This window comes from Rhinopithecus bieti, unplaced genomic scaffold (assembly GCF_001698545.2).
Source record: "Rhinopithecus bieti isolate Rb0 unplaced genomic scaffold, ASM169854v2 scaffold_9581, whole genome shotgun sequence".
Classification (NCBI taxonomy): domain Eukaryota; kingdom Metazoa; phylum Chordata; class Mammalia; order Primates; family Cercopithecidae; genus Rhinopithecus; species Rhinopithecus bieti.
Window position 1 is genome coordinate 1,892,892 of NW_016806413.1, and position 71,647 is coordinate 1,964,538.

At 41.9% G+C, this 71,647-nt stretch overlaps 2 protein-coding genes across 9 annotated transcripts; both read right to left on the reverse strand.

Moving 5' to 3' along the window:
• Positions 1-20,398: 20,398 nt before the first annotated feature.
• ZNF35 (zinc finger protein 35) lies at positions 20,399-32,741 on the reverse strand. 5 transcript variants are annotated; one of them, XM_017876298.1, is made up of 4 exons: positions 32,626-32,735; positions 29,959-30,277; positions 28,530-28,674; positions 20,399-22,497 (listed from the first exon to the last, which is right to left on the reverse strand). In XM_017876298.1, the coding sequence occupies exons 2-4, from the start codon at positions 30,148-30,150 to the stop codon at positions 21,251-21,253; spliced, it is 1,584 nt and encodes a 527-aa protein (XP_017731787.1). In that variant the 5' UTR covers positions 30,151-30,277; positions 32,626-32,735; the 3' UTR covers positions 20,399-21,250. The 5 variants fall into 5 exon arrangements, with proteins under 5 accessions (XP_017731787.1, XP_017731790.1, XP_017731789.1 ...); XM_017876301.1 differs by having other exon boundaries at positions 20,404-22,497; positions 32,649-32,741; XM_017876300.1 differs by having other exon boundaries at positions 20,404-22,497; positions 29,959-30,274; positions 32,649-32,736.
• Positions 32,742-32,988: 247 nt separating this feature from the next.
• On the reverse strand, positions 32,989-56,487 carry ZNF197 (zinc finger protein 197). 4 transcript variants are annotated; one of them, XM_017876306.1, is made up of 7 exons: positions 56,359-56,481; positions 51,968-52,438; positions 50,549-50,681; positions 50,274-50,433; positions 49,279-49,370; positions 48,876-49,002; positions 32,989-39,590 (listed from the first exon to the last, which is right to left on the reverse strand). In XM_017876306.1, the coding sequence occupies exons 5-7, from the start codon at positions 49,309-49,311 to the stop codon at positions 37,270-37,272; spliced, it is 2,481 nt and encodes an 826-aa protein (XP_017731795.1). In that variant the 5' UTR covers positions 49,312-49,370; positions 50,274-50,433; positions 50,549-50,681; positions 51,968-52,438; positions 56,359-56,481; the 3' UTR covers positions 32,989-37,269. The 4 variants fall into 4 exon arrangements, with proteins under 4 accessions (XP_017731795.1, XP_017731792.1, XP_017731793.1 ...); XM_017876307.1 differs by having other exon boundaries at positions 33,821-39,590; positions 50,392-50,433; positions 56,359-56,464; XM_017876303.1 differs by lacking the exon at positions 50,549-50,681 and having other exon boundaries at positions 56,359-56,487.
• Positions 56,488-71,647: the final 15,160 nt, after the last annotated feature.

The following is a 71,647-nucleotide window of genomic DNA, read 5'->3' on the forward strand; positions in this document are numbered from 1 at the left end:
TGACTTCAAAGGATTTGCCATGGATGACCAGGTTGCAAAAATTCACAAGGCTGTGGTTGAGATGGGAAACAGCTTTAACCTGGGTGTGAATGAGGATGACGCTGAGGAGCTCCTAGAGGTGGTTCCTGAGGAATTGACTAATGTTAGAAATGGAACAAGAAGAGGCAAGAGTAAAGGAAACTGCAGAAAACCACCATCAAGAAAATTCACAGTAGGGAGATTAGCAGAAGCTTTTGCAGACCTCAAGAAACTCCTAAAAAAGTTTGGGCCGGGCGCAGTGGCTCATGCCTGTAATCCCAGCACTTTGGGAGGCCATGGTGGGCAGATCACGAGGTCAGGAGTTCGAGACCAGCCTGACTGACATGGTGAAACCCCATCTTTACTAAAATAAAAAATAAAAAAAATTAGCTGGGTGTGGTGGCACGCACCTGTAATCTCAGCTACTAGGGAGGCTGAGGCAGGAGAATCACTTGAACCTGGGAGTCAGAGGTTGCAGTGAGCTGAAATCGCACCACTGCACTCCAGCCTGGGTAACAGAGCANAAACCACCATCAAGAAAATTCACAGTAGGGAGATTAGCAGAAGCTTTTGCAGACCTCAAGAAACTCCTAAAAAAGTTTGGGCCGGGCGCAGTGGCTCATGCCTGTAATCCCAGCACTTTGGGAGGCCATGGTGGGCAGATCACGAGGTCAGGAGTTCGAGACCAGCCTGACTGACATGGTGAAACCCCATCTTTACTAAAAATAAAAAATAAAAAAAATTAGCTGGGTGTGGTGGCACGCACCTGTAATCTCAGCTACTAGGGAGGCTGAGGCAGGAGAATCACTTGAACCTGGGAGTCAGAGGTTGCAGTGAGCTGAAATCGCACCACTGCACTCCAGCCTGGGTAACAGAGCAAGACTCTTATCTCAAAAAAAAAAAAAAAAAAATTGGAAACATGCACCCTAACTCCCAAAAGGTTTTCATTAATAGAGAGTAATGTTCATGGTGCATTATCTGTTTACTGGCAAGTCTATGATGAAAACAGGAAAGCAAGCAAACCACCATAGACATATTTCTGAAAAGAGGGACACCTCCTTATGAAGAGTCCCAGGCAGGTCCTTTGTGAGTATTTCAGAAGGGGGCATTGCTATCATAGGAGATGACAGCTCCATGCATGTTACTGCCCCTGAAGGCCTTCCAGTGGGACAAGATGTGAAGGTGGAAGACGATGATATTGATGATCCTGACCCTGTGGATGCCTAGGCTAACATGCTTGTGACTTAGTTTTAACAAAAGTTGAAGTAAATAATTTAAAATAGAAAATACTTATAAAATATTTTGTATAGCTATTCAGTGCATTTGTGTTTTAATCTAAGTGTTATTACAAAAGTCAGAAAATTTTAAAAGTTTATAAACTAAAAGTTACATTAGGTTAACTTATTGAAGAAAAATTTTTAAGTAAATTTAGTGTACTCTAAGTGTACAGTATTTGTAAAGTCTACAGAAGTGTATAGTAGTATCCTAGGCCTTCACATTCACTCACCGACTCATCCAGGACAACTTCCAGTCCTGCAAACTCCGTTCATGGTAAATGTCCTATATAAGCATACTATTTTTTATCTTTCACACCATATTTTTACCGTACCTTTTCTAAGTTATTTTTAGATATACAGACACCATTTTGTTACAGTTGCCTACAGCATTCAGTACAATAATATGCTGTACAGGTTTGTAGTCTAAGAGCAGTGGGCTGTACCACATAGTTAGGGTGTAGTAGGGTATATACCATATAGCCTAGGACTATACCGCAGAGCCTAGGATGTACTTACACATGCTATCTAGGTTTGTTTGAGTACACTCTATGATATTCACGCAACAGTGAAATCACCTAACAATGCCTTTTTCAGAACTCCCCATTGTTAAGCAGCACAGGACTGTATTGTAATGCTGGTTGCTGCCTACTGCTATGAGTTCAGCCCTCTAGTTAAGTCAGGAACTAGTCCTCTCTGGGGTATGGATCTATAGTCCCCACCACTAGAGGGTCAATTTTAGAGCTTTTTAACAAACTGGAAGGTTGACTTTCAAAATGTCTCCAGCTACTTCCAGGTCAATTCCAGCAGGAGATATACTTTATCTTTCAGTCACTAGTAGGCAAAGAGGGGGTGCTAGGAATCAGTCACTGGCTTGACTTCCGGCAACAAGGAAAGCCTGAGGTGAATTACAGTTGCAACTGTCAGCTCAAGCTGCATGGCATCCATCACAGGGAGTTGAAATTTCAAAGTATAATAATTTTTTAAGTAGAAGAATAAAAAATGTCCATCCAAAGTATAAGAAAATCCTTATTTCTTGCCAAATCCCCCTTCTTTGGGCAAACACCAGGACCCTTTCCCTTGTTAAAACAGCCTATTTTAACAAAGGCAAGGTGTAGGGTGTGCACAGACACCCAGACATTCATGAAAGCAACTGCTAATCTTGTGTGTTTACACAATAAGCATCTGAAATGAGCTGTGTGACTTCTTGGCTTGGGTTTGCATGAGACTTAGCATCTGTGTGAAACTGCTAGTTGTCTTGGGCAGACACCTGGCTAAGGATTGCAGGCCTGAAAATGAAGGGAAGTGACTTTTTTACTAGGACAAAAGTAAAGTAAAAGGGGTTTTGCTTTGGACATAAGGGCAAAGCAGAACTAAGTGGTGAAAGGACCAAAACACCTCTGCCTGGATGGAGACAGTGGCCAGGGAAGTGACCACTGCAGCTGTGCACGGCTCGATGTGGGCTACAGGTGGAGTGTCAGGGAGACAGTAAATTGGATGGAGCGATGTCCACCCCTGCTGTTGGCTGTGGTGTCCAGACTCAGCAGCCACTCAATGCCCACAGCCCAGTCCCTTCTCTACCACTTTCTGCATACCTATGGGCAAACTTCTTAACCTCTCTGTGCCTCACTGTCCCTGTCTATAAAATGGTCGTATTAACAATCTATCTAAGGGATGCAGTGAGGATTGAGTAAAACACATAAGAAAAGCACTGCACAGAGTAAGTGCTTAACTACTATATAAAATAAAACAAGTATTAATTTGCTTTCCTGCTGTGAGACGTGGCCCAACAGTATCTTGTCTCTAGGGCAGGGCAGCAGGGGATAACCTGTACAGCCAGAGAAACTGAAATTACCAGGTTTCTCTGGGGGTGGGTGTTGGGAGATCCCAGGGACTGAATGAAGTTAATGTCTGCTGGAAGATGGGAAGGGCCAAGGGTTTACTCTCCCACTCATTTTAGAGGAGCTGCGCCATTCAGGGAAGTGGCAGAGGTAGAAATTAGTATGAGAGAAATCCGCGTCCTACCAGAGGCCAAGCAGCTCTGGGTAGAGACTGGTCTCTGCCCCACAGAGTTATTCTTTGACTCTCCACTCCTTGGCCTGCATACTGGTTATTCTTGTCTGCACCCCAGATCCATCATCTACCTCTTTGCCCTGGGGCAGAGATCCCTATGGGCAGCATCACCCTGGGTCCCTTAGTTCTGGCTTCCTAGTGGGATGCACTGGTATGTCAGAGGGAGGCATGAGAATGGGATGGGGTACTTCGGTCTGCTACCATGGTTCTGGTAGTGGCTGTGCCCCTCTGTAACCACAGCTTCATGGCTCTAGCTACACCATTTCCTCCTGTGCCCCTTCAAGCTAGGAGTGGCAGAGGCTCTAGTTCTTGCTGCTATCTGGTGTCTCCCCATCCCCTCCCCAAACCTCTGTAAATCACCCTTTCATTAAACTATTTCCTTCCTGCCAGGTCCCAGCAGACTGATAATTGCTGGCAACTAGGGGATCTGGAGAGCTGCACTGTATATTTACTAGACCAGGCTGCATGACATTTTAAGCTAAGCACTGCTTAGTGATGGGGGAAGCACAGACCTGTTCTTTAACAAAACATCCACACTGCAAAAGGAGCCAGTGCTAGGAAGGGTTTCAGACTTGCTGGACCTTACATCTCACACATCATGAACATTAGCAAGCACCCAGAGTGTCACTGGTATGCCTTCCATCTATCAAGCGAAGACAGTACACTGTTCCCAACATGCTTCATGCTTTCCAGACAAGTCCTTCTTCTAGACACAACTCTTCCCCATCAGGTTTTGAGGTTGGCTTGAATGCCACTTTTTTCAAGATCCAACCCAAATCAAAGCAGCATCCACCCTCGTCTGAACTTCCCTGCAATTATCCTCAGCTGTCCTGCCACTCAGCAAGTTCTGCCTTGTGGTGGTCTTACTTCCCCTGCTGGATTGTGTTAAGAGAAGGATCAGGTCTCATTCCCTGTGGGCCCCTTAGTTCACCCAGCAAGGTGCCTTTTACATAAAAGGTGTTAAGTAAATTGCTGAATGGACAATGACTAAAAAGCATCTTTGACCTACTTTAGCTGCGCAAGGTCACTTGTAGGTACCAAAGTCTGAGAAGAGCCAGCTGAATTTCCCCACCTGCCTCCCACGCGGTCTCCCTTGTCTCCTTTTCCTCCTCTTTGCCCATCTATCCTGAGTTCCCATCAGCTTAATTCTCCCAACACCTCCCTCCTCCGTCTATTAGTCCTCATTCTGACAATGGCTTCAAAGCTCTGAAATCACAGGTGGCGGAGAGGAGCTCAAAGCCCCTCATGTCCAACTCCTGTCCTGCACAGATGTGGAAAGTGATGCTCAGTGGCTCACCCAGGGTTAACCTGGTACAGGAAGCCCAGTACTGTGGGCAGGGCTTGGCCTTGGTTGGTACCACCCACACACTGGGGCTTTTGTCCTGAAACTTCTCACCTCCCCATGTGTATGTCAAGCCTGCCACTTCTAGTGACTGCACAGCCACTCTCTCCCCTCACTGGGGCCCACCTGGAGGCATTCCTTGTTTGCTTGGTCCCCTCCCTGGGCTGTCCCTCATCCACCTACTGCCAACCCATTTTCCCAGAGCTGACCCACTAAAGCTTCACCCATTTTCCCTCCCTGTTGATCTTGCTATCTCTGCACACATTTTAGCACTGTAATCTCAGCTTGTCACCTAGTGTCCTTTACTCATTTGTGTGTTTACTGTGTATGTATCTTGTCTCTCCAAAGACACTGGGAGGCCCTTACAGGAGCCTACCGTAATCTGAGAGCTAGGTTGATGACAAGGGCTCAGCTTGCTCTTATGTGGATTCAGTGCTGGACCTGAAGCCCTGACCCATCAGCACTGGGCTCTGGCCAGGGAAGTTGGCTGGTGTTTCTTCCAGGCATGGTCCCAGATACCAGGCACTAGGCAACCATGAGGGACCTTTTAGGACATGCTCTGCCTCTGACTGGTTGGGTCATCTCAGAGAATTTGCGAAACTCTGAGTTGATTTCCTTGCCCTGGAAAGGTGGGAGCCCTGGCCAAAGGCCTTTCCATACTGGGTGCAGCAATAGGGCTTCTCCCCCATGTTGCTCTACGAGTGAACCAGGAAGCACGGGCTGTAGCTGAAGGTCTTGCCACCCTCCAGGCACATGTGTGGCTTCTCCCCTGTGTGCACAACGAGGCTCGGTCCCTGACTGAAGGCCTTGCCACATGTGCCACAGACAAAGGGCTTCTTCCCCATGTGTACCCTCTTGTGCTAGGTCAGGTGGGAGCTCCGCATGAAGGCCTTGCCACACTACCCACACCCACACGGCTTCTCCCAGGTGTGGATTCTCTGATGTACAATGAAAGTGGAACTCTGGCTGAAGGCCTTGCCATACACAGTACATGCTTAGAGATTCCTGCTAGGGGCAACCAGGCTGGAGTTGTGGCGAACCTCTTTCCTGAGTTCCTTACAGTTCCGGCCTCTCTCTCCTGGGAGACATCTTTTCTTTTGTTGTGGCCTGCCTAGTGTCTGGCTTGTCTCTCCTCACTTGCTTGTCTGCAGGCTGTTCTGAATGCCCTGTTCCCCTACTCCCCACTTTTCATGCTTCCAGTCTTCCAGAGAATTCTTCTTTCACATTTGTTTTTTCCAGAATCAAATCTTCCTTTTCAACTTTGGTCTTGATATCTAAACAAGACACAGAAGATAAAAACAGATATAACAAAAGCAAATAAAAATAGAAACAGCTTTATATTCTAGATGGGAAACATAAGACTATAGTGGGATTTGAAGGAATTCAATAAGTAACACCTTTCTCTTCAGAGGCAATATAGCATTGAGACCAGGGGTGTGGTCTCTGGGGCCATACTGTCTGAGACCAAATCCTGTTTTTGCCATGAACAGTTATGTACCTTTCCGTGCCTCAGTTTCCTACCTGTAAAATGGGTTAATACTAGTACCTATGTCATAGTGATGTTGTAAGAATTAAGTAAGTCAATGTACATGTACAATGTACATAAGTACAATGTATATGAAGTGTTTAGCTAGGTGTTAGCTATTATTGTAATTTTATACTCAATACTTGAACCAACTGCGAAATAAGATGGGGGGACCAACATATCACTTATATTACTGAAAGCCTGATGTTGGTGAATGTGGCTGTATCTGCAGGCAAGTGGGGTTATGAATCCCAGGATTAGCCAGCATTAGCCACGCAAGGACGTAGTGCTGGCTGCCATGGGTTTGCTCCTGAAACACTTGCAGCACAAAGGGCCAGGGTGGAATGCATGGTTTCTGTGAAGATGCCAGACCCCAAGGGAGAGGTGGGAGGTGGACTGGCTTTCCAAAACTCACCAGTCAAATAAAATCCCTTTTTGTAGTGTGGCAAGAGTGTGCAAGGATAAGAGTAAGGCCCCAAGTGTTACTCCAGTGAGCTTGCTGAAATATCAGGGGTAGGAAGCAGAGTACTTACAATCACAATTGTCCTGTATGTATACTATGGTTTCAGAGCATGGGTAGAGAAAAAGAAAAGAGAGTGTAGTAAAAAAACGAAACAAAACAAAAAAAAATGCATTCTGGGAAAGAGCCAGGGATGTCACTGTCACCAAACATTTGTCTGGTAAGGGCAATGCCTGCCCGCATAAAGACTGCCAAGCTGAGAGGGGGAGACAGAGATGACTTGGAAACTGGCCAAGGCAGCAAGTGGTGGTCAGAGATGGGCTGGGCTGTGGACAGTGGCATCCTGGAAGTCACAGAGCTTGACCAAGTCACCTTCCTGGCTGGAGAGAGGCATGATGAGAACTTGTGACTCAAGAGAGAACTCAGGGATCTATCAGATAAAGTGGGGAAAGGGAGAACAAGGGTACTGCCCAGAGGGAAGGGTGTTGAGGGCTGCCAGGTTTGGCAGTAGGGGAAGCAGAGAGATGTGGCTCCCTAGCCTCACAACCCACAAGCTCAGTCCAGGCAGGACGAGAACGTACAAGCACAAAGAAGCAGGGCAAGCCAACGCTCTGAAGTGTGGGGAGGGACACAGGCAAGGCCCTTTCCTTCTCCTAAACTACAGGATATACAGCAGGAAAGAAGGACCCTGTTCTAGGAGGTCCAGGAGGAGGAGCTCAGGCTTTTGCTTCCAGGAGGGCTGAAGAAGCAGAGGAATGTGGAAATGCTAATTAGCAGAGTGCTGTCCCAAGGACAGAGATGGCCATGGTCCATTCTAGGCCCTAGCCCTCCAGTTAGATCTCGATACGGTTTGGCTATGTCTCCCCCAAATCTCATCTTGAATTGTAACTCCCACAATTCCCACATGTCATGGGGGAAACCCGGTGGGAGGTAACTGAATCATGGGGCAGGTCTTTCCCGTGCTGTTCTTGTAATAGTGAATAAGTCTCACAAGATCTGGCAGTTTTTAAAATGTGAGTTTCCCTGCACAAGCTCTCTCTCTCTCTCTGCCTGCCGCCACCCATGTAAAATGTGACTTGCTCCTCCTTGCCTTCTGCCATGATTGAGGTTTCCCCAGCCATGTGGAACTCTAAGTCCACTAAACCTCTTTTTCTTCCCAGCCTTGGGTATGTCTTTATCAGCAGCATGAAAATGAACTAATACATTCCCCAACCCTCTTCTTGGCTTCCTTAGGCTTTCTGGTTGTACCTATGTTCCTCAACAAAGATTTCCTATCTCTGTATCTTTCCTCTCACCTTCTGCATGGCTTGGAATACCCAATCGTTGTCCTCTAAAACTGCTCATCCATCCACCCACCCATTCATTCATCCATCCATCCATCCATCCACCCACCCACCCACCCATCTACCCACCCATCAGGCCTGGCTCAAGTCACTCCTCCTTTAGGAAGCTTTCTCCCATCTTTCCCACAGCTCCTACTAACTATGCTCCCTTCTCTATCCTTGACTACCTCTGCCATCCATCCCCATTTCTTTGGCAATGACCTTATATGTTTTGGTGAATTAGATTTCTCTTTCCCATGTATCCATCTTATCTTCACAACTAGGCTGTGTGTTTCTCTAGGGCAACATCTGAATCCTATCAGGCCCTGTAGCATTCTTAACCTTTTGTACTTGTGCTTGTATCTGTGAAGACACCATTGTGGTTGGCACAGTCCCTGCCCTCACATCTGCCAACGAGTAAAATGTTTATCCTGCCTCCCTTGGGCCCCAGAATTAGCACTAGTGCACATCTGGCAAAATGCTCAGGATGGCTCTGAATGACTGGTTTTGGCGTGAAGGTCATCCTGAGGATCACTATGCTTGCCAGACAGCCACAGCTAACCAAGGGGAAAGAATTTTGGGAGGTTTGACTCTTTGTTTTGGGGAGTTATTACAAAGAATTTGGATCATGACCCAGGAAAACCACCTAGGCAAGTTCTTTGTCTAATCAATGTGAAATTGTGGTGCCATGATGGGCTGGCAATGGGTGTTTGGTAGACAGAACCCTTGTGGCCTCCAGCCTGGCCTGGCATCTGCAGCCAGGTCTGCTCACAGAGCTGGGGGACACATTCTCTCTGGTGCTTCCCTCCATGGATAGCTCAGCACCTTGGAGTAATTCACAAAGAGATGTCTGCTAACTGACCAGGAGGGAAATGGCCCTTCCCAAGACATACAAAACCTGTTTGGCAGCCTTGGGGATGGCTAGGCCCTGAAGCCTGGGTTCTGAGAGGTGCACTCTGCTGAGAGTGTCAGAGACCCACATTTCTGAGGCGTGGTGGTGAAGACCCAGTGGAAAGCGGCCTTACCCAGGCTGGCTGAGGCCTCTCAATTCAGCCCTAGCAGCACTTCTCCAACAGTGGCCCTTGGGGCAGGAAACGGATGGGTCCCAGGTAGCAGGTAGCCTTAGAGGGCTGAAGTCAGAGGAAGCTCCGGCCCTACTCTCAGGGTGGCTTTCTCCTAGAGCTCATGCTGTTGTCACCAGGCTAGTACTGAGACCTGGAAAGAAAATTGTGGAGAAAAGTTCACTGATGGCCTTGGGAGGGGAAGCTAAAGAAGGTCACAGTGCTGACCCTACCTTCTCCCGCTCCTTTTGCTGGTGGGCAGTGGAGAGAACCCATAATAAGTAAAGGTAAACTTTCAGGGAGGGTCTGGTGTTTAAAGGCAAAAAACACTGAGGAGTCATCTCCAGGAGGGGGCCCTGGCCCCATGCAGCCCACGGAAGCATCCCTCCCAAAGAGCATCCCTTCTCTTCTTGGATAATGACCCACCCTGGTTAATAACCACAGCGATGTCAAATGACTGAACTGTTTACAGCCCTGTCCTGTTCCAGTCTCCTTTGATGCATACCACCCAGTGAAGCTGGCAGGGTAGGAAATGCTGCTTCATTTGACAGGCAAGGACACTGAGTTCTCTGAGATGACCTAACCAGTCAGAAGCAGAACAGGTCCTGAAAGGCCCCTCATGGCTGCCTGGTGCTTGGCGCTTGGTAGCAGCTGGGCAGTTGGACACTGAGTGAATAAGAGAGAATAAAATTAGCGTGGTGCATCTCTCACACCTAAGGGCCACGCCTCACCTGTGAATAAAGAATGGCTTATGAGAAAATGAGTTGCAGCCTTACCCTGGCAACCCCTGGTCCTTTCACCACACTCTTCTAGGGCCAGCCATATTCCCACCTCTCACCTTTGGTTGTGGCCCACCAAGCTAAGATGGGAAATGCCAGCCCTTAGCCCTGGTGGGGGTGTTCCCAAGGCAAGAACCACTGGCCTGGGGCTGCTCCTCCTTCAGGCTCACAGGACTCATCCTCATCTGTGTGCACCTCACTCTCATTCGAACCCGTGATGGAAGATAAAAAACCTTTTGGTTCTTTGGTTCTTTGGGATCATCAGGTGTCACCTAAAGGGACAGTAAATACTGTTTGCCAGAGACCTGTCCCATTCCAGGAGGATTACCAGCTCCTTAAGGAGGCAGGGGCATCTTGGGACCAGGCCCTTGTGAATGCAGTTCATGACCGTGGGCACCTATGGTTTCAAAGGCCTAGCTCTGCCCACCAGGGTGGAAGGAAGGAAAGATGCTCCAGCCCACCCCAGCCTCTGGAAGCCACTCTGGCCCCCACAGCTGTCTGGGACCGGAGACCATCCATCTTGCTCCTTCCTCGTAGGGCTTGCGTGGGGGGATCAGGTGTGGTCCAGACCCTGCCAGAGACTCTTATTTCCAGAGACAAGCCCCCATAGCTTCTTCTGGCCCAAGGGGTCACAGAACTATGGGGCTTCTTCTTCAGCACAGTGGCCCCTTAGGCTCTAAACAGATTCTCCCCCTTGGGACCTGAGTTGTGACTTCACATCTTGCCTCCCTCAGACAAGGCCTCTGCTTGTCATTCGTTAAGCATCCACACAGAACAAGGCTCTGGAAGCACGGCTGGGGCCCATGTATAAGGCAGTCAGGGGCAGGCGCCCCACGTAAAATGTTTTCCAATCAGGTAAGGCTTGGTTTTCTTTTATCCATGCCTACCCTGTCCTCCAGAAGGCCACAGCAGGCCTGTGCAACCAGGCAGCCTTTTAATCGTTCAAAGCCATTTCTTACCTCTCATTTCACCCCAGCCTCACAATGGCAAGAGAGAAGTTACATCAGAGAGCTTAGGGATCTGTCCTGGGTTGGGAGGTGAGGAAAAGGGCCAGCCTAGAATGCCCTCTTCCCCACCTGCCTTCAGGAGTATGGTCTGGTTTCTGCCCTGCCCACCTAAGGCCAGAGAAAGCAGTGGGCAGCACGAGGGTCCCAGGGTCCTGGAGGAAGCCGCCGTTTTCCTCCCTGGCTCCTCCCTGAACTGGGCTCCTCCTCCAGGACACCACATCTGATCCTGACTCCTACCCTTGCTGCCCACCTTCACCTGCATGTCACTGCTCTTCTCCTTGCCCATTCCCGATTCTTCCCCTTCCCCTGCCCCCATAGCTGCAGCCTCCTCCATTGCCTCTCATATCTCAAGCTCTAGCCCCTCCTTCTCTTTCCTTCCCCCAACACGCCACCCACCCCAGATTAGGGCCTGTCTCTAGCCTCCAGGCTGCAGCCCCCCACCAGCCCCAACCCCACCCCATCCGAGGGTACAGCCCCTCCTGTTCTCCCTTTCTCGGACTGCCCATTCCTCCCTCAACTTGCTCCGCTCTTCGCTGGTCTTGCTGCCGGGCTTCCCGGACACCCTGCTTTTGACTGGCTCAGTGAGTCTGGCGAGGGCAGAAGGCCCTGGTGCAAGCTTCTTGCCTGGCTGCTCTAGTAAGTTGGGAGATGTCTTCATCTATGTGTTTTTCCTGCTTGGGTCCTCCACCTGGATACCAGAGGAAAAGGGGCGGGAGGCAAGGCCACGACCTGACTCAGTCCTTATCCACAAAGAATTTTGAAGGGACCACTCTCAAAGGACTAGAAATCATGGGAGAATATATCATCTTGAAGAGGGAAAGTCCATGATTTGATGTTAAATTTTAAATATCCAAACAGCAAAATTAAGTAAGACAAACAATAAACCTGGGAAAATATTTGCAACACATATAGCAGATAAGGGTAATTTCTTTATAGTTTGTACAAATCGATTATTAAAAGGATGAACAGAAAAACTGCTAAAGAACGCGAGTAAGCAAGTCACAGAAAATAAATACACATGGCTCTTAAACATGGGATATGGTACCCAGTTTCGCTCACAGTTGAATGCAAATTAAAATATAAGAGCATTTTTCATTTATGAAATCAGAAACAACACAATCGTTTCAGAGGATTCAGGGGAATGGGCATTTTCACACACACTGGGAACTAACTACATTTCCAATTTCTATCAAAATATCAAATGCAACTACCATTTAATTTCATCAATTTATCCAAGGACAGTGTGCAGGGATATTCGGCACAGTACTGTTTGTAATAGCAAAAGGCAGAAAAGAACCTAGAGGCCCACCAACAGGGGGACTGTATGAATTATGGTACATTCATACAATGGAGTATCACAAAGCAGTGAAAAAAAGAATGAGGTATATCTTACAGGCTAATATAAAGCCATCTCCAAGACACTGAAAAAAGCAAGGTGTAGACTGTGTATCTTAAGCTTTCATTTGTTTTTTCGTGTTTCTTTAAGGGCGATACATAAGGTTGTAAATGCTGAGACTATCTTGAGGAAAGATCCTCAAGAAATTTAACAATAGCTACCACTGGGGTAGGAGACTGGTTGTGTGGACTGGGAGGGAGTCTCACATCTCTTTGTATGCTTTTGCACTATTGATCTTTTTACTACAGGCAAGCACTGCTCTTTCAATTTAACAAAGAACTCTTACATGTGGAGAGGAGCCCTTAGGGGTGCACTGAGAAGTTCACCTGGGAGAAAGGGGCAGACTTGTACATCAGAGTTGTTCTAATCCTGACTGGGACTACTGGTTTTGCAAATGGCCTAAGAGAACATCCCTCCTCATGTGAGGATTAAATGAGATAAAACATACTTGGCATTTAGTATGGTGCCTGGCACACAGGAACCCCTCAACTAACAGTAGTGATGATTACAACCTTGCTATTGGTTCAGTAGTGGGACTTGCCTTGAGGGAACCCCACTCCTTGGAGGGAAAATACCAGAGATCACAGGAATTCTGGAAAACCACACATGGTACAAGTGGGGAAACTAGTTGATGTCAAGGTAGCCTACAACAGCCAAGTAGCCTGCTAGGAGTTGGGTTGTCTCCTCCCTTGTCTCCAGCCCTTCCCAACATCAGAGAGGCATTAGCCACTGTGAAGACAGGGTAGTTCCAGAGAGCTGCAAGGAAAGCAGTGCCTCTCGGACCTGGGCCTGGCCTCACTTGTCATATCGCAGGTCTCACCAGGATGTAGAGGCCCAGAATTCTGGCTTGGGAATTTGCTGCTTGATCTTCTGTGTCCCTTGAAGTCTGCTCATTTTGTCTTCAAAACATCACATCTATTCCTTCTCCTCTGGCCCCCTTCTAGTGGCTGGGTCAGAATCCCACCATCTCTCTTGGGCTCTGAAGAAAACTGCCAATATGGTCTTCAGGATTCCTTTCTCCCCTCACCAGCTCAGCCTTCACAGTCCAGCCAGGACAATGTCACAAATATATATTCCTCTGCTGAACTCCTTCACCTGGTATTAGGTTCTTGGTAACCATAAAATGCTAACAATGGATAAAAATAGGGACCTTATTTCTCCAGACCCTTATTCTATTATTCCCCAGTACCCATTTCACACTTCACAAGAAAGTCTCACCACTCTGAACAAGCCATGATCTTTCTCTTTTATTAACTTTCCCCTCCTGATCATAAAAGTAATTCAGGCTCATTGTAGAAAATGTAGATAATGCCGAAAATTTAACCACAGTTAACCCCCAATTTCTTTCCTTCCTATGCATGTGCATCTTAGAAAACTTGGCTCTCTGTACAGTGTTTTATTTTGTACTTTGCATTATTTATTTAATATTACTGTGTGCTATTATCATATCACTATTCTTTTAATTATGACCTTTAGTGGTTGCACAATATTCCATAGTATTATAACTTATTTAATCATTCCCCTATTGTTACTTAGGTTAGTCACTTATTTTTTGTGAAATGAGTAACATCGACATGTATATAAATCATTGTACAAATACTCATTCTTCAGATAGTTTTCTAAAAGTGGTACTGCTGTATGAAAGGATATCAATATTCTTTTTAAAATGGTTTAACTTCCCCTAAAATAACAATGGGAAAAAATGGTTAAAATGTGTAATGATGAGGCTGGGCGCAGTGGCTCACGCTTGTAATTGCAGTTCTTTGGGAGGCCGAGGTGGGCAGATCACCTGAGGTCAGGAGTTGGAGACCAGCCTGGCCAACATGGTGAAATCCCGTCACTACTAAAAAATACAAAAAACAAAAAAAACAAATTAGCTGGGCATGGGCATGGTGGCATGCACCTGTAATCTCAGCTACTCAGGAGGCTGAGGCAGGAGAACTGCTTGAACCCAGGAGGCAGAGGCTGCAGTGAGCCGAGATCGCCCCATTGCACTCCAGCCTGGGCAACAAGAGCGAAACTCCGTCTCAAAAAAAAAAAAAAAAAAAAAAAAAAAGTATAACGAAGAGATAAAAGGAACAAATCTCTAGAAGATGGAAAATGAATGATGTGGTAACTAAGAAAGCTGGGTGGAGGGAGTAACAGCTTGGAACTCTTGCTGAGGGCTATCCAATGGAAGGAGCTAGCTGATCTACCCTGCCCGACCCCGAAGACTTGGATTTTCGAAACCCTAGGTACAATGAAGGGTGGGAGGCAGAAGTGGATCTAATAATAAGGGCATTAACTGGAAATCTGTAATAACACTTGGCTTCCTTCCCTCCACTTCTAGAAAAGCACTTAACAGCATCTAAACCCCAGACAAAAATATCAGAGGATTTTTGCTAATTAAATGTAAGAGTCCAAGGCAAAATATTCTGTATTCTGGCATTTAGGGGTCTCCAGGGAAATAGCGGGCAAATTTCACTCCTACACACAGAGGTCTCAATTAGACTTTTAATTCACAGACACACTCACGCACGCGCACACATGTATATGGGTGTAAGAATCACAACACATTTGAGGAAAGTCTCTAATGAGAGTAAACAAGGTAAACAGAGGGGAAAAAGGACACAGTGGCAGGGGCATGAAGGGAATGAGATAATTCATGTGACAGAAGACACTTTTAAGAAAAGGCTCTCAGAAATTAAACTAGTTACTGTTAAAATTGTTACTGTTAAAAATATTATTCATTAGAAAATAAGATACTTTTCTCATAGTGGCACAAAACAAAGAAATGGAAATAACGAATGCAGCTAAGGATCAATCCACAAGGTCCAACACTTGATTAGCAGAAACTCTATAAAGAGTAAAAACAGAAGGAAAAAAAAAAACATGGAAAGGGGGAAGATTCATATAAAAAATGAGAAAATTTCCAAGAGTAGGAGTACCTGAGTCTCTAGATTAAAAAATTCCACTGAGCATTAGGGAATTGAATACATCAAAGATAAAGAAGAGACTTTAAAAGCTTCCAGGCATAGGGGTGGGAAAACAGATCACTGTAATGTAAATACTATTTATTGATTGTCAAATAAATATCAGATTGGAATCAGGCATCTCAGCAGCAGTGGATGCTGTAAGTCAGTGAAGTGATGGCTACAAACTTCTAGGGAAATTTTTCAACCTAGAATTCCAGAGCCCATCAAACTACCATCAAGTGAGAAGTCAGAGAAAGACATATAAACACTCAACAACTTTGCCTTCCATGTACTTTTTCCTGACAGGAGACTTGACATGTACTATAGTAAAATGATGAAGTAAATAAAGAAAAAGGAAGACACAGAATTCAGGAAACAGTTGAGTCCAGTGTAACAACAGAATAATAGGCAGAAAGGGCATCAAAAACAGACTAGAGCAGGAGGCTGAAAGGGGACTATACAGCGAGAAAAGAAGTGAATTCAACAGAGTATTTAATTGAATGGAGAATTTGAAGATGACTGCGAGTGTGTGGAAAGCAACCAGTACAAGGTAAAAAGAAAGGCAAGTAGAAACTTCAGTAAAAACAAAAAGCTGATCCCAAAAGGAAATATAAACACAGTAAGCTAAGATCTGCAGTCAACAATATTCACATGGTCATAATAATGTTCATGCTGTTTATTTTCAGCTTTTGAAATCTATCAATAAACCATAAAATCCTAACTGGTTACAGAATAGAATTTAAGAATTATCAGACTTGATAATGTAAGAGACAACAATGTGGAAAAGGGAAAGAGAAAGGAAGGGAAGGGTCCCTCCAACATACTACAAAATGGAGAATTGAGATATGGTTTATAGTTAATATAATAAACTAGATATGCAAATATAATAATTTATTTTTATAAAATTCTTGCTCCTTATAGAAATACAGAAATTACTAAAACAAACAAAGAAACAAAACCCCTCTTAGTAACCCATAATCCTATTATCCAGAGTATGGGTTTGAAGCTAAGCCTGGAATTAACCATCTGTATGGCTGCAAGTCATTTAACCACTTATGATATTTTCTTATTTCCTTTAGGTAATTTATCCATATACTTTTAAATAGTATATACTATATATAACAGCAACAGTACATGAGAACTGTATTATATACATAATTTTTAATCCAGATTTTTTCACTTTAAAGCAAAAAGGTAAATCTCTGGATACATAGCATATCATGCACTCATATATGCATATCAATAAATATACTTCTGAATATGCCTTTGGCCATAAGGCAGTCAGGGGTTTCCCAGAGATGGAACTTGAACCAAATATTAGAAGAAACTAAGCTTACAAAAATAGAAGGGGACTGAGTGGGAAGTAATGATGAGGTATTATAGGCACTGAGAAAAGTGTGAGCAAAGGCACAGAGGACAGCAAGCACGTGCTTCTAGGCTGCACTAAAAGGTGCCTGAGTGAAGAGATGAGGCTGGAAAGCGATTATGAAGAGCTCAGTAAATCATGTTATGGATCCTGATATTTTTCCCATAACAAGACATGACAACAGGGCTAGTGGACCAGGTTTGCGTTGGCACTCCAGAATCTAGCACGACGTTCACCACAAAGGGAACACAAAATGTTTTTGTAATGAATGATGCTTAGGAAGGCAGAAATAGCTTCTGGACATTCAATCTGGGTGCCCCAGGTGGTGGAGATAATGTCATTTGATGAGGGAAGGAATCCAAGAGAAAAACAAATTTTAAAGGTTATGTGTCTGGGCGACATTCTTAGCGATTCTGAAACCTAACCTCATTTTAAAAAAAAGTCACTGGTGATTATGTAATCCATCCCCAGTTTACACTTTAGGCCCTAGATTTATGTATTGGCTTCAGGAAGCCTGCATAACCTCCAAGTAAGCACAAGATTTAATCCGCAAAGTACATTTCTTAGAAGAGGATCCACAATCTCCCCTGGATTCCCAAAGGGGCTGCAACCCCAGAAAGGTTGCAGTGCCTACAATGGATGAGCAAGTGGAGAGGTGACAGATGTGGGAGAGGGACAACTACCTGAGAAAGGGAGGGGATACAGAGGAGATGAACAATTAGCTTTGTCCAAAGTCACCTCTTCCTAAGCCTCGAGGAATTTATGGCTGTGTTTGAGTGTGTAACTTTATGTGTGTTAGGGATTGAAGTCTTTCTCCTGTGCTCCCAGAGTACTGTGATTTCACCATCAGTTTTGCATCACTGTGCTCCACTTAATACATATCTGTTGGTCTCATCTGAGGATGAGGACAGATTTCCTGGCCCTACTCTTAATGCCAATCACTAGGCCTGCAACAGAGCTCTTAGCCTGACAGCTAAAAGTCTGAGAGCTCACAGCAACTTAGGAAAATGGGGCTTCAGAGTTCCCAACCACTCCTAGCAAGGCTACCCAAAAAAGATGGGAGATGAGTCCAAAGAATAGGAAACTAAGCAAACCGACAAAAGGTGGTCACTCCTCTCTTATTATAAACCATAAAGAAAATGGCAGGCTGCAATTTATTTTCAGGGCTGGAATCAGGAGGGAGAGTTATTAGCTGGGGAAGGATCTGATCTGTCTAGTAATCAATCCACTTGGCTCACATGATTTGTGCAGAATCAGAAGCCCTGAACCTGGATGCAGGTTTGTGGAAACTGAGATCTGGAGATGAAATCCAAGTAGAAATGTAAAAAGTCATAATACATACCAAAAGTATGTTATGTAAAACTTGGTTTGCTCACATAAATGTCTGGTATATTCACTTAAATACAAATAAAATAAATTAGGTGGCAGAATCCTTTAACATCCAATGGTTGGCAGAGGCACTGATAGACACCTAGTGCAGCCAGTGTAAAGTAAGTGTTCTGTTCTGCTAAAAACACATAGAATGCTTTGCACATACAGATTCTTATCCTGGAGCAACCCCCACCCCCTCCACCTTTGATCACACACATTCTTGACCTGCAGCCTTTACTTTTTGCTATAGTGGTTCATCACCTTTGCTTGTCATTGTAATCCCCTCCAGAGTTTTAAAAAAATACTGAGGTCTAGAAATGGAAATTTTTAAAAAGTGCCCGAGGTGATTCTAACATGAAGCCAAGGTTTAAAACCACTGCTTTACTGCAAGGTTGGGTCAGTGAATCTCAAACCTAGTTTTGCATCATAATCGTCTGGGTAGCTTTTCCGAACTACCTATGAGTGAAAATCACAATCCTCCATAACTGACTATTCAATTATGAGGATAAACAAATATGATAGAATGGTTTAACTGTCTTAATGGTCATAAATCCCAGCAGGTATTTTTTTCAGCAAAGTAGTTTCGGTCTCTTGGTGGGTCAAGGTCACAGAGTTATCTCAAATCTTCAGACATGCTCTCCTGAGATTCTGTTTCCTGATAAGGCAGGGGAAAAAAACTAACTTGTTCTTACTCTCAGCAGAGACAGGTGGTGGTTTCTTTGGGTCTCTCCATTCCATCAGGGAGACTGCAATAGTCACTGTTGCGATTGGTGAGGGCATGAGTATGTGATCCTACTTTTGAATCCTTTTGATTTCTTGTATTTGTGTCTCTATGATTTAGAGCAAAACTGCAAAAATAAGTTGCATATGTTTTGACAAAAAAATAGAGGAGGGAGGAAAAAGGAAATTAATAAGCTTTCTTGTGTATGCCTTCTGTATGTGAAAATGCACTGCAGGCCAGGCATGGTAGCTCGTGCCTGTATTCCTGACACTCTGGAAAGCCGAGGCAGGTGGATCACCTGAGGTCAGGAGTTCGAGACCAGCCTGGCCAACGTAGTGCAACCTCATCTCTACTAAAAATACAAAAAAGGCTGGACACAGTGGCTTACTCCTTAATCCCAGCACTCTGGGAGGCCGAAGCAGGTGGATCACGAGGTCAGGAGTTCAAGAGCAGCCTGACCAACCCCGTGGCTACTAAAAATACAAAAATTAGCCGGGGGTGGTGACGTGCACCTGTAATCTCAGCTACTCAGGAGGCTGAGGCAAGAGAATCACCTGAACCCGGGAGGCGGAGGTTGCAGTGAGCAAGATCGCACCACTGCACTCCAGCCTGGGCAACAGAGCAAGAGTCCGTCTCAAAAAAAAAAAAAAAAAAAAAAAAAAAATTGGCCAGGAGTGGTGGCACTCACCTGTAGTCCCATTTACTCAGAAGACTGAGGTAAGACAATTACTTGAACCTGGGAAGCAGAGGTTGCAGTGAGCTGAGATCGTGCCACTGCACTCCAGCCTAAGCAACACAGCAAGACTTCATTTCAAAAACAAAAAACAAACAAACCAAGAAAAGTGCTCTATAAACTAGAAAACACTATGTGATTAATATTCAGTCTTACAGAAATGTGATAATAAATGCATGGGACTTCTGCATAAGAGCTGCATCAGGCTCAGCATTTATGATAAATGCTCTTGTATGCCCTGAGGCATTGGAACAGCGTGGAGGGACAGAGCCAGAAATCAGGAGACCAAATAGTCTTAGGTTTGCTGATTTCTGGTCACAGTGCCTAAGGCACTCCCCAAAATATGTCACATGAGCTTCCTCACCTGAAAAATGGGACTATATACCCCTTTGTCTCCTCCACAGGTCTGCATTGGGATTACAGATAGTGAGGCAAGTGGCATGGCAGAACAGAGAATCTAGATTCAGATCCTGGACTTGGATATAAGCTGTCACTTGTTACTTGGCCTTGCACTAAATGACCATTCTCAGGTAAACAGGCAACCACCTCTTTCAGTGTTGTAAGGACTAAAGTAGTGATCTATGTGAATGCGTGAGATACATGCCAGGTATCATGGTCAATACATAAGGGTACACAACAAAGAATAAAAGTTCTATATAAATACAAGGCAATATTATTACATTATTACCTACTGCATAGTTTAATAAACCATTCTTCCAGGAGTAAAGGCTCAATGGTAACAAAGGTATCTTACCTTAGCCAGTTTCTTCATACCTCTAAAAGTTTTCATATTCCAACACCTCTGAATTTCTCAAAAAATCAAATTAAGACCTTAGGAATCTTACTTCCACCTCCCCTCTCCATTCACTTTCCCTCTTAGGTCCTCTCAGAATGAGAAGAGCTCCACCATTTCTTCTGAACACCATCCAGAATGTCAGAATGAAACCCAAACTGAGACCCCTGGCTGGACTTGAGCAGAATGACAGCAGAGACAACTGGGGCATGCCTCTAGGCAAGCTTTATTCTTTGACTCCTTTATCCAGGAAGGGGTTGTTAGTTGCATCTCACCCAAATGGAATGTAATGGGAATTGGGGGCTAGAGTTGTTTGGAGAAGGAGCTGTTGATCTTGGCAAATGAATATAGCTGGTGTGTGGTGTCCATCAATCCTTGAGTGCTTGGCCATGCAGACTAGGGAGTGGTCAGAATAGACTCAGAGGTCCCCAGATCTTTACAATACCAAGGTTCAAGAGGTATAGACAGTAAGGAAAAAGTCCATTTCCTATTTCTGTCCATTTTCAGTGAAGTTTTTTTTGTTTTGACTGACTTTTAAAAAATTACCTAGGAAATGGAAAGCTTATAAACGTTCATAAGTGAATTGTTGGACTGATACCCCAAGTGGTTTCCTTACCTAGTCACCACTTAACCAGAAATATTAGAATACACAGTTCAACCAGAATTCAACCAGGCAGATAACCTTCCTGTTGCTCAAGCAATCATCAGAGTTTTAAAAAACAAAACTAAGCAAAAAAGACCTTTCCCCAAATGGCATCATTACCACTTAGCTTTGTATGACCCATTCGTAAGAAAGTCACATTCCACTTCAGAAAACATGACCGCTTAAAGTACAGTTAAAACAAAGTCCTTGCCTTTAGGTGCTTACTTTTTGTTTTCTTTAAATTAGCCTCTGAAATGCTTTTCTTGTGTTTTGTGCTGCATTCCTGAAAACTCTTAACTTTTAAGGACATAGCCCTCACTTTTATAGAGGAGGAAGAAAACAGCAAAGAGGTGTCTCATTAGGGAGGCAGAAGGTTATGACCAATGCTGGAGGTCTTCCTCTTCCTTACTTGTTATTCAACAAGATGGGTTCTGTGGTGTCGCATGAGGTGTGAGTTGGAAATGAAAGCTGCACCACACTTCTCACATTCATAGGGCTTCTCCCCAGTGTGGGTTCTCTGGTGCACGGTGAGGCTCGACCTCTGTCTGAAGGCCTTCCCACACTCATTACATGTGTAAGGTTTTTCTCCATTATGAATTCTCTGATGAATAAGTAGGTATGAGCTACATGTGAAGGCCTTCCCACATTCATTACACACGTAAGGAAGATCTCCACTGTGAATTCTCTGGTGGACAATAAGGCAAGAGAGCTGACTGAAGGCTTTCCCACATTCGCTGCAGTCGTAAGGTTTCTCTGCAGTGTGAATTCTCTGGTGCACAATAAGGTGTGAAAAACAACTAAAGGCTTTCCCACACTCTTTACACTCATATGGCTTCTCACCAGTATGGCTTCGCTGATGTACAATAAGATTTGCACTCTGGGTAAAGGCTTTGCCACAATCGTTACAGGCAAAGGGCTTCTCCCCCGTGTGGATCCTCTGGTGGACAATGAGGTTTGAGCTCCTAGTAAATGTTTTCCCACATTCATTACATTCATAGCATTTTTCTGTAATGTGAACTTTCTGGTGCCGAGCAAGTTGTGAGCTGTAACTAAAGGCTTTCTCACATTCACTGCACTTAAAAGTTTTTTCTAAGGAGTGGATTTTTTGATGTACAGTCAGATTTGAACTCTGAGTGAAGGCTTTCCCACATTTTGAGCAAACATAAGGTTTCTGTCCAGTGTGGATTCTCTGATGCACAACGAGGTTTGCACTTTGAATGAAGGCCTTCCCACACTCATGACATTCAAAGGGTTTCTCTCCAGTGTGGATTCGCTGATGCACAACGAGGTTTGCACTCTGACTAAATCCTTTCCCACACACGCTACATGTAAAAGGCTTTTGCCCAAGCTGGGTTTTTGGATTTTTAACAGCGCCAGAATTAAGGCTGTATTTTCCCCCAGATTTCTTACATTTCTGGTTTTCTTCTTCTTTGAAGCCTTCAGATAACTGATGGTCATTCACTATCACTTGTCTGAAATCTTTCTTTTCCCTCTTTATTCTCTGCCTCTTTAACATGTTTCCTTTTTCACAAGCTTCTCCTAACTCAGGTCCTTGAGGATCAGCTTTCTGGATTCTTTCTGATATGATGAGGGGTTTTTCAGCTTCCTCACATATCTCAGTTTTTGGAACCAGTAACTGTAGGTTCTTGGTTTCAGCACCTGAACCAAGAAACAGACAATACAAATGTTAGCTTTCTCTGGCCTAGAAAAACAATAGGATCATCAAGTCATAAAAGGAAGTATGTGATCTCAGCACCTCCACAAAATGACTTCATCAAAAAAAAAAAGAATCCCATCACATATTACCTCTCCTCCATAGGTTCTTCAGCTGGGGCTTTGCCCTCCTCTACCTACGGCAGAATCCACTGACTCATGGTCTTTTCAGCACTTCCACTTGCCTCCATTAGACACTTAACCCCACTGCCTCATGCCAGGGAGGCCCAATCTCCAGACAGTGCTCCTCCTGGCTGTATGATGACTGCCCTTGCAATGAAGACCAGTTATGAAGGACACAAGCCTCTCCCTAGGCTTGCCTTCTTACCTTAGCTACTTAGTGTGGATTTGCTTACAACCCACCAGTTAATTAGGGAGATTTGCTACCTGTGACCAAGGTTTCTGTGTCTGAGAATACTGGATATCAAAGAAAGGATAAGCATGGACAGAAAGCATAACATTGGCTGCCAAGATAGCCACAGCAGCCAAAAGCATATGAAATGCTGTGAGGTCCTGCAGCATATAGGTTAAGAACATGGATTCTAGAGCCAGACTGCCTGGTTTCAAATCTCTGCTCTGACACTAACTAGCTGCATGACTTTGGGCTACTTAACTCCTGTGTGCCTCAGTTTCCCAATCTCTAAAACAGGGATACTAATAGTATCTACCTCATAAGGCCGTGAGTATATTAATGGAGTTACTCTATGTCAACTACTAAGGCATTGTCTGGAATACAGTCAGTGTTCTGAATGTGTGCAGCAACTTTCAGGCTGACTGATGATGTTGTGAGGGGTCAGAAGGAAAGATGAATGCTCAGGGGAGGGGAGTTGCTATGGCGATAGACAGCTACACTAGGAGAATTAAAAAAGAAACCGTACATGGCAAACTCTTACCCTTGTGTCACAGGAATAGCTTAGCATTGTGTCAAGGAAAGCTGACCTTGTTCAGTTATGGCATAGCCTGCTCCACAATGCCAGAAAATAACATGAGAACATCAAAACACCCTGAAGCTTTATGACACTGATTAGTCTCTGGATGCTTTACGTTGCTTCAGAATCTAATGGTGTCAAAAAGGAGTCCTGCTATCAGTAACATCCTAGTTCTTTACGTTTGTCTCCTCTGCACCCTCACTTTCCTTGACCTTGAAATGTGCAACCATGTAACCCAGTTTTGGCACAGTGAACCCTTAACAAGTGTTTGTCAGTTAAACCAAGCTCAAGAAATAAGGCAAGTGAAATAAAGGGTAACAGGAATGGGTGGCAAGCCTGTAGAAGAGGGAGGTATTCCCACTGGTGATGTCAGCTCAGAAATGAGCAGTGGTGCTGTGAGCTTCAGGTTGTAACTGCTGCTACTGCACAGTGGGGAGACTAGCACCCATGAGAGGGAAATATCCTACAGGATGACCATCCAACCAATGATATGAGTGGGTGGGACAAGGATGTTGGAGTGGTACAAAGCAATATTGGGGGCAGGAAAACAGCCTGGTTTGATTGCCTGGTTAAGACTATGGTAATCCGAAATTCTATCACAATCGTTCACACAAGATGAGCAGTGTCAGAGGAAAGAAATGCCCAAGTGCTGGATATAGAAGAGCCCCAGATATGACAAACAATAAAAATCTGAAATGCTGGCAGGTTGCAGTGGCTCACCCCTGTAATCCCAGCATTTTGGGAGGCTGAGGTTGGGCAGATCACCTGAGGTCAGGAGTTTGAGACCGGCCTGGCCAACATGGTGAAACCCCGTCTCTACTAAAAATACAAAATTAGCCAGGTGTGATGGTGCATGCCTGTAGTCCCAGCTACTTGGGAGGCTGAGGCAGGAGAACTGCTTGAATCTGGGAGGTGGAGGCTGCAGTGAGCTGAGACTGCACCACTGCACTTGCACTACAGCTTGGACGAGACAGAGCGAGACTCTATCTCAAAAAAAAAAAAAAAAAAAAAAGCCAGGTGCGGTGGCTCATGTAATCCCAGCACTTTGGTTTGGGGGGGGCAAAGCAGATGGATCACCTGAGGTCAGGAGTTGGAGACCAGCCTGGCCAACACGGTGAAACCCGGTCTCTAGGAAAAATACAAAAAAATTAGCTGGGTGTTGTGGCGGGCACCTGTAATCCCAGCTGCTCTGGAGGCTGAGGCATGAGAATCACTTGAATCCAGGAGGTGGAGGTTGCAGTGAGCCGAGATCATGCCACTGCACTCCAGCCTGGGCGGCAGAGTGAAACTCATATGAAAAAAAAAAAAAAATCTGAAACGCTAAACTTTTCTGGTTATTTCTATTCCTACTGTTCTGCTCTCTCTTGCTTTTTAAAAATGTACTGTTTTTCTCTCTGTAGTTTACTTGCTCTTCTATCTTTTCTTCTGCTGTTGCTTTCCTATTTTTTCCTGTTATCTTGACCCCTTACTGACTCTTCATCTCTCTCCTCTCCTATTTTTTAATTTTTTGTGTGAAATATTTTGAATTTTTCCATATACAGTTTCATGCCTCTTCTGTTTTTCTTTTGCTGACTGCTTTCTTCTCTTTATGTTCTTTACTGTTACTTTAACACCTACATCCCACTTTATTTTTCTCCCATCTAACATCTCCTCCTACATCCCACTTTATTCTTCTCCCATCTAACATCTCCTCCCTTGGTTCTTTTCACCTCCTCTTTTGCTTTAACTCCCCATCACTGACACCTGGGCCTCCCATCCCCAAGCTGGGCATCTCTCCAACAGAAACAGAGCCCATGAAAACTTTAGTTCATAGCTGCACTATCTCCCTGACCTTCACTCCTACCCTCCTTACTGGGAGATTTAGAATGTTGGGCATGAAAAATGAAGATCAGTGGGAACTACTAAACTGATTACAGTCAATAATGGAAACAATTCCTTCTATCTGAATGATGTCTCCTGTCAAAACCATTACAAAACCAGGTACAACTGTAGCCTAGAAGGTTTTCATGCAAGTGATTCATCACTGAGTAGAGTAAGACCTGGGGTCTGGACAAGTGCCTAAGAAAAGAGAATTAGGGTCCATCTGGTGTTAGTCAAGTTCAAATTTCTTTGGGTAAAAAGATTAATCAGCAAATAATCCGGGTATATAATCTTGGTTTACCTGAAATGGTATTTTTCCTTTTTTAAAACATGTAGGATTACTGTAGCTCTAGAGAAATTAAATTAAGTACAGAAATAATGAAAACTAAACCAAAACTAATTTGTGACCAACTAGAACACAGGCATAGCCATAGTTTTGAAATCAATACTTTTCTTTCACTCTTTTTTTTTTTTTTAAAGATACCTGAAATGCTATATGAGGCTGCCACCTCAGCTGGTGACTATATTCAGAGATAAGAAGGGTAATTTGATTTACTAAATTTATAAGTCCAATTCATTAGATTTATAAAAGCTGTGTGTTTATCAAGATTTTATTTACAAGACTTGTAAATCTGCTTAGTTAGGTGTTTGGAATGTTTTAAAGAACTAAAGATATCAAATTTGCAATTATGCTTTATATAAAGAAATTTGATAAGCAGGTAGGATTAAATGTTTAAAATTTTTATTTTATTTATATTCTTAGACGGAGTCTCGCTCTGTCGCCCAGGCTGGAGTGCAGTGGTGCAATCTTGGCTCACTGCAACCTCTGTCTCCCAGGTTCAAGTGATTCTCCTGTTTCAGCTTCCCGAGTAGCTGGGACTACAGGCACGCACCACCATGCCTGGCTAATTTTTGTATTTTTAGTAGAGACAGGGTTTCACCATGTTGGCCAGGCTCGTCTCGAACTCCTGATATCAGGTGATCCACCCGCCTCTGCCTCCCAAAGTGCTAGGATTACAGGTTTGAGCCACTGCGCCCGGCCAAAATGTTTAAAAAATTTAATCTGTAAAATTTGAAACTTAACTGAACATAAATTAAAGAAAAAATACAAATGTTCTCACTTTTATACAAATATTTCTAGATGTATGGATGAAGTAAAAAGTTATGCTTAATGGCTTAAAAATTGGTTTTAAATGAATAAACTTTAATAAATGCAACATTAATTAAAATATGAAAACTGCAGTTAAAACTTGCTCAGACATTAAAAACCCAGTAACATATCACAATTTCCAAAGCACTTTCATGTATATTATACAATTTCATCATGATGATGAAACTGTTCTCCTTCAGCTAAAAAAGGAGCAAGGTTGTGTCTTATTCATTTCTGTATCTCTAGCGCCTATCACACTGCCTGGCACCACAGGAAGGAGAGCGCCAATGAATCCTATACTTAATGAATGAACACACCCAATTTGTAGAACAGGAAATGGAGGTCCAGAGAGAGAAGGGACTTACTCAAGGTCACAGAGTTACTAGAGGCAGGGCAGCAACACCACTCAGATGTCTCTCACACATAAAGCTCAGTGTTCCCGCCATCGCCTGCTGATATCGCCATGGAAATAGTGTTGGCAGTGTTCCTGCCATCGCCATGGAAATAGCTGGCAGCACAAAATGGTAAGTCTCGGGTATGAACATGGCCTTGAGGTAAGAGGCAAAGTAGGAAAGGGAGCCCATTCCTGATGAGGTGTAGCTGTTGGGGTTAAGACTATGAATGGCTGATAAAGCCAAGAGACAGAAAATAAGTGACACGCAGGGGAATGCACCAGAGAGAATGGAACAGAAAGCAGAAAGTGGGGAACAGAAGCTGCTAAGAGTTTGGGAATAATTACAAATGAGACAAGAAAATCTAGGTGGAGATCCTCGTCTTCCCCATAGCACTGGTTTAAGAAAGTGACTTGGTCCCCAGATACCTGAGGAACTGGTTAGGGAGGAGAGGGGGTTCAAAGTGTATCTGGCAGACTCATAAAAAGAATAGGGCTTGGCAATCTCCGATAAGTGCTTTGAAACACAGGACTCATGGATACTGCATTCTTGACCCTCACTTATATGTCACTCCTCCACAGGCAAGCTTCTGCCACTGCCAGTGAGATCTTTAGAATGTACTATCCTTTCTTTAGTCCTAGCTTAGAGAGAACAAGTTGATAAGCCATCAGTACCCTCCATGAAGACCTAGTTTTGAACATCATTATAGTTGACATAGCTGCTCAAAATTCTCCATAATTTGCACAAAGATCTATGAAAACAGAACATCTCCAGGGCATTTGCTCAAAATCACAAAAGTTGACTGATCCTACCTCAACTAGCATCTCTTGCAGGCTCACTAACCTATGCTAACTACAAAGCACATAAAGAGGACATGTGCTTACATGTGTGCACAGAGATGAAACTCACTGAACAATAAATATCACTAAAAAGTGAGTTTGGAATTCGCCTATAGTGTGGTAAAAACACCTGATGGCAACAACTTAAGCATAACCTGAGAATGAGCTTGTATGGCAGACACACCTGAATACAGTTTGGAGTTCCAAGCAAAGGAATCCAGAAGTGGCCAACCTGGAGCTCCATTCCTTATCCATTCCCCACCCCTTTCAGTGGAATACGGGCCCTAAAGGGGATTGGGGCCCCTTGTTTTGTGTTAAATTAAGGCTGCCAGGTGGAGGTCATTAGCGGGAGGGTGTTAAGTGAAAATGTTATATAAACTGCATGCCTTTGGCAAGCGGTTGCAGTTCTCCTGCCCAGCCTGTGCAGCTGGGGCGTGTGGTTCTCCTGTGCCCAGCCCACTGCCTTTAGACTGTCTAACCTGTACATAAACATCTAGTAAAACTCCAGGTCGTTTGCTGGCCCTGGGTCTCTTATTCAGCCTCTTGAACCTGGTGCCATATTGGTGTTGATCAGGTTTTAGGGACAAAACCTATGTTTGTCTGGTGTCTTGAGCCTGTGTGCAAAATAAGCCACTTCCTGTAACAAATGCACAGGCATTGTAGCATTTGTCTTTCCAACTTTCCTTGACACTTTTAATACCTCAGTACTCTGTTGGTCAACCTAGGAAACTGGATGCCCACCACAGTCTCTGAAAAGATTTTGAGAAACCCCAATGGTCAGATTCAGAATCAGGGAATTGAACCATACCTAGAAAGTTCATGGTCCCATGAGTCTCCAATATCTCACTCTTGGCCAGAGTCCCTGGTAACGAGTAGCTGCCAAGGGGTGAAGCAGCAGGTGCCTCCTGAGTTGCTTTCAGCACTACTGCCATGTCCCAGAATACGTTCTGACCCTAGAGACAAGGAGGAACATGTTTAAGAGGGAACTGGTGGTAGGGGGTAGTGTGATTACAATTTTGAGAATGAGAACATAATTATCTATTCCTGGAGGCCATAAAACAATTTTTAAAAACAGAAAAGGAAGCCAGAGTCTCCTCCAACCCCCAGGGTGAGTTGGGCAGAGAAGCAAGCCAGCTACTTTCTTGCTTATTACTTTGATTGCACCTCACTGCTCACTCCAGAATCTAAACCTAGCTTATCAGTGAGTACATAAGAGGAGAGAGCATATGGGAAGAATTTTCCAAGTGAACTTTTGTGGGATCTAAAGAACAAAGCAGCAAGGTTTTGATGATGATATTACAGAAAGACTCTGGGGGAACCTCTGCCCTCATTTGACTAGTAATGGTAAGGGGTGCGTTTGAAACATTAAGGACAGCACAGTGTACAGCCTCATGAGTCAAAGTGTGGTGCAAAGATCAGCAGCAGTATCTGCATCACCCATAAGCTCGAAAAAAAAAAAAAAGAAAAGAAAACGCAGAATCTCAGACCATCCCCAGACATCCTCAATCAGAATCTGAACTTTTAACTACTTTAACAAGAGCCCCTAGGTGATTCCTATGCACATTCAAGTTTTAGAAGCTCTGGTTAGCAGTGTCAAAACCTGATTGAAATCACCTGAAGAGTTTTTAAAACCATGGATACCCAGGTCCCACCCCTAGATTCTTTTTTTTTTTTTTTGAGACAGGGTCTCACTCTGTTGCCCAGGCTAGAGTGCAGTGGCGTTAATTCGGCTCACTGCAACCTATGCCTCCCGGGCTCAATCAATCCTTCCACCTCAGCCTCCCAAGTAGCTGAGATTACAGGCACATCCCACCATTCCAAGCTAATTTTTTGTATTTCTGCATAGAAAAACACAAGGTGTGCAATGTTGCCCAGGCTGGTCTTGAACTCCTGACCTCAAGTGATCCTCCCGTCTTGGCCTCCCAAAGTGCTGAGATTACAGGTGTGAGTCACTGTGCTTGGACCTTGGATTATGATTTAATGGGAACAGAATACAGCATGGACATCAAGATTTTATAAAAAGCTCTCCAGATTCTGTGTAGCAAAATTTGAGAACCACTGGTTTATAGAAACACAATCAGAAGAGAACATTTCTATCCTATTACAAGTGACAGGAAGCTAGAATCATACTCAAGAAATAAGATTCCAGGTGTGGAAGTAGAGGGGCAGAGTCCCCTCTTAAACTCCTTGAGGTCTTCAAGTATCTCCTCCCCTCTTCCTCTCAGGCCCCAATTTACCTTTTCTTCCTCTTCTGATCCATCAAGGCCTGTCTGAAGACCCTCCGCTGGGGCCCAGACTTTGATGTTTTCAGAGTGCACTTGTTGGCTGGATGCCTGACCTGGGAAGTTTTCTTCCTCCTCCTCCTCCTTTTTCACTTTCACTGGGCCCCATGCAGCTAGGGCCACGGCTTCTCTCAATTCTGCAGTCATCTTCTCTGCTCAGCAGGGGAATTCCTACAGCTGGGAGCTGCCCAGCTGAGGTCAAACCCCATCTAAGCTTTATGTTTCAAAAGCTTCTTCTTGAGTTTCTTCCCAGGGCCAAGATGAGTACTGCCTACTGAGAAATCAGAAAACACTGTTAGCACCAAGGAGAGATTTGCTGGATGCCACTTAGCACACTGGCAAATTTCACCAGTGCCTGGCCAGGGGCCACTGTAGGACATGGAATCCTCTATTCCTCCCTCACAGGATGAAGGGGTTGGACTGTAAATATGTAATGTCTTCCCATAATAATCACATTGCAAACAGCTTTATATAATGTTTATTGATTTTTTCCTGATTAAAAGTTAACATACTTTTATTATAAAAACTTAAAAAATGCAGCAAATGACTAAGAAAAACCATCTCGGTCTACTTCCAAAGAGATAACCACTATACATTTTAAGATTTCAGATATTTCTTTCAAAGGGAAATCTCCAACCATACTACTAATAATTATGATTTTATAAGTTCTTGTTTTGACTATGGGGATACATATTTTCACAATTATCATCATAGCATTTTAAAAAAAGGATTTTACAACAAAAGATTTTTTATTGCCAAGGATACAAAATAATGTGAACAAAAGGATCCCAAGAAAAAGACTGGGAGTCTTTATACAAACATGTTAGCAGTGGGTAGTTATCTCTGGGTGGTGTAATTACAGGTAGTTTTAAGGTTCTTTTCATTTTTTTTGTTTGATTTTTACATTTTCCATAGCTTCCAAATGTCCTGTGAGATAAAATATTACACTTAAGATTTAAAAAAAGATTACTTTCATGTTGCCATTCTTCATGGTTATTGTTACTTTTTTTTAGATACGGAGTCTTGCTCTGTCTCCCAGGCTGGAGTGCAGTGGCGTGATCTTGGCTCGCTGCAAGCTCTGCCTTCCAGGTTCACACCATTCTCCTACCTCAACCTCCCGAGTAGCTGGGACTACAGGCGCCCACCACCGCGCCCAGCTAATTTTTGTATTTTTAGTGGAGATGGGGTTTCATCGTGTTAGCCAGGATGGTCTCGATCTCCTGACATTGTGATCCACCTGCCTCGGCCTCCCAAAGTGCTGGGATTACAGGCGTGAGCCACCACACCTGGCTCTTCATGCTTATTTTAAATGCTATACAATAACCTATAGTGTTGATAAATCTTCATTGAAAAAGGATCAAGTAATACAGAAATACATAGAATTAAATATATAACCTATACACACTACACACACACATACAAAGTACTTATCAGTTTAGATGGGAGTCCTAACCCATTTTCTCTGCATTTACATACTTATATGTACACCTTCACACATACTGCTTATTTTTCAAAAACATACTTTAGATCATCACAGTTATACACTGTTCAGCAACCTGCATTGTTTTTTAACTCAATTTCTGTATTTCACAATAGTCTTAACAATCTTTCAATACAACACATATAGAACTACCTCACTCTGGCATAGTATTCTAAATTGTGGCTATATTGTCATTTACTTAACCATATCCTATTTATGAACCATTTATTTAGTAAAAGTTTACTTTTCCATTTTATTAATATTTAAAAGTTTTTCTTTGTAAATAATTTTTTTGCTGAATTATTCCTTTATAATAATCAGAGAATTACTGGTTCAAGGATTTGCTGGTTGATATGTACTGCCAAATTGCTTTCCAAAAGCACCATGCCAATTCATACCCTCACTAATTAACAGTAACCCTTTATCACAGTTAAGCCGGCAGGGTTTCTGTTTTTAACCTGTGAGCAAAATAACCTTACTAGTTTGATTGCTTATGAAGAGACTGAAATTCTTCCTTCTATCCCCCTTTGAATGTTTTATTGGAAAAGGGTGCTAAATCTTATTCAATCCCCTGTTGCCGCTATTGAAGTGATCATATTCTTTTCCCCATGTCAACTTATTAAGTAATGCAATACTTTCATTCCTGTGACAAATCTTAATTCTGGAGGATTATTCTTTCCATCACTATCCGAATTCAATCTGATATGCAGGTCCTTAAGACTAGTTCCACCTTGTGTATGTGCAAGACTGCCTACTGTGAGTACTCTCATCAGACTTCTGATCAAATTCAGACGGACCTCTGGTCCCAGAGGGCACAGGGCCCTCTATCAATGGCTCCCTTTCAATGTCCTTTCTCTATTTCCAAACGTGGCAATCCATTCTCTCCACGTATAGGCTCCTCGCGGCCCCGTCCCTGGGACCTGTCTGGCCCCTTGGCTGGTCTGGGTCCATCCTCTCTCGGGCCAGGCCCCAGGTGGGCGGCAGCCGGGATTCCGAGGCTGTGGGGAACTCACCCACCCCAGGACAGACAAGGCTGGTGTCCCCAGGGAAAGGAAGCAGGGGCCGCTCCTAGGGCCATGGTCCCTGGGAGAGCCCCTCCTTCTCCCTCGACGTTCGTGCCCACCCGCTTCGATCTCACTCACTGTTCGCAGCTGAGAAGCCCGACCTGAGTTCACTGGCTCTGCAGCATGAGGCTGGCTGACCGGGACCTCAGCTCCCACCGGTACGAGAACAATGACCGGACAGGAAGTGTCTCGGGATGGGCTTCCGGCTCCCCAAGTCGCCAAGCCGGCCTCTCTAGGAATCTCGGAGGTGCTTTCCTCTCTATGGGTGTCCAGTGTCGCCCCAGACCAGGGATGGGGCGAAGCGCTTAGGAGGATTGTGCGGTTGGAAGCTCTAAGTGAGCCTCAGGCAGGGGTGCATCCCCAAGCATGGATAGAACACTCAGGCGAGGCGCGCACCCAAGAGCCTGAAGCTACACAGCATTAATCTGTAAAAAGCCCTGATAATTTCCCCTCAAATGTTTTATTTTGAAAATATCAGAGTACAGAAAAGTTGAAAGTATGGCACATTGAATACCCGTATTTTCCATCTGGACTCAACAACGAACATTTTGCTATGTTTGCCTTCTCTCTCAATACGTACTTAAAATCTTTTTTTTTTTTTAAGTTGTAAACATCAGAACATTCATTCCAAATATTTCAACATGCATCTCTTAAGATTAAGAATATTCTTCAAACTACCATCACCGTCACAGGTAAGAAAATTAACAAAAATTCCCTAATACCATCTAATAACCAATCATATTCAAATTTCCCAACTGTCTTAAAACATGTATAACTTTTTTTTCAAATCAGTTTCACACACTTTATTTGGTTATGGCTCTTTAGTTTTGGGTTTTGTTGTCATTGTTGGTTTTACTTTTATTTTGAAATGATAGATTCACAGGAAGATGCAAAGATAGCACCCTTCACCCACTTTCCCCTCATGGTTACATCTTACATAATATGAAAAAGGAAATCAACATTGGTACAGTATGTGTGTATACTTTTGTCATTTTTAGCACCTATAGATTTGTCTAACCACCACTACAATCAAGATACACTAGTGTTCCATCACCATAAAGACCTTCCTGGTGCTACCTCTTTATAGTTACATCCAACCCTCTCCCCATTTTCCCTCCCACCATCCCTAACCTTTGACAACCATTAATTCATTTTTCATCTCTATAGTTTTATCATTTTGAGAATGTTATATGAACATTTTCATACACAATATGGCCTTTTGTGATTATTTTCACTCAGCATTAATTTCCTTGAAATTTATTTGAGTTGTTACGGGTATCAACAAGTCAGTCAATTTTATTGCAGAGTAACAAGTATTCCATGGTAATACATAAACCACAATTTGTTTTAACCATCTAAGGAAGGATATATGGGTTGCCTACAGGTTTTGACCATTACAAATAAAGCGGCTATGAGCATTCGTATACAGGTTTTCGTGTGAACACAAGTCTTCATTTCTCTGCGATAAATGCTCAGGAGTGCAATTCCTGAGGCAAGACATATACATGTTTGGTTTTACAAGAAACTGCCAAATTATATTCCAGAGTGGCTATACCATTTTACATTCCCAGAGAAAGAGTATGAGATCCTGTTTCTCTGCATCCTTGCCAGCAGTTACCACCATAAAAAAAAAAAAAAAAGTTAGCTATTCTGATAGGAATGCGGTGATATCTCATGATTTTGCTTTGCATTTCCCTCATGCCTAATGATGTTGAACATTTTTTCATTTGCTTGCTATGTATACTTCAGTGAAATGTCTGTCTTTTATTTTCTAATTGTATTTACTTATTACTGTTAAATTTTGAAAGTTTTTTATGTAGTTTACATACAAATCCTTTGTTGGATATGATTTGCAGATATTTTCTCCCAACCTGTAGTATCTTTTCATCTTTGTAAAAAGGTCTCTTACAGAGCAAATTATCTTAATTTTGATGAAGTCCAATTTAACTTTTTTTTTTTTCCTTTCAAGGAGCATGCTTTTGAGTCATCTGAGCCTTCTTAGCTCAGTCCTGGGTCCTGAAGTTGTTGGTTTACTGCCTATGGATATCCAATTGCTCCAACAGTATTTGCTGAAAAGGCTATCCCTCCTCCATTGAATTGCTTTTGCCCCTGTCAAAAATCAATTGGCCATTTATGTGAGTCTATTTCTGGTTCTTAGTATCTAATGGCTCTTTAGTATCATCTTTTAAAAACAAGCCTCCTCATCCATGTTTTATACTTTTCATATGGACATTTTCATATATACACAAAAGCAGAGAAGGGTATAATAAACTCACAGTAGACTCAGACAGCTTGAACAATTTTCAGTCCCCTCTCTTTTTCATCATCATAATATTTTGAAGAAGAATCTAGGGCAGCTTTCTTATACAATATTCCATGTTCTGGATTTGTCTGTTTCTCGTAGTGTCTTTTATTTGTTCCTCTGCCTCCTGTATTTCCTGTAACCTGGCAATGAGGTCCAAGAAGCTTAATGAAATTCAGGTTGAACATTTTTCAGCTTATTACGTCACAGGAGGTGGCACATTATGTGGGCTGTCTCAATCTAAGCAATGTTACATTTTGTTACTTGCTGAAGAGGCAAATGACAACATTCTCTACTGTTAAACTACGTATGTCCTTTGCAATTATTATATAAGCTGGGGTGATTCTTCTACAACATGGATGAAGCATTTTCATATTCATTATCTTATAAGAACTTTGTGAGGTAGATATTCTTCCTCCTGTTTGACAGATGAGGAATTCAAGGCTCCAAGAACTGAAGAGATTTTTTCTGAGGCAGATGGCAAAATGTGACCCACATCCAGGTCTTACGACTTTAAGCCTTAGGCCCTTTCCAGTTTTCACTCTTGGTTACCTTTCATTCTAATGAGGAACCAGCCCCCAACAAACTGTGGGGCTGAATTAGTAACATTTATGATAATCAAAATACCACTCTGACATTATTAAAAAACACAATCTTCATATTCAGATATTATTCGCAGTCCAGCTACAGAAACAGAACTTTGAGAATTACAACATAAAAATTAACTCAAGAATATAGACTGAGTTAAAACCTACAAATGTACTCAAGGACACAGAATGGTTCACAGGGGTTAATGGGCACTGACTGCCCAAAAGTGGATTCTGCATTGGCTTCATCAGTGAAGAGCTTGGCTCCGTAAGAAAAATTTATGTCCCAGTAAATTTAGTGCTGGGACAGAATGCTGTTTCATGAGTAACAGGCTATCATTTGACAGCAATGATGAAATATTGATTAGAATTGACAATGACTGTGGTGGGGATCATCAGTTCAACTGCTCGGTCAAGGATTTTTTTCCTTCTGGATAGGGAAAGCAGGGTACCACTGCCCTTCCATTTTAACACTCTACATCTGTTAAGTTTCAAATTCAAAAGCTGGAAAATAAATTGTTTTCCTTGGCATCACTGTTAATGGCTGGCCATAACATTTTTTTCCATACACATAAACTAGATATATAATCTATTAACTCCCTTATTTTTAAAGGTAAATTAAAAAAATTATTCTTACAGCACTAAATTCCAGTTAGCTATTCACCATACTTCCTCCTATAAAAATGAGCATCTTTTAGGTTCATGGAATCCCCCTCATTCTAATATTAACTTAATACACAAACTTACATGATCCCATGTTTTATACTTTGACCATAACCTCTTTTATCCAACTTTATTGACAACTGAATGATTTCAAAAAGCACTTTCACAAAGATCCTCTCACTTAACCCTCACAACAACCCTGTGAGGTAGGTATCATGTCAACATTTGACAGGAAACTGAGGCTTTAGGGCTGACTTAATAACATCACATGGCCATTAAGGGAAAGCCAGGAATCAAAGGTAGGTCTTCTGATTCCAAATCCAGTGCTCTTCTTAGGTTGTCCTCATCAGCAGACTCTTGTCCACCCAACTCCACACCTGACATTTGGGATCATACTGTCTGTTCAGGTTTTCTATAGCAGTGACGCTATCTTTAAAATGCATACTTATACACATTTTAAAAACCAATGTCCACTTTTTATGATTAATTTTAATTTTATTAATAAATTTATTTTATTTACTAAAGATGGGTCTCCCTATGTTGCCCAAGTTTGTCTCCAACTCCTGGGCTCAAGTGATCTTCCCACCTCGGCCTCCCAAAGTCCTGGGACTACAGGAGTGAGCCACTGCACCCAGTCCATGTCTACTTTTTAATACAAAGATATTTGTTGCTGTCATTAACAACTAGGTTATTAGATTTGGATTATGTTTTTGAAGACTTGAAAGTTGGGATGAACTTTCTTTTATTTTTTCAGACAGAGTTTTGCTCTTGTTGCCCAGGCTGGAGTGCAATGGCATGCTCTCAGCTCACTGCAACCTCTGCCCTCCCGGGTTCAAGTGATTCTCCTGCCTCAGTCTCCTGAGTAGCTGGGATTACAGGCATGTGCCCCCATGCCTGGAAAATTTTTGTATTTCAGTAGAGATGGGGTTTCACCATGTTGGTCAGGCTGGTCTCGAAATCCTGACCTCAGGTGATCCACTCGCTTCGGCCTCCCAAAGTGCCGAGATTACAGGCGTGAGCCACCACGCCCGGCCTATTAACTTTCTTCTACATGCTACTCATTTGTCTATTAAAGAGTAAATAATAAACTTTTTTCTTAGAAGAAATATATATCATTTGTCAAAGAGTTACTTAAGTAGGCAGGGATTCTATTCCATTTCATATATGACACTAGATTTTCTGCATCTCAATCTTGGACTCATGGGTGTTTTGTAGCCAAGACAGTTCCTCAATGGTATGGATTTTCTGTTGAAGATGAACGCTGGAAGTCTGACAGAATTCTTTTTCAGACACATCACATTCACAAGGTTTTTCATCTGTGTGGATTTTCTGATGTACAGTAAGGTTTTTTCTTTGCCTAAAAACTTTACTACAATCATTACACCCATAAGGTTTCTCCCCTGTGTGAATTCTCTGGTGGCCAACTAAATTCCTCTTAGAAGTAAAGGATTTCCTACACTTCTCACACTCATAAGGTTTTTCCCCAGTGTGCATTCTCTGATGTACAACAAGGTTTTTATTCTGACTAAAGTCTTTTCCACACTCATTACATTTATAAGGTTTCTCTCCAGTGTGGATTCTTTGATGTACCATAAGATTTCTACTAGAGGTAAGGACTTTCCTACATATAAGACATTCGTAGGTTTTTTCTCCACTGTGAATTCTTTGATGTTCAATTAGGTTTCTGTTGTAGGTAAAACCTTTTCCACACTCATTACATGCATAGGGCTTCTCACCAGTGTGGATCCTCTGATGGGCTATAAGGTTTGAGCGGTAACTGAAGACTTTCCCACAGTCATTGCATTTATAAGATTTTTCCCTCGTGTGAATTCTCTGATGTCCAATGAGGCTTTTCTTCAGAATGAAGCATTTCCCACATTCATCACACTCATAGGGTTTCTCACCACTGTGGATTCTCTTATGCTCAATGAGGTTTCTGTTTGAACTGAAAGCTCTTCCACACTCACTACATTCAAAGGGTTTTTCTCCAGTGTGGATTCTCCGATGTACAAGCAGGCTTGAATTGTAACTGAAAGCCTTCCCACAATCTTCACATTTGTAGGCTTTCTCTTGTGTATGGAGTTTCTGATGGACCATAAAACTTTTGCTCATAATAAAGGTTTTCCCACACTCTTGACATTCATATGGCTTCTCCCCATTGTGGAGTCTCTCATGGTCAATGAGGTTTCTGTTTGAACCGAAGACCTTGCCACAATCTTTACATTCATAGAGATTCTCTCCAGTGTGGAACCTTTGATGTAAAATGAGGCTCTTCTTCAGAATAAAAACTTTCCCACATTCATTACATTCATAGGGCTTCTCCCCATTGTGGAGTCTCTGGTGGTCAAAAAGGTAAGCACTTTGAGTAAAGGCTTTCCCACATTCAGTGCATTTATAAGGTTTCTCTCTGCTGTGCATCCTCTTATGGTCAAGGAAGTTTGACTTAGAACTGAAAATCTTCCCACATTTTTTACAACCAAAGGTCTTCTTTTCTGTGTGGACTCTCTGATGTAAGAGGAGGCTTTTACTTCGAATGAAAACTTTTCCACATTCTTTACACTTGTAAGGGTTCTCTGCACTGTGGAGTCGCTGATGGTCAATAAGGTAAGTGGTCTGAGCAAAGGTCTTTCCACATTCATCACATTTATAGGGTTTTTCCCCAGAGTGGATTCTCTGGTGCAGAATGAGGCTCTTCTTCAGAATGAAAGCTTTCTGACACTTGTTACATTTATAAGGTTCTTCCCCTTTGTGGAGCCTCTGATGGTCAATGAGGTAAGCATTCTGAGAGAAAACTTTCCCGCATTCATTACACTTATAAGGTCTCTCCCCTGAATGGCGCCTTAGATGTATAATTAGGCCTGAGTGTCTATAGAAGCCCTTTCCACATTCCTTACACTTATAAGGTTTCTCCCCAGTGTGGATCCTCTGATGGTTTAGAAGGTAAGCACTTTGAGAAAATGCTTTCCCACATTCATTACATTTATAAGGTTTCTCCCCTGAATGGTTCCGTAAATGCATTAGAAGGCTCGAACGCTGAATAAAGCCTTTTCCACATTCCTTACATTTATGAGGTTTCTCACCAGTGTGGATTCTCCGATGGTTTATAAGATGGGAGATTTTATTAAAATGCTTACAACATATATCACATTTATAAAACTTCTTTCCTTCAGTACCTATTAAACTTTCAGAAATAGCTGAACCGAAAGTCAAGCTGTCTCCAAATTCCTTCCACTTTTGGCCTTGTTTCTCTGGTGGAGTCCTTTTCTTCTTGTCTCGTTCACAAAGGGAACCTTTCTTCACTGTATCTGCCCTTTCATCTGTTTCATTTCCCCACTGACTTGCCAAAACTTGCCATTCACACTCTTCTTCAAAATCAAGGACCTGGGGAACACTTCCTTGAAGTCTTTTTGATGTTCCTTTATGAGACTCTGCTCTTTGAGAACTACTTGGCTTTGATGTCACCTCCTCATTCTCAGTCATGGTCTCCCATTCTGGTAAAAGGAATTAAAAATGCAAATGTTACCATGTCCCTGTGTTTGGAAGAACAGGATCTTCAAATGACTTTAAAACATTCTAGGAAGGCACACTTTAATATGCATACAAAAAGGAGAAACTTTTCACTAAATTAAGGTACAAAGAATAATGCTACACTGACAAGATGTTGTAAATGGATTAACATACAACTCAGGTTGAGACATTTTTAAGTGCTTTGTCTTCAGGAAGCAGATGGAAAAATACAAATAATGCTGAGAAAACAGAAGGAAGGAAAACCAGAGAGAAAACATAGGATCTTATGGAGGTGGTTCATATCTAAGGAACTTGGATAGAAGAGCAAGAACCATTTGTATTACAAGTAACTTTCTTTTTTATTTTCTTCATGTTAGAAAGATGGAAACTTTAAGGGAAGCAAAATATATGTAAGGACTCTGAAAGGCAATTTTAATTTTGAAAAGTCAAAGGCATGAATACTTTTAACTGGTTGAAAGCAATTAACCAACAGAAAAGAAATCCATTGAAAAGCAACTTAATTCTTAGAATACATATATTACTCCTACTCCGTTTAAAATTAAGAAATGGAAAATTTAAAATTCATTTTAAAAGTCAAGTCCATTAGGAACTCCCTTAATTACACATAAAACGTAAAAGAAGAAATACAGAAAGAAAAAGGAAAATAGAATAAAAGTATGAAAACATCTGTAAAATGATGAGGCTGAACTAATCTCCAAGGTTCCTATCTACTCCAATAGTCTCAAATATTTTAAAATACGAACAGTATGAAAATGGTTTGGAAGTTTACTTTCAAACTACCCAAGTGTGAGAGAAATTATGAACCAGTTCCCCCAAACTGTCTAATAAGTAAGGTTATGTGAATAACAGTAACATCACCTTCTCTTTGCATATAACAATACTTTTCTTCTATCTAAACAGCGAGAGAAGAGTGCAGCCATTTTATTTCATTATACATTTCTTTGAGTTTATGAGAGGATGAGGATGGTAAAGATCCAATAAATATTAACTTGAACTACAGACATTCTTAGGTCAGGCCCTCATATCTCATCTCAACTGCCTTTCTCTCTAGGACTCAGGCAGGACTGCCAATCACACTACCCAACTACCTGGCTGCAGGGATGGGTATGTGTCTTAGGCCTATCCAATGCTGGTACTTCAGTTTCCTTATTCACAGTGAGGTTTCAAACACAAGGAAAGGCCGGGCACGGTGGCTCATGCCTGTAATTCCAGCACTCTGGGAGGCTAAGGAGGGCGGATCACTTAAGGTCAGGAGTTTGAGAACAGCCTGGCCAACATGGTGAAACCCTGTCTCTACTAAAATACAAAATTAGCTGGGCATGGTGGTGCACACCTGTAATCCCAGCTACTCAGGGGGCTGAGGCAGGAGAATCACTTGAACCGGGGAGGTGGAGGTTGCAGTGAGTCGAAATCACACCACTGCATTCCAGCCTGGGTGACAGAGCAAGACTCCATCTCAAAACAAAACAAAACAAAACAAGAACAAAACAAACGAAAAACAAAGACAAGAAGAATGCTGGTGGAGAAGGGAGCTGCTTCTATATAATGAAACAAGCTTTAAGGAAATAAAGTGTTACAAGTAGTTAAACTGAGATGGAAAATGGTTAAGAAATTAGGAACTCTTGTATCAGTAGCTTATTAGCTGGTTAAACTATTTAATGTTTTAGCTTAGGAATCAGACTATATACGGGCCTCTTGAGCTTTTAAGACTTTGTAGAAAATGTCGGAATGATAGAGGGAGCTGGTTACTTTCCATAACGTTTGGTGAATGAAGCCTGCAAGAAAGAGACACAGGCTTTCCTACCTCTAACACTCCCTGCCTTTCATCTGCCCCAATTCATGCGTACCTTCTGTCAATCATCTTTCCAATATGTAAATTTGATCATGTCACTTACCTGCTCAAAACACCTAACTCTTCATTGCCTACAGGACAAAGCAGAAATAACCAGTGGAGTCAAAGGGATATCTTCACCCACTGCCTATTTTTCTGGTATCTATTATTGTCAGTATCTCTTACGCCCCTAGACTCTAGCCACAGTGCCCAAACATGTCATTTCTTGCCTCTCTATCACTGCCCGTGTTCTTTCCTCTTCCTGAATTGCTCTTCCTCTTTCCAAGTCACCATCCAAGCCCGTACCTATACCCTTTAAAACTAAGCTCTAAAGTCACTCTCTGGACATTAACATTGATCTTAAAAAAATAAAAAGGAGTATAAATGATACTACCAATGATACTGTGCCAATAAATTAAGACAACTTAGATGAAATAGGCAAATTCCTAGAAAGCCACAAACTACTAAAACTGACTCAAGAAAGGGAAAATCTGAGGAGGTCTACAGCAGGGAAAGAAATTGAATCAGTAATTAAAAAAAAAAAAAAAAATTATCCCCACCCCCTGCCCACACACAAAAAGCCCAGGCCCAGGTTGCTTCACTGGCAAATTCTACCAAACCTTAGAAGAATACCATTTCTTCACAAATTCTTCCAATAAACAGAAACATTTTCCAACTAATTCTATGAAGCTGGTATTGCCCTGATAGCAAAACCAGACATAACCATCACAAAAAAGAGAACTATAGATAAATATAGCTTATGAATACAAACAAAGAAATCCTCAACAAAATGCTAACTAACCAAATCTAGCAGGACATAAAAAGAATTATACACCATGACCAGGTGAAATTTATCACAGGAAAATAACGTTGGCATAACACTAGGAAACCAATTAATGTAATACACCATATCAACAAAATGAAAAACAAAAACCACATCATCATGACAATAGATAAAACACTCCTTAGTGATAAAAACACTCAACAAAGTAGGAATAGAAGGGGATTTCTGGCCAGGCACAGTGGCTCATGCCTGTAATCCCAGTGCTTTGGCAAGCCAAGGTAGGTGGATCGCTTGAGGCTGAGAGTTTGAGACCAGCTTGGGGAACATGGTGAGCCACTGTCTCTACAGAAAAAAATAAAATAAAAATAAAAACAAGTAATTAGCTTGGTGTGTGCCTGTGGTCCTAGATATGTGGGAGGCTGAGATAAGAGGATTAGGAGGATTACTTCAGCCCAGGAAGTTGAGGATGTAGTGAGCCGTGATCGCATCACTGCACTTTAGCCTGGGCAACAGAGTTAAGACCCTGTTGAAAAAAATTAAAATAAATTATATTTCATGGTGGAAGACTGAATGGGTTCTCTCTGAGAACAAGAACAAGAAAAGGCTATCTGCTCTTGCCACTTCTAGTCAACAGGTACTGGAAGTTCTAGCCAGAGCAATTAGGTAAGAGAAAGAAAGAAAAGGCATCCAGATTGTAAAGGAAGAAGTAAAATTACCTCTATTTGCAGATGACAAAATCTTGCATATAGACAATCCTTAGAAATCACTAAAAAACCATTAAAACTAATAAATAAGTACAGTAAGATTGTAGGATACAAGCTCAACATATAAAAATCAGTCTGACATGGTGGCACACACCTGTGGTCCCAGCTACTCAGTAGGTTTAGGCTGAGGAATGCATGAGCCCAGGAGCTCAAAGTCAGCCTGAGAAACGTATAAAACCCCATCTCATTAAAAAAAAAAAAAAAAAAAGTTGTATTTCTATCCATTAGTATTAAATAATCCACAAAAGAAATTAATAAAACATTTATAATAGTCTCAGAAACAAGATCAGGATAAATTTAACAAAAGAAGTGAAAAACTTATATTCTGAAAACTACGAAACATTATTGAAAGAAGCTGAAGGCTTAAATAAATGGAAAGAAACCTCATGTTCAAAGATTAAAAGATTTAACATTAATAAATGGCAGTACTCCTCAAACTCATCTACAGATTCATTGCAATCCCTATCAAAATCTCAGCTTGTTTCTTCAAAGATATTGACCAGCTGATATCAAAATTAGATGGAAAGTCAAGAGACCTAGAGTAGCTAAAACAATCTTGAAAAAGAACATAGTTGGAGGACTCACACATTTTTATTTCAAAATGTACTATGAAGCCAAAATAGTAAGAGAGGGTGATACTGACATAAGGGTAGACATATAGATCAAAGGACTAGAATTGAGACTTTAGAAATAAACTCTCATATTTATAATCAACTGTTTTTTTTTAAAAGGGTGCCAAAACAATGCAATGGGGAAAGCACAGTCTTTTCAACAAATGGTGCCTGGGATAAATGGTGCCACATGCAAAAGAATGAAGACGGATCCTTGTCTCATACTATATACAAAAATTAACTCAAAATGGATAAAAGACTGAAATGTAAGAGCTAAAACTTAAAAGAAAACATAGACATATATCTTCCCAGCCCTAGATTAGTGACGGTTTCTTAGATATGACACCAAAAGCAGAAGCAACAAAAGAAAAAAGAAAAACAAAACTGGAACTCATCAAAATTAATGACTTTTGTCCTTGAAAGGATACCATCAAGTAAGGGAAAAGTCACCAGGCCCAGTGGCTCATGCCTGTAATGCCAGCACTTGGGGAGGCTGAGGCAGGAAGATCGCTTGAGGCCAGGAGTTCAAGACCAGCTTGGGCAACACAGTAAGACTGTCTCTACAAAGAATTTTAAAATCAGCCAGGCTGATGGGGTGCATTTGTAATCCCAGCTACTCGGGAGGCTGAGGTGAGAGGATCGCTTGAGCCCAGGAGTTCAAGGCTGCAATAAGCTATGATCGCACCACTACACTCCAGCCTGGGCAACAGGGCAAGACCCCACAGAATGGGAGAATATATTTATAAGTCATGTATCTGTTAAGGGACTTATATATAGAATATATAAAGAACTCTTACAACTTATTAATAAAAAGACACACAACCCAGTTAAAATACAGACAAAGAATCTGAATAGACAGTTTTCTCCGAAGACATACATATAGTCAAATAAGAACATAAAAAGTTGCTCGACATCATTAACCATCAGGGAAATGCACATCAAAACCACAGTGAGATATCATTTCAAACCCACTAGGATAGTTAAAATAAAAAAGACAGATAATATCAAGTGTTAGGGATGATGTAGAGAAACTGGAACCCTTATACACTGCTGGTAGGAGTGTAAAATGGTGCAACTGCTTTGGAAAACAGTCTGGAAGTTCCTCAAATGACTAAATACAGAGTTAACATAAGACCTAGCAATTCTACTCCTAGGTAGAAATGAAAACTTATATCCACACAAAAAATTGTACACAAATGTTCACAGCAGTATTATTCATAATGGACCAAACGTGGAAGTACCTAAGTGTTCATCAACTGATAAATGGAGATATATCCATTCAATGGAATATCTGGCAATAAAAAGGAATAAAGAACTGATACCTGATACAACATGGATGCGCCTTAAAACACTATGCTAAGTAAAGGAAGCCAATCACAAATGACCACATATTGCATGATTCCATTTATATGAAATGTTTCAAATACACAAATCTATAGAGGTAGAAAGCAGACTGGTGCCTGCTAGGGCTGGATTGGAGGAATGAGTTAGGTGAAATGAAGGTGGACTGCTGAAGGGTTGATGAAAATTTTTTTTTTTTTTGAGACGGAGTCTCACTCTGTCGCCCAGGCTGGAGTGCAGTGGCATGATCTTGGCTCACTGCAAGCTCCGCCTCCCGGGTTCACGCCATTCTCCCACCTCAGCCACCCGAGTAGCTGGGACAACAGGCGCTGGCCACCTGGCTAATTTTTTTGTATTTTTAGTAGAGATGGGGTTTCACCGTGTTGGCCAGGATGGTCTTGATCTCCTGACCTCATGATCCGCCCGCCTCGGCCTCCCAAAGTGTTGTGATTACAGGCGTGAGCCACCACGCCCAGCAGAAAATGTTTTTAAATTACTGTGGTAATGGTTGCACAACTCTGTGAATACCCAACAACCACTGAACTGTACACTTTAAATGGTGAATTTTATGGTATGTTAAATATACCTCAGTAAAACTGCTATAAATCTTTCCCTCCTGGTGGAGGAACTGGGAACCATCCATTTCCTCCTCCCACTGTCCCAATCCTTCCATCATTCCCAGGCTCCTATGGGCTCACATAAACTTATGCATACTTTTATTATACAGAATGTGCCAAATTACATTGTAATTATAAGTGGAAATGTCTATCTCTCCAATTTGAATGTACTTTAAGGCAGGGGCTAAGCCTGACACAGGGAGGTACTCAATATTTCTTAATACTTTCCTTCAAATTTTAGTCCAATCTCCTAAAGAAATATATACAAACATTTTACACACTGAAGTAGTATGTACAAGTTATCTGGGAGTCTGCTTTTCTACCACAGTTTATCGATGCATGAAAATTGGGTACACAGAGTTGTCATAATATTTGATAGTGTCATAATATACTATTAGGTCAAAACACCATGCTCTGCTTAGTACTTTCTCTTAGGGAATTTGTTTTGCCCAACTTTTAACCATCATAGTTACCTGGGACTATTTTTAGACATATGACTTTTAATTTCCTCTTTTTGAACCATTTCTTTAACGTATCCCCCTCAAATCAGAGTTACTAAGTCAGTGGGAATAAACACTGGGCATCTGCTTGCCCGAAGCCCCAACATTGGAGTGCACATTTTTTTTTATTTATTAAAGTACGTTCTTTTTCTTCAAAAAGCTGGAATAATCAAGCAACTACATTATTTTATTGTTTTTTTTTTTTTTAGTTTAACTCTTAGACCTATCTGGAATTTATTTTAGTGTACAGCATGAGGTATGGGTCCCTAGTGAGTATTTTTCATAAAATCAGCCAATTAATCCATATAGTCTATTTTAAAATTTTTAGAAAAGATTGATGATCAAATAAATACCTTTGGAACTACTGAAAGCCACTTGGGTTAAAAAACAAGCTAGGAGGGTGGTGCATGACTAGAGTCCCAGCTACTTGGGAGGTTGGGGTGGGAGGTTTGCTTGAGGCCAGGAGTTTGAGGCCAGCCTGGGCAGCGTAGTGAGACTGCCATCTCAAAAAACAACAAAACCCCTCCACAAGATGTCTATGTCATTCTATATATCAAGAGAAATTGATAAATATCAAGACAGATTAAAGCTTAAATATCAAAATAAAATGATAAAAAATCTTAAGAAAATACAGCTGGGCACAGTGGCTCACGCCTGTAATCCCAGCACTTTGGGAGGCTGAGGCGGGTGGATCACCTGAGGTCAGGAGTTTGAGACCAGCCTGGCCAACATGGCAAAACCTCATCTCTACTAAAAATACAAAAATTAGCGGAGCATGGTGGTGGGTGCCTGTAGTCCCAGCTACTTGGGAGGCTGAGGCAGGAGAATCACTTCAACCCAGGAGGCAGAGGTTGCAGTGAGCTGAGATCGCGCCATTGCACAACAGCCTGGCCGACAAGTGAAACTCCATCTCAAAAAAAAAGAAAATACAGGTGGGTTTAAAAAATAATTTTATGAGGAAAAAGACCAGTAAGACCATACAGGAAAATACTCCTAAGTTTGACAACATAAAAGGTTTTCTAAGGCTTAAAAAAATAATTAATAAATAATATTGAAAGGCAAACAAATGGGAAAAACATATGCAACAACTGACAAAGCATTAGCAGTAGTTCTATATATAGGAAGTGTATGAATAGGAGTAAAATGATGAGTAAACATATGAAGAGATTTCAATCACACTAATAATGAAACCATGAAAAACAAACAAATAAAAGATGGTGTTCTTTATCTACCTAGCAAAGATTTAATTAAAAGACTGACCAAATCATGAGCATATCCAGGGGAAATTGGCTCTTCTGTGTGCTCTTTCTGCGGGAGTTTAATTCAAGTATCATTGGTAGAAAATAATTTGCGAATATGTATCAAAGTATAAAATCTACAGACGGACCCACCACTGCCACTGCTGAGATACTAAAGGATACAGTCTCAAAAGTGTGAAAATATACAGTATAAATTATTAAAGACAATAAAATAATAAAGTTGCTAGGTACAAAATTAATATACAAAAAACCAGTACTTTCATATATGCAAATGACAGTCAATTAGAAAATATCAGAAAAGACTCTAATTCCAAAGAATAAATATTACCAGAAATATGCAAGATCTAGGCGATTTTAAAACATGCCTGACACATACAAAGACAGTACAGAAAAAATGGAATGTTATGTAATGTTCTTGAATAGAAACAAATATAAACATTCAGAATCATAAAGCTGTCAATGTAAAGCATGATACACGGACCACGCAATACTCTGCAGCCATTTAAACTGATACTTTAAATCTGTATTTCAGTCAAAATTAGTTCCTGTGGCTGATTACCCAGTTCTGAATGTTGATTTCTCCAAACAGAATTCTATACTTTTCTTCAAGTTCCAGTATAAATGCTACCTCTTTTATGGCCTTTCCTAATCCCCAGGAATGAAACTTATTGCCCTGTTTTCTGCATTTCCATCACACCAGGTTTATGCCACTCTTGTACCAATTATTTTACTATGCCTTGCATATTTAATATTCCTGTAATAAACTCCTAAACCATCATAAGCTATTTAAGGGCAGAATCACATCATTTTCACAGCTGTACCACGATAGGTATTTAATGTTTGCTGGAAGCAAAAATGGCTAACAAAAATTTTTGAAATATTCTTCTATCATTTATCAAATAAATCTATTTTAGAATATATAATTTTAAAATTATATTAGCAACAATTTAGAATTGTGGGATTACTCAGTACAAATGAAGGCAGAGCAAAAGGAGTATTCTTACACATCACTGCTAAGAACAGAGAGAACAGGGATTGCTACAGAAAGTAATTTGGCAATATGAAGCAAGAGCCTTAAAGCCATTCAAACACTTATGCCCAGTAATTGTACCTGTAAAAATAATAAAACATTTTAGAATGCCTTGGGCACAGAGACAGATGATTATTATAGCAATTATCCAAAATAAGGAAATGGCTGACTGAATTATGGTACAAATCATATAGCCAATATAGATAATAACTGCAAAGAGTTTGTAACATGTGAGAACACACACAAGGAAAGCAAGCTATAAAACTGTACACAGACACACAAACACACACATTTGAACAATGTAAAAAATCCCTCAAACATATAGAAAAAACAGAAAGGTAATATATCAAAATGATAATAGTTATCTGGAAATAGTGATGTTAAGGAAGGTTTTTTTTCTTCTTTGTAATATTCGGTGTTTTCCAAAATAAGTCTATGCTACTTTAATAATCAGAAAACAAATAAAGGCTGGTAAAATAAAGGTAAGCATCACAGAAAGAAGAGTCCTTACCTAGGGAGGTCACATTTCCATAATTCTCCAGCATCACATCCCAGTACAAGGCCCTCTGGATTGGGCCCAGACATGCCCATTCCTCTGAAGTGAAGCATACTGACACCTCCTCGAACATCACCAACTCCTGAAATAACAGGTGTGTGTGAGATTACCAATGCCCAGGAAGTTGCCTGTCAAAAGGTTCCCTTCACTTCTGGGGAAGGAATACACTGTGAGGCTGTGAATGCACAACAGACATCAGGGAGACATAAGGAGATCACATGTAAAGTCTGTCTTCCAATAGCATAGACCTTGATTTAGAAATGGGAACTGACTGGACATCAAAGGACAAGGATGAGAGAGGGCACTTCAGCCACAGTTAGGCTGTGCAGTTGGGAAGGAAAGAGGATGCAAACCTTACCTGGGGCTGGGCTGTTAGGAGCATAAGTGCCATTAATTGATTTCTTGGGTTCTCTTCCTGGGAAAGGGCAGAAGCTTCAGGGGCAGGAGAATCTGAGGAAGGAGAAAAAGCTGCATATGGGACCTACAAACCTTTTCTGAGTGACCCCCACTTGCAGAGCTGGAATAACACAAAGAGTAGGAATATGAATGGATACAAGGCTGGGCGCGGTGGCTCACGTCTGTAATCCCAGCACTTTGGGAAGCCGAGGCAGGGGGATCACGAGGTCAAGGAATTGAGAATGGGCCGGGCGCGGTGGCTCGAAGCGCTGTTAGATCCCGAGCATTTGGGAGGCAGACGGGCGGACACCGATTGGTCAGAGAGTCGAGAGCCATCCTGGGCTACACGGTGAACGTCTCTACTAAAAAAAACTACAAAAAACTAGCCGGGCGAGGTGGCGGGCGCCTTAGTCCCAGCTACTCGGGGGCTTTGAGGCAGGAGAATGCGGGTGAACGCCAGGAGGGTGGAGCTTTGCAGTGAGCTGCGATTCCGGCCACAGCACTCCAGCCTGGGTGACAAGAGCGAGACTCCGTCTCAAAAAAAAAAAAAAAAAAAAAAAAATTGAGACCATCCTGGCAAACATGGTGAAACCCTGTCTCTATTAAAAACACAAAAAAATTAGCTGGGTGTGCTGGTGCGTGCCTGTAGTCCCAGCTACTCGGGAGGCTGAGGCAGGAGAATGGCTTGAACCCGGGAGGCAGAGATTGCAGTGAGCTGAGATCGCGCCATTGCACTCCAGCCTGGGCGACAGAGCGAAACTCCGTCTCAAAAAAAAAAAAAAAAAAAAAAGAATGGGCCCAAGAAAGCAAAAGAGAACAGCAGGAACAGCAGAAAGAAACTGGCACTGTAAGAGATTCCTAGACAGGGTAGCAGAGGAAGCAACTCCCTGGAAGTAGGGGGACGAGCCACAGAAAGGGTCCTGGAACAGCCCAAAGCCCAGAGCACTGAGTAAATACCATGCTGAGGATCCTGGAGGTTGAATGCCACTAGGTCAGTAGGAGGATGCAGGCAAATTTCAGCTGCTATGTGGCTGCCAGGAAGTACAGGAGGAAGTGTTGTTCCTGGGGCACTCACCGCCTTCTGGAGAGTGTCCTGATCCTGGACAAGGACTGGAACCTGGAAACAAGTAAAATAATCTGGTTCTTCTTGTTCCTTAAGAAAATTGACTCACCTAAGCACTGTGGACCTCTTTCTGCCCACAATCTAGAACTGTGAGATCAGAGAGACCCACCTCAAGTATGGAGCATCAAAACAGCAGTAAAGCTTTGCATTGAGAACAATGGAGCTGCCCTCGAGCCCCACTCATGGCACTGGTGACCTCTCCCAGAGGAGACTGTACAGAACGGTGGGAACAGAAGCCAGACCTGGGTGTGGGTTAAGGAGGGAATGGGAAGTAATAAGCAGTAATTAAGAGCATGGATTTCAGCTTCAGACTTAGTTTTAGATTGGACTTCAGTCACATCTCTTCTACTTATTTACCATCTGCTTATTGACCCCTTTACCTAACCCTTTGTGCTCAAATACAACTAACACTAAAATTGGCACCAAGACACTTGGGTTTTGAGGCCAGCTAGATGTCTGCCTCAGTTTCCTGCTTTCTCAAATCAAGATATATTAGTAATTTGTAATGAAATATATAGCTCTAAAATTTTCCATATTATGATTAAAACAAACAGGCCCATCCTTAGTGTCACACCCAAGTTTGGGTTATGATTCAGATGTCTTATACAGAAATGTTTTTAGTGAGCTACAGATGTACAGAAAGAAATCTCACACACATGAGATGCTACATTAAGATTCCAATCTAATGGTCAAGGATATAAATCTTATCAGAAGCAAATATCTTAGCCCAGTCCCTTGGCTTACAGATCTCTAGTAGGGCACACAAGAGATCTTACCAAGATTTGGAAAGCTTCGTTCGTGTTATACTACTACCATTTTATGTATGTATGTATGTACATATGTATGTATGTATTTAAAGACAGGATCTTACTGCATCACCCAGGCTGGAGTGCAATGGTATAATCATAGCTCACTGCTGCCTCAACCTCCTGGGTTCAAGTGATCCTCCCACCTCAGCCTTCTAAGTAGCTGGGAGTTCAGGCACTCGCCCCTACACCTGGCTAATTTTTAATTTTTTTGTAGAGATGGGGTCTTCCTATGTTGTCCAGGCTTGTCTTGAACTCCTGGCCTCAAGTGATCCTCCCACTTCAGCCTCCCAAAGTGCTGGGATTACAGACATGAGCCACTGTGCCTGGCCTGCTATTGCCTTTTATACTCTAGGCTTTCATTACCATTCCAAACAGAATTATAGAAACAATACATAGGCTTCTGTTTAGGGAAAAACTTTTCAACATTTCTTCTTCAGGTTCTTAATCCAAACTCAGCAATAGCAAGAATTACCCAGGGGACAAAACAGAGTCAATGTTTTTATGCTGCTTCTGAGTTGGACCCAAAGACCTCAACATAAACCTGTTTCTCTACAGACATATTCTATCGTCTGAATACTCATGGGCCTGCTTTAATTATCGTTAGGGTTGCTAGTGTGCTATTAATTTTTAACGAAAATCACAGGATCACCCTCTAGCCCAGCCTCAATTCTTTCCTTCCTTTCATCCCAACACCCATCACCCCTCTCGGCCTTTCTCACTTGTATTGCTGGTCCATCAAGGTCTTTCTGCAGCTCCTCTACCAGGGCCACAGCCTCCTCGCCACTTCCAGGGTGATGGAGCTGTACCCAGGTCCGAATCTCCCCAGGCAGGATGCTCAGAAACTGCTCCAGCACCAGCAGCTCCAGGATCTGTGCCTTGGTGCGTGCTTCTGGTCTCAGCCACCGGCGACAGAGCTCCCTGAGCCGGCTCAGGGCCTCCTGGGGTCCAGATGTCTCATGGTAACGTAATTGTCTAAAGTGTAGGTGGGAGGTCTCCCAAACAGAGGAGCTGCTTCCTTGGAAGCTGGTTCCCCATTTCCAGGTATCATCCTTCCCCTTCACAAGGCCCTCTTGTCTCAGAGCATTGTGGGCCCAATTATCTCTTGTCATTGTTGTTTTTTGAAAAAGGCTCCTCTCCAGTCCAGGTCTCCTTAATCCTTGACTTCTTCCTTAGAGCTTGGAGAGTATCATCTACAAGATCTCAAGAAATCATTGTTAAAGTTAGCCCAGAGAAACAACTGAGCTTTACAGGCCCCAGTCAGCTCCCAGTACTAGAGAGAACCTTTGTCAGTGCAAGGTTCCAGGTTCTAGAGAGTGCTTCCTCTGACAGAAACCCCCTGCCTAAGGCTCTGGGACACAAACACTCATGTTATCCGCACGACTGCTGAAACCAAACATATGAACTTCCTTTGGTCTTTATTCATAGGATCCCTTCATCTAATTACAATAGACTCTTTACCACTCTAACAGTGAGCATCCTGACTACTCCTGTGCAACCTGGAACAAGTACCTCACTTCTGAACCTTAGTTTCTTAACCTGTAAAATAGGGATAGTAGCAGTTCCTACCTCATGGGGTTGTGATGAGAATTTGATGTATAGTACATTTCAAGTTTTTGAACAGTGCCTGGTATATGGGTTTAAATGTTACTTATTACCCTTCTGTAACTAGCATTCTTTCCTATGTTCTGCAGAGTTAACAAGTAATCATTAATCATGATACATATGAGATAAAATCCTAACCACCTCCTCAATTAACAAAGAAAGGATGAATTAAGTTCTGCGTAGTTTTGCTCTATATGCCTTTAATTCTCTGAAAATTGTTCATTCTGTTAATCAAAATATTTGGATAAATTTCCCATTTTTTTCTTTTCCTTTCACATCTAGTCCCACAGATGGATAAATATGAATAAGGTTTTATTATACAGAACTTAGACTTGCTCTCTAGAAATCATCTGTTCTTTAGAAATAACACATTTTCTATTTATAAAACCAAAATTTATAAAACCAGAAAACACACAAAACCAGAAAACAATCACTGCTATTATTCTGAACTATGTCCTTATCACAATTTAATTATCACAGATTAATTCTAACTTTCCCCAATTATTAATAAGGTCACAATGGCTATCCTTGCTAACAAATTTTTAGTTACATCTCTGCTTATTTCTTCAGGATAAACTGCTAGGAGAAAATTGTTGGGTTAAAGGGTACAAACATTTTTAAGCTTTTAAGGTTATAATAGTTATATCACCATCAGAAAGCATATGAAAGCATCCTCTTTATTTGAACCCATAGACCCTTAAAGACAGCTTGCTTATAACAAATAGGGGAGTCAGAAATATAAACATAATTTCAATATAATGTTTAAGTACAAGTAATAGGAGAACATAAAACTACAGAAAGGATTCACGAAAGGTACTTTTTTTTTTCTTTTTTTGAGATGGAGTCTCACTCCGTCACCCAGGCTGGAGTACAGTGGCGTGATCTCAGCTCAAAACAACCTCTGCTTCACGGGTTCAAGCAATTTTCCTGTCTCAGCCTCCCAGGTAGCTGGGACTATAGCCTTGCACCACCATGCCCAGGTAATTTTTGTATTTTTGGTAGAGATGGGGTTTTGCAATGTTGGCCAGGATGATCTCAATTTCTTGACCTCGTGATCTGCCCGCCTCGGCCTCCCAAAGTGCTGGGATTACAGGCGTGAGCCACCGCACCCAGCCATGAAAGGTAATTTTGGACTGGGCTTTTAAGGAAAAATAAAAGGATCATTGGACTACGAGGAAGAACATTCCAGGAAGAAAGAAACTATTTTCAAAAGCAAGGGAGGACACATAAGTCTGTGAAGGAAGACCAGAGAAGGAAAGTGAACTTTGGAGGCAAGAGTGTAGGAGTAGAGCAGAGAGGTAAACAGAAGTTGAATTCTAACTACGGCTCTTGAGAGGCAGTATTCTGAGGAGATGATCCTGTCCTGTAAGTGAAGCAGTTTTACTTACATTTAAGCATTAAAAAGGTTTTACTTTACATTTTCCTTATTTTAAAATAGTAATATATTCGCTTGGTTCAAAAATTAAAATTATAAAATGAATACTGTGTAAAGTTTCCTTATCCGTTAGCTTCTTATCTTTCCAGTTATTTCTGCATATGTATGTATACATATATCGTTATCTAGTTCCCTTATTTTCACAAATGGTAGGACACCATGAATGACACGCTACATTTTCCTCTTCTCAATAATACCATGTCTTAGAGATATTTCCTGTCAATACACAGTCCTTCTCCGCATTTTTATGGATGCATAGATGTATCATAATTTATTCATGCCAGCACTGATGTAAAGTTTGGGTAGTTTTCAATAATTTCTTATTACCAACAATATTATCATGAATAATCCTGGGCATACATCAGTTTGGATGTGTGTAGGCATATATAAGAAAAATTCCTTGAAACAGAATTGCTGAGTCAAAATGTATATGCATGTATAATTCTGATACTACCAATATGACCTCATTAGGATTGTACCAATTTATAATTTATACCTCCATCAAAAATAGTTGTATGGGAGTGCCTTTCCTCACTTTCACCAATACGGTTCTCAAAGTTATGTGCTCTTTGCCAAATTTTTAACTTCCATTTTGAATGAATTAATATATTGAGTCACTTGTATATTTTTTCAAGTAACTATTCATATATTTTGCCCATGTTTCTATTGAGGTGTTGGGTCTTGTTAATTTGTACACACTTTTATCACAGGAAAACTAGTCCTCTGTTTACAACGGCAGCTGCAAATTTTTCTCAGTTTGTCAAGTGTCTTTGTGACTATATGTGCCATGTGACTTTGCTTAAAGTGTTTTTTTGCCATGCAGTCAATCTTTTACGACTTCTGGGTATTGCACCAAAATTAGAAAGACCTATTCCACTCTGAGCATGAAGAGAGTCTAGTTATGTCAGGATTCTATTAGTGAGGAATGGTGGGGTGAGAGGACTGGATATCAAGAAAGGTCAGTTAGGTTTTTGTAATAAACACATGACTTAAGTTCTAAACGAAGTAGGAACTTACTTATCCCCCAGCAGGGATAAGGTAATTGAGAAAACTTGGCAGTCCTTGGTAACTGATCTGGGGTGATGGAAAGGAATTTTTAAAAAGAATTTCGAATAATTTTCAAATAACATAAAAATAACAAATTCTTAAACATACATTTTATTTGCTTCTCACAAAAGGTTTTCAAGGCAGAAGTTGAAAAGAACAAAAGGATCAGAGGAGCGAATCCACTCAAAGCCACTTAGCTAGTCGAGATATGGGAGCAAATTCTGAATTCAGGGATTCTAATTCCAGAAGTCCAAAACAATTCCATCTACGAAGAGACTTATGAAACCCAAACAACAACTGTTCTAAAACAACGGTTTCCAAACACCAGTCCACGACAAAGCTTTAATCTGGCAAGCTGCAAAAAGAGAAAACCAGTAACAATCGTCGCTGACAGGTTGGCAATGAGTGTGCGTGCGTGTGTGTGTGGGTTGGGTGTGTGCGCGCGCGCGCAAAGGCCAGCATTTATTCTGAGTTTAAGGTCTTAGTACTTTGGGTGAAAATGTATTGCCTGAAGTAATGGTGGTATGGGTGGTTTCAAGTTTGATTTTTAAATACCATTATATTACAAAACTAAAAGACTAAAAAAACTAAAATTGTTCCATCCCTTAAAACAAACAAACAAAAATCCGTCCTCAGGAGTCTGGGCGCCGCCGGTATAGGGAAGCCTCAGAATGTTTCTGTCCATCAGCCTCAGAGAAAACTGAGGAACAGCAGAAAGGCCTGAGCTGGGGGCGCAGGCTGCTGAGGCAGCTCTTCTCAAAGCGCCAGTGGAGTCCGTTAGACGGGAGCACCCGTCCACAGACACACACAGACTCGGAGCTGCTGTCCTCAGTACCTCCTCCTGGCCGGCTGCGTGCCCAGCCGAGGCCACGACGTCGACCCCCAACACGGAGCTGGGGACGGACCGTGCCGGGGGTCAGGGCCCGGGAGGGGCTACCGAGGGCTGTGCAGTCCCAGCAAGCTCAGGACCGCGTCCCGGGTCGCCTTCCCTGCACGCCCACCCGCCCTCGAGCCCACCCCGCTCACCGGGGGCTCCCGCTGCGGCTCCAGCCTTGGGTACCGCCGCCTCGGCGCCAGGCCGCTAGGAGATGACACAGGAACTAGCCCTTGCGGCAACCGAGGCACAGAATAATGGCCGAGCCGAGGATATTGCGACTTCCGGTTGCACCCCGCCCCTCATCCCGGATCTCTAGGAAGCCACATCTCTATGGTTCGTTTCTTTTCCTAGAGCTGGAGAAGAGAGGCGGAACTCCTGAGCCCTTGGGTACTACTATTCCTTACATCAAACAAGAACTGGCCGCTGTTTCAGACCAGAAGGGTGCAGAGATGAAAGACAGGACCCAGGGTCTCAGGATGCTTGTTGCCTCCTAGAGAGTTGGACATTTCTGTTTTGATTTGCATTTCAATTGAGGTTGATAGGGAGTAACCTTCATGTCTGAATGATCTGGTAGGTGACTTTTCTGGTCTCTTCTTGAACCTATGCAGTTCTCATAATAACATTATTTCTCATAATACATAATAACATGGCTTATAAATCACCCTCTTGTGAATTCGCTTACTGTGGTGTATCTCTTGCGCACATGATGACATATTGGAGCTATGATATTAAATAGTAATCAAGTTGAAGGTGCAAGGTAATGTGCAAATGGTAGGGACATCTCTCCCCTGAAAGAGGAGGTTATTCTAGCTGTCCATTACCCTGGGTAAAGTGAGGTGTGTATAAAGGAAACTGGAACTCTGATGCTCTCTTTGGTCTTCAGTCTCTTAGGTTTGGACTTCTGGAATTGACACCCCTATATGGGACTATGGTTGGAACAAGTCTCCAACAGGGCAAAGGCCATGTCTGCATGGATCCCATGTATTTAGCACCTAGTACAAAGCTGAAGCCACATAGGTCGTAGATGAATGTTTATTAAATGAGCAAGGTTCTTGTTATTCTGTTTATGTCTTTTTTTTTTTTTTTTTTTGAGATGGGAGTTTCGCTTTTGTTTCCCAGGCTGGAGTGCAGTGGCGCAGTCTTGGCTTACTGCAACTTCCACCTCCCAGGTTCAAGCGATTCTCCTGCCTCAGCCTCCTGAGCAGCTGGGATTACAGGCACGTGCCACCATGCCTGACTAATTTTTTTTGTATTTTTAGTAGAGACGGGGTTTCACCATGTTGGCCAGGCTGGTCTCCAACTCCTGACCTCTGGTGATCCACCCACCTCGGCCTTCCAAAGTGCTGGAATTACAGGTGTGAGCCACCGTGCCAGGCTTATTCTGTTTATTTCTTTATGTTCTCTCCTGGCATTCATTAAACAACATACTTAAACTTCAGCCTTGATTCATTCATTTATTCATTCATTCAACTACTGAGTACTTGCCATGTGCCAAATAGTGTTCTGGGCACTAAGGACATAAATAAAGTGGTAAAGTCTCTGTTCTCATGGAGCTTACATTTCTAGTGGGGTAAACAGAAAACAAATATAAAAATGTGTCAGGTGGTGGTAAATGCTAAGAAATGTGAAAGCTGATCATAAGAATTGGGTCATTCTTGTTGTATCTAATAAAACAAAGTCAAGAAATTAGCTGGGGGAAGCACTCAGGGTACAAAACATTGCTCCAGGAATGTTATTCTCTGTAAGCTTGACTGCTGAAATTGCTTATTATAAGCCCAAACCAGTTTTATCTATAGCTTCTGAGATAACTTGCTGCAACTCTAGGACTAATTTTGCCCACTGCAGTTGCTCACCAATTGGAGCTTGCCAGCTCCCCACACCCTTATTTAGTGCCAATGGACTTTCTCAAAGAGCAATATGTAACATTCCTCTTTTTTGTAAAATCTCTAACCTCTTTGTTCTTCAGAGAGAGCACCACTTTCAGTTCAAGCCAGAGACTATCTCTCCGAGTTTGTAAACTGATGTGAATAAAACTTTATTTTCTTTCTCTCTCTCTCTCTTTTTTTTTTTTTTTTGGATAGAGTCTCACTCTGTCGCCCAGGCTGGAGTGCAGTGGCCCAGTCTCAGCTCGCTACAACCTCCACCTCCCGGGTTCAAGTGATTCTCGTCTCAGCCTCCTGAGTAGCTGGGATTACAGGTGCATGCCACCACACCCAGCTAATTTTTTGTATTTTAGTAGAGACAGGGTTTCACCGTGTTATCCAGGCTGGTCTCAAACTCCTGAGCTCAGGCAATCCACCTGCCTTGGCCTTCCAAAGTGCTAGGATTACAGGTGTGAGCCACTGTGCCAGCCAACTTTCTTTTCTACTATCTAGCCATCCTGGATGGATGACATCAAAAAGGGTAAGGAGGACCCAACAAAGGAGACTGAGAAGCAGCCACCAATCAAGTAGAAAGAGAAGGAAATAGTACTTTATGGGTTTCAAAGCATGAATGAGTAGATTTTGAAATATTGATCAATGTGATTGCCACACACTAAATTATAATTTTACTTGTAAACCAAGGCTCCCTTCTCCTCCCCTGCCCTACCTAGGTAGACAGGAGTTACACACTATGGGACTGGAAACAAAAGGGACAAAGACTATAGTGAGTTAGGCCATTAGAAGTCTTTAGTAAGGTGAAAAACATTCTTGCCTTGCTGAGAAAGAAGAAAGGAATGGGAGGAGCCAAAATGACCAACTAGACTATGGACCACTGACCAGTGAGCCTGTAATCATTCACACTCCTACTAAGCAATGGCCTGGAAGCATGTCACCAAAGAGTTGTCAGCTAGTAAGGACTACCAATTGCCAGTGGCCAGCCCAGAGCCTCAGTTTTGTCACTCAGTTTGTGCCCTGAGATTCTGCCCATCTGACAGAGAACTTGAAGCACCCTCACCTCTGCCCCAAGATGAAAGACTTGGTAACCTTGTGGAATGATGGTGATAGAAAGGAACACCCGGCCGGGCGCGGTGGCTCAAGCCTGTAATCCCAGCACTTTGGGAGGCCGAGACGGGCAGATCACGAGGTCAGGAGATCGAGACCATCCTGGCTAATACGGTGAAACCCTGTCTCTACTTAAAAATACAAAAAACTAGCCAGGCGACGAGGCGGGCGCCTGTAGTCCCAGCTACTTGGGAGGCTGAGGCAGGAGAATGGCGTAAACCCGGGAGGCGGAGCTTGCAGTGAGCTGAGATCCGGCCACTGCACTCCAGCCTGGGTGGCAGAGCAAGACTCCGTCTCAAAAAAAAAAAAAAAAAAAAAAAAAAGAAAGGAACACCCTATCTTTGACCAAGGTGGAACTATACAAAACCTGTTTAAAGTGGGCCAGAGCTCTGAGACAGTGGTATAATACAACACATAGCCTTTGTTTTAGATACACACACATTCCTGGTAATTAGAATTCCCAAATGTACAGGGGAAAAAAAAACAAGCAAACAAGAAATAAATGGGTTTGAGATAGGCATATGAGAAGAGGCTGGAAGCAGAGGACTGACATTTCCAGATGGGTTAAGATCTTAGATTACTGATCTACTAAAATGGAAATCCCAGTCCGAATGGAAAGTTTGTATTTCTCATCTTTCTATAAAACCCCACTTTGCCAGAGTTGTTTTTAATGCAAATTGGAATGTGATTGACCTATGACCAAGGATTATATGTATATAATATATATGGCTAAGAAATCTCAAGACATGCAATCTGAAGACCCAGGAGAGCTGAAGGTATAGTTGTAGTCCAAGAACTGTAGGCCTGAGAAGCAGAAAAGCTGCTGGTATAACTTACAGTCTGAGTCCTAGTCTGAATCCAAATGTGTTAAGTCTGTCCTTGCACTGCTATAAAGAAATGCTTGAGATTGGGTACTTTATAAAGAAAAGAGGTTTAATTGGCTCACAGTTCTGCAGGATGTATAGGAATCATGGTAGCATCTGCTTCTTGGGAAGCCTCAGGGAGCTCATGGGAGAAGGCAATGTGGGAGCAGATGTCTTATGTGGCAGCAGAAGGCCCAAGGCTTGGGGGAGGAGGGAGGTGCTACACACTTCTAAACAACCAGGTCTCACTCACTATCTCAACATACAGCAAAGGGGCAAATCCATCCCTATGATCGAATCACCTCCCATCAGGCCCCACCTCCAACATTGGGAATTACAATTTGACATGAGATTCGGGCGGGGACAGAGATCTAAACCATATTACCAAAAGTGGGAGAAGACCAATGTCCCAGCCAGAAGACAGTCAGAAAGAGCAAATTCTCCCTTTCTCAGTCTTCCTTCGACTCACGTCTCCAGTGGTTTGGATGAGGCTCACTCATGTTAAGACAGGCAATCAGTCTACAGATTCAGCTGTTAATCTCATCCAGAAATACCTCCACAGACACTCAGAATAATGTTTAACCAAATATCTGGGCACACTATGGCCCATTCAAGTTAACAGGTAAAATGAACTATCAAAACCTAGGCACTGTAGGGCATCCACAGTGGTTAGATTAGGCCAGTGTCACTCAAAAGGATTCATTTCAGATCTCAATGTCTGTCTTGGACAACCTTATCCCCTTATCTTTACACCCTCAGAGAGGGACCTTGTAGAAATGAGAGAGTCACAGCAAAGGGAAAGTTGGAGATGGGGACTGGCCACCTGTGAAAGGCCGACCATGCTGGGAGCAGAGAGGGGTAAATCCAGTCCAGACTGGAAAGCTTGAGGGAAGACAGAACAGCCATATTTGCAATTTGGAGGGAGGTAGAAATCCCATTGCCTATCCTTTTACCTTCATCGGATGCCGACCTGGAGAGGCTGGAAAAGGCACATAGTTGTTGGTAGGAGTAGAGGGAGCATAAAATCAGAGGACCTGAGCTTGGGGTGCCTGTAGCTTTGACGGGAGCCTTAGAATCTGAAAGGCTAAAGGGGTGGTTATGGCCCTAGTAGGAAAGGAAAGGAAGTGGAATACTGGGGGATCTGCTTTGGCCTTTTGTAGCCTTTCTCAAGGGCTAGATGAAAATGAAAATCTCAGGTTGTTCCAAATTGGTTTCTAAGCCAGCCCTCTATTACTAGGCTGGTGATGCTACAATGAATCAAAAGATCATTGACCCCTGATAGAGGTCTTTACTAGTGCCAAAATCTACCCAGCTGCACTTTCTGCATCCCACCCCCAACACACACACACGCATACATCCACACACACACACACACACAATTTTCAGCAGTATATAATTGGCAATCACAGAACATTTCAGTTGAATTAAGCTAGAGTTCAAACCAAAACAGTGGGGCAAAGCCAGAACATTAGGGGAAAAAAAGCATATAAAAATTACTTGCTATGTGTCAGCCTCTTTCACATGGTTAATTTCATTTGCTCCTTACATGAACCCTTTGAGACAGATAATATTGTCACAGTTTTGATGATACTGAAACTAAGGGTGAGTAAGTTTAATTTGTTAAAATACCTTCCTAATAACCAGTGAGGCTTTGAAATCCAAGGCAAGTGCTGTTTCCACCACTATATTTAGGCTTTTGTACACCCAGAAGCAAGAAAATCATTCAGGAGACTGAGGCAAGACACAGGTAGGGAAAAGGCGGAGAAAAGTCAGGACAGCCGGCATGAAGAGTGTCTTCAGCCTCCTGAATACTTTAGCTGTGGTTGGGCCTTGGACAACTCATGCTAATTTGAGTGCAAACAAGCATTAATACGCTCTGTCCACTGGGAATCCATCCAAGGCTTTGATAATCGTTGGGGGTGGGAGGCAGGGAGGCCTGCTATCTTGGCTTATACCCACCTGAACTTTTATGTAGAAGGTCATGACTTTCGAATACATTCTACTCTAGAGAGGCCCAAAAGTGGTAATTCTAAAGTCAGTCTAGTATCTCCTAGCCTTAGAGGTGTCTGGGTGTCTGGGTAGTAGAACAACTGTAATTGAGGCCCTTCCTAGTCCAAGATATTCTGCAGATACTTTACTTTTGGGTATTGGAAAACAATGGAAGTAGTTACTACATAGGTAAAGGGCATATTTTAAAATACTAAAATTCTTTGATGTTAAAAGCATAGTAAAAGAAGTGTCTGCTTATTACCTAAAACAGGTGTTCTTTGTATTCTCTACCACAGTCACCTATGCCCACCTCTGATTTTCATGCAGCTGTGGGAGAATGGATGTAGCCATCCTGACAGAGTCGTGTCTCAAGCACACACCATAACATCTTAGGCTATTTTGTTGAAGGCTTCCTCTGGAAGTTCAGAAGCCTGTTCAGCCAGGTCTTAGGCACAAACTGGAAGAAGTGGATGAGAAAAACATCCCCTCAGGCAAACCTGAAAGAATGATAAATAAGAATTGGTTCCTAAATGCCCCAACATCCTGTCTTTTGACAAGAAAAGTCTGAGTTATGTTCTACATGGGCCCTTAGAGGGCCCCTAGTGAAAATGAGCCTCAGTTGCCCACAGTTTACCCAGCTCAATAACTCATTCTTTGTTGGCTTTTGACTTTCCCTGTCTTACCCTTCCTGCTCACTCCCTCTTGCTCCTTGAGATCACCTTCAAAATAATCTACTCCACCTACATCCTTGTCTCAGGATCTGCTGTTGGAAAAACCTAAACTTACAATCAACCTTTTAAATTCAAACAAGGTTGGGGAATTTGACAATGCCCAATTTTGTGAACACCCATGTATTAGTCTGGTTGAAGACTAACTATCTTTTTCCAGAGGAGGCTCCAGAAGCCAATCCTTAAACTTCTAAGTAGATAGGCCTTTACACAGATACACAGACAATGAACTATTTAGCACATCTTGTCTTCCTGAATCATACACTAATGAGGAAAATGGAGGATCTTAGCCAGAGGGGAATTGTGAGTTCAAAGTTCTCACCAATATGGGAAGAGATGCAAGCTCCACAGGCTAGACCAGATGGTGGAAAACTGGGCCTCCCGGAGACTGTGCCTTGATGCAGGGTAGTCCAGGAGCCAAAGCAGCAAAAGTAAATGAATCTTTGTGCCAGTATTCCACTGTAAATGCAACCCAGCTGCTCCCAGCATTTGTTTTCTATTTCTCTACTTCCCACCACTATCCAGCTTCTTCACTCTGAATCTTCTGTCCCCTTCATTAGTCTTTCTTATTACAATTTCTGTCTCCTCATACTCACTGCTCCTAATGATGTGGCTTCTCTTCGTCCACAATTTCTGCTTCAGCTCCTGTTCTTAATTTCCTCATTTTTGCCCTACTTTCAACTCAATTTCCTTAGAAAGGGATTCCAACTGGTAGAGTCATTAAATATTGTCTTTGTTTGGGCAGAGTTTTGGCCTCAGGCCACACTCTGCAGGATAATTAAAAGGAACCAACATATTCATGTTTAGTAATCATGACTATAATTACTCTGCCTTCTCCCATATATGACTTGAGATGTTTGCTATCCCTCTCTCTGCAACATCTTTTCAGAGAACTATGGAACCATACAATGTTATGGTTGGAAATGAACCTACAGTTCATCATCTTACTAAAGATCTTAACTCTGTAAGACCACACCATCCTTTGTAAACTGGTCACTTGCCCTCCAGTCGGCCTTCTAACTTGGTTGTGATGGCTGAATATCTGTTTGTCCCTGATATCTTCTTTTACCCTCCTCCGTGAAACTTCCCCACCTCTTTTTTTTTCCTGCCCATGAAGAAAAAGTTGAGCTACTAACATTTCACTCTTGTTCTAAATATGTCATGTCATTCTACACCCATAATCTGACTTTTTTAAAATAATCTGTTGATGATACTGTTTCCACAAGACAAAAAAATGAGTAAAACTGTTTTCTGTTTTCTTTTGACAGCAGATGAGAACAGAATAGACTTGACTATGAAGTAGGAAATAAAAGGATCAGAGTTATCTTATGGAACACCAAGAGGATTCTTTCTTTATTTTAAGAGATATGAGGTCTCACTCAGTCATAGTGGCACAATTATAGCTCAGTGCAGCCTTGAACTCCTGGGCTCCAGCGATCCTCTTGCCTCAGCCTCCCAAGCAGCTGGGCCTACAGATGAATACTATCATGCCCCCAGCTAGTAAGAGGGTTCTAAGTGTTGATTCATAGGGAAACCAGAGACTAGAGAAGACACTTTCAAGAAGTTAGAAGAATTACCCTTCAATGAAGAAAGGAGCTGACTAGAAGGAATTTATTGAGTAACACACAAGAATTGTTTCAAACCTACAAAAGATAAATGTGAGGAAGATAAGAGATTTGGGGGAATCCTCCTATGTCCTCCAGTCTGGCTATACATTAGGAGTTCTGATTCGACAGAAATCCTACTAATGTGATGAATGTGGCAAAGCTTTCAATCAGTGTGCATACCTCAATGGCCATCAGAAAACCTATACTGGAGTGAAACCCTATGAATGAATGAGTATTATAAGATATTCAGCTAGAATTTTCCATCCAATGTTTTTATGTCAGACATTTTTATCTCTAGAAATTGAATTTTTTTTTGAGATGGAATCTCGCTCTTTTGCCCAGGCTGGAGTGCAGTGGCATGATCTTGGCTCACTGCAAGCTCCACCTCCTGGGTTCATGCCATTCTCCTGCCTCAGCCTCCCAGGTAGCTGGGACTACAGGTGCCCACCACCACACTCGGCTAATTTTTGTATTTTTAGTAGAGACGGTGTTTCACCATGTTAGCCAGGATGGTCTTGATCTCCTGACCTCATGATCCACCTGCCTTGGCCTCCCAAAGTGCTGGGATTACAGGCGTGGGCCACCATGCCCGGCCAAATTGTAATCTTTTTAATATCTTTTGTGTCTGCTAAACAAGTTCAATCTTTCCCCTTGATTTTTGCTTATATAATATATAGTTATAATAACTGCATTAATATCCTTGTTTGTTGATTCTTTGTATCAATTCTAGGTCAGTTTTGAATAACTGATTTTTCTCATCAATACAGGTTGTATTTTCCTATTTGTTTACATGCCTAGTAATAACTGTACCTCAGATATTTTCCATTTTACCTTGTTGGAGACAGAATAGTTTTTATTCCTGTAACTATTCTAGGGAGTGGGGGATGCAGTTAAGTTACATTAGGTCAGAGAACATACGTTGTATTATTTCAATCCTTCTGATGTATTCAGTTTTTTTTTTTTTTTTTTACCTCATATATGATTTGTCCTGGAGAATGTTCCATGTGTGCTTGAGAGGAAGGTATATTCTGCTATTCTTCAGTGGCATGTTCCAGGGCTATATTAGGCCTAGTTGGTTAATAGGGTTCAAGTCCTCTATTTCCTTGTTGATCTTCTTTCTGGTGTTCTAACTATTGCTGAAAGTGGGGTATTGAAGCCTCCAATTATTATTGTTTGAATTGTCTGTTTCCCTGCGCATCTCTTTCAGTGTTTGTTTAATGTATTTTGGAGGTATCGCAGTAGCTGAATATACATTTTAAATTGTTATATCTTCCTGATGAATTGGTCCCTGTATTGTTAAAAAATGCCCTTTTTTAAAAAAAATCTGAAATAGTATCTTTTTTTTGGTTTTAAAGTCCAGTTTGTCTTGTAATATAATCACTCAAGCTTTCTTTTTTTTTCTTTTCTTTTTTTTTTTTTTTTTGACGAAGTCTCTCTGTCGCCCAGGCTGGAGTGCAGTGGCGTGATCTTGGCTCACTGCAAGCTCCACCTCTGGGTTCATGCCATTCTCCTGCCTCAGCCTCCCGAGTAGCTGGGACTACAGGTGCCCGCCACCATGCCTGGCTCATTTTTTTTGTATTTTTAGTAGAGACGGGGTTTCACCATGTTAGACAGGATGGTCTCAGTCTCCTGACCTCATGATCCGCCCACCTTGGCCTCCCAAAGTGCTGGGATTACAGGTGTGAGCCACCGTGCCCAGCCCCTCAAGCTTTCTTATGGTTGCTATTTGCAAGATGCATCTTTTTCCATCCTTTTACTTTTAATCTCTTTGTATCTTTGAAACTAAAGTGTGTCTCCTGTAAACAGCATATAATTGGATTGTGTTTTTTTATCCAGTCTGACAATATCTGCTTTTTGATTGGATCAATTAATCTATTCACATTTAATTTTATTATTGATATAGGGTTTTCTTTTTAGCCCACATTTCATCTGGAAGAAGATATAGTTGGATTTATGTCTACCATTTTACTTTTTTTGTTCTCTTTATCTTATTATTATGAACCCATTCCTTTTATTTTTATTTTATTTATTTATTTATTTTTTACACAGGGCCTTACTCTGCCCCAAGCTGGAGTGCAGTGACATGATCATGGCTCACTGAAGCCTTGAATTCCTGGGCTCAAGTGATCCTGCTGCCTCAGATTCTCAAGTAGCTGGGACTATAGGCACGCACCACTATGCCCAGTTAACTTAAAAAACATTTAAAAAAAAAATTTTTTTTTTGAGACAGAGTCTTGCTCTGTCACCCAGGCTGGAGTGCAGTGTGCGATCTCGGCTCACTGCAAGCTCCGCCTCCCAGGTTCATGCCATTCTCCTGCCTCAGCCTCCCGAGTAGCTGGGACTACAGGCACCTGCCACCACACCTGGCTAATTTCTTGTATTTTTATAGAGACAGGTTTCACCATGTTAGCCAGGATGCTCTCGATGTCCTGACCTCGTGATCTGCCCGCCTCAGCCTCCCAATGTGCTGGGATTACAGGCGTGAGTCACTGTGCCCGGTCTAAAATTTTTAGTAGAGATGAGGTCTCACTATGTTGCCCATGCTGGTCTCAAACTCCTGAGCTCAAGGGATCCTCCCACCTTAGCCTCCCAAAATGCTGGGATTATGCATTTTCTGCCCCAATCATAGACTCAACCACTTTTTCAAAGGGCCCTAGTTCCCTTTAAAGGGAAATGGTGTTTCAGGACTGCAGTCTTGGTGTAAAGGGTGCTCACTGCTCCTGGTAGATCTTTGTTTCTAGGTATTTTCAGTGGAAAGAGCGAGAACAAATTTTTTCTTTTTTAGTTGGCACATAATAATTGTATATATTTATAGGACACAGGGTGATATTTTTACATGTATATACAATGTGTAATGACCAAATCAGGGTAATTAGTATATCCATTACCTGAAACATTTATCATTTCTTTGTGTTGTGAACATGCAAAATCCTCTCTTCTATCTTTTTAAAAACATACAATAATTTCTAGTTAACTACGTTCACCCTACGGTGCTGCAGAACACCAGAACTCCTTCCTCCTATCTAACAATAATGTTGTGTCTATTAACCAATGTTTCCCCATCCCTCCCCTCCACTACCTTCCATAGGCTCTAATATCCACAATTCTGTTTTCTACTTGCATGAGCTCTGAATTATTTTTACCACCCACATGTAAGAGAGAACATGTAGTATTTATCTTTCTGTGCTTATTTTGCTCAACATAATGTCCTTCAGGCTCATCCATGTTGCCACAAATCATAGGATTTTTTTCTTTTTATGACTGCATAGTATTTCATTGTGCACATATGCCACATTTTCTTTACCCATTTGTCCATTGATGGACACTGGGTTGATTTTATCTCTTAGCAATTGTGAATATTATAGTTCTGTAATAAGCATAGGGCAAAAAGTATTCCTTTGATATTTAGATTTTCTTCCTTTGGCTAAATATTCAGTAAAGGGATTACTGTGTCATATAGTAACTCTATTTTTAATTTTTTTGAGAAACCTTCACTGTTTTCCATAATGGCTGTACTAATTTACATTTCCACCAAAAGCATATAAAAATTCCTTTAGAGCTGGGTGCAGTGGTTCATGCCTGTAAGCCCAGCACTTTGGGAGGCCAAGGTGGGTGGATCACCTGAGGTCAGGAGTTTGAGACCAGCCTGGCCAACATGGTGAAACCCTGTCTCTACAAAAAATACAAAAAATTAGCCGGTCCTGTTGGCAGGCGCCTATAATCCCAGCTACACAGGAGGCTGAGGCAGGAGAATCACTTGAACCCAGGAGGCGGAGGTTGCAGTGAGCCAAGATTGCACCATTGTGCTCCAGCCTGGGTGACAAGAGCAAAACTCCATCTCAAAAAAAAAAAAGGCCGGGCATGGTGGTTCACACCTGTAATCCCAGCACTTTGGGAGGCTGAGGTGGGCAGATCACGAGGTCAGGAGATCAAGACCATCCTGTCTAACATGGTGAAACCCCGTCTCTACTAAAAATACCAAAAAAAAAAAAAAAAAAAATTAGCTTGGTGTGGTGGCGGGTGCCTGTAGTCCCAGCTACTTGGGAGACTAAGGCAGGAGAATGGCATGAACCTGGGAGGTGGAGCTTGCAGTGAGCTGAGACCACGCCACTGCACTACAGCCTGGGTGACAGAGTGAGACTCCGTCTCAAAAACAAACAAACAAACAAAAATTACCTTCAAATGCTCTCCAGCATTTCTTATTTTTTGTCTTTTTGATAATAGCCATTCTAACTGGGGTGAGATCATATCTCATTGTGGTATTGATTTGCATTTCCCTGATGATTAGTGATGTTGACCATTTTTTCATGTATTTATTGGCCATTTGCATGTCTTCTTTTAAGAAATATCTATTTAGATCCTTTGCCCACTTTTATTGGATTTGGGTTTTTGTTGTTGAGTTGTTTGAGCTCCTGGTATATTCTGGTTATTAGTCCCTTGTCAGATTAGGAATTTGCAAATATTTTCTCCCACTCTATAGATTGTCTGTCCACTCCATTGACTATTTCTTTTGCTATGTAGAGTTTTTTTTTTTTTAGTTTAATACTGTCCAGTTTGTATTTTTTTAAAATTTTGTTGCCTGTGCTTTTGAAATCTTATCCATAAAATCTTTGCCTAGACCAATGTCCTAAAGCATTTCTCCTATGTTTTCTTCTAGTAGTTTTATAGTTTCGGGTCTTACATTTAAGGCTTTAATCCATGTTGAGTATATTTTTGTATATGGGGATAGATAGGGATCTAGTTTCATTTTTCTACATATGTATATCCAGTTTTTCCAGCACCATTTATTGAAGAGGGCATCCTTTCTCCAATGTATGTTCCTGGTTCCTTTGTTGAAAATCAGTTGGCTGTAAATACATAGATGTATTTCTGGGTCCTTTATTCTGTTCCATTTGTCTATATATCATACTGTTTTGGTTACTATAGCTTTGTAGCATATTTTCAATTCAGGTACTGTAACACCTCCAACTCTGTTTTTCCTTGCTAAGTACTGGTTTGGTTATTTGGTGTCTTCTGTAGTGCCATACAAATTTTAGGATTGTTTTCTTTTTCTGTGAAGAATGTCACCAATATTTTTACGGGGACTGCATTTAACCTGTAAGTTGCTTTGGGTAGTATGGGCATATTCTTCTGATCACGAGCATGGGATGTCTTTTTATTTGTTTGTGTCCTCTTTAATTTATTTCATCAATGTTTGGTAGTTTTCATTGTACAGGTATTTCACTTCTTTTACTCCTAGTTTTTTTTTGCAGGGGGAGGGCTATTGTAAATAGGATTGCTTTCTTGATTTCTTTGTCATCCAGTTCATTATTGGTGTACGGAAATGCTACAGTTTTTTCTGTGTTGATTTTGTACCCTGCACCATTACTAAATTTGTTTATCAGTTCAAAGAATATTTTACTGGAATTTTTAGAATTTTGAATATACATTTTCTGAAAGGACAATTTGACTTCCTCTTTTCCAATCTGAATGCCCTTTATTTCTTTCTCTTGCCCAATTACTCTGGCTAGGACTTCCAGTACTATGTTGAATAAGAAAGGTGAATGTGAACATCCTTGTCTTGTTCCAATTCTTAAGAGCTCTCAGCTTTTCCCTATTCAGTTCGATGTTAGCTATGAGTTTGTTATATTTGGCCTTTATTGCGCTGAAGTATGTTCCTTCTATGCCTAGTTTGTTTAGGGTTTTTATCATAAGGGGATATAGAATTTCATCAAATGCTTTTTCTGCATCTGTTGAGATGATCATATGTTTTTGTTCTTCATTCTGTTGATGTGATGTATCACATTTATTGATTTGCGTATGTTGAAACATCGTTGCATCCCTGGGTTAAATCCCACTTGATCATGGTATATTATCTTTTTGATCATGGTCTATTATCTTTTGGTTAGATTTTATTTGCTAGTATTTTGTTGAAGACTATTGCCCCTATGTTCATCAGGGATACTGGCCTGTAGTATTCTTTTTTTGTTTTGTCCTTTTCCAATTTTACCCTGGTATCTGGGTAATGCTGGCCTTGTAGAAAGAATTAGAAAAATTCTCTCATCTTCAGTGTTTTGGAATAGTCTGAAAACAGTTGCCTTTAGTTTTTTTTAAAGTTTGGAGGTCAGACATGGTGGCTCATGCCTGTAATCCCAGCACTTTGGGAGGCCGAGGTGGGAGGATTGTCTGAGGGCAGGAGTTTGAGACCAGCCAGTATAATATAGAGACCATGTCCCTACAACAATAAAAAAAAAAAAAAATTAGCCATGCATGGTGGTGCATGCCTGTAATGCTGACTACTTGGGATCCTCCTTGGCAGGAGGATCACTTGAGCCCTGGAGTTCGAGATTATAGTGATCACACCATGGCACTTCAACCCGGGCAACAGAGCACGATCCTTTCTCTAAAAAAAAATTGTTTTAAGTTTGGTATTCTAGGTCCAAAGACACATGTCTGTAGCCCCAGCTACCCAGGAGGCTGAGGTAGGAGGATGGCTTGTGTCCAGGAGTTTGAATCTAGCGTGGGGAACATAACAGGACCCTGACTCTAAAAAAACCACAAAAGTTTGGTAGAATACAACAATAAAGTTATCCAGTCCTGGGCTTTTTGTTGTTGTTGTTGTTGATTTTTTTTATTATTGATTCACTCTAATTACTCATGATTGGTCTGTTCATATTTTCTATTTCTTCCTGGTTCAATCTTGGTAGGTTGTATATATCTGGAAATTTATCCATTTCCTCAAGGGTTTCTAATTTGTTGGCATATAGTTGTTTAGAATAGTCTCCATTGATCCTTTGTGCTTCTGTGGTAACAGCTGTAAAGCTGTAATGGCTCCTTTTTCATTTTTTATTTTATTTTAGTCTTCTCTTATTTCTTTGTTTACTCTAGATAACGATACCCCAGATCACCTTTAGGTTCAATGATTCACAAGATTCAGCATAGATTCATATGCATACCCATGATTTACTACATCAAAAGAATTCAAAGTAAAATCAGCACAGAGAAAAGGCTCATAGGGTGAATTCTAGAGGGTACCAGGTGTAAGTTCGAAGATTCCTTTCCCAGTGGAATTACGAAGGGCATGCTTAATTCCTCCAGCAACAAATTGTTACAAGTGTAAAATGTTGTGTACTAGGAAACGGACTAGAGATTCAATTTGAGAATTTTTAGTGTGGGCTGGTCACACATGCACACTCTGCCTGGCATGTACTAAAATTCTAAACTCCCAGAAAAAAGTAGGTATTCAGCATAAACCATATTGTTTGCACAAACAATTTAGGTACAGTGA

What these genes read in the sequence shown, in the direction of transcription:
- ZNF35 (XM_017876298.1), bottom strand. Translation starts at nt 30,150, where the DNA reads ATGACTGCAGAATTGAGAGAAGCCGTGGCCCTAGCTGCATGGGGCCCA. An exon ending in GATCAGAAGAGGAAGAAAAG is followed by an intron (nt 28,675 to 29,958) that starts GTAAATTGGGGC and finishes CCTTGTCTCTAG; the next exon opens with GGTCAGAACGTATTCTGGGA. An exon ending in TGGGACCATGAACTTTCTAG is followed by an intron (nt 22,498 to 28,529) that starts GTATGGTTCAAT and finishes TTCTTGGTTCAG; the next exon opens with GTGCTGAAACCAAGAACCTA.
- ZNF197 (XM_017876303.1), bottom strand. Translation starts at nt 52,357, where the DNA reads ATGACAAGAGATAATTGGGCCCACAATGCTCTGAGACAAGAGGGCCTT. An exon ending in TTGATGGACCAGCAATACAA is followed by an intron (nt 50,434 to 51,967) that starts GTGAGAAAGGCC and finishes ACTTGTTTCCAG; the next exon opens with GTTCCAGTCCTTGTCCAGGA. An exon ending in TGGAAATGTGACCTCCCTAG is followed by an intron (nt 39,591 to 48,875) that starts GTAAGGACTCTT and finishes TCCTTTTACCAG; the next exon opens with AATGGGAGACCATGACTGAG.